Here is a 72,089-nt window from a genome sequence, read left to right on the forward strand (position 1 = left end):
GGGGGGACTTAGAATACACATATGACCCAGAGGGATGCATATGGAGAATCACTGGGGTGTCCAGCCGCAGGTGGAATTTTAAACCCCAGGGTTGGCAAGGTGGCTTGCCAAGGGAAAGACACACGCTCACAAGGAGACTTACAGTGGAATACACATGTGGGGGTCGCCCAGAGGGGGGACCATGCACATGGAGGCACCTAGTCAAGCGCAAAAGCTGCGTTATGGCAGATTGGCATAACTCAGGCGTTGACGTCACCAGTGCTGGAGGAAACTCAGAGCTTATCAGACTCACCTGAGAAGAAAATCGCACGTATCCCGTCCGTGGAGAGGAATGGCGAGCAAGCGAAGACACCTGAGCAGAATCTAGCACCGGCTGGTTGAAGCGAGTACATGAGAAGAAACTGGCTCTACGCGGAGATTATAGAATCTCGCGAATGTGTTGGGTGTCGCCCAGCCTGCAGCTCTACAAATGTCTGTTAGCGAGGCGCCATGCGCTAGAGCCCAAGAGGAAGCGACACTACGTGTGGAGTGGGCTTTCACACCAAGGGGGCACGGACGACCTTGCTGCTGGTATGCCAAAGCAATGGTATCCACTATCCAGTGAGATAACCTTTGCTTTGAGAGAGCCTTTCCCTTCAGCTTCCCACCATGACAGACAAAGAGCTGGTCTGAGGTCCTGAAACACCGCGTTCTGTCTACGTAAGCACGGAGGGCGCGTACTGGACAGAGCAGTGCCAAGGCTGGGTCTGCCTCCTCCAAGGGCAGCGCTTGCAGGTTCACTACCTGGTCTCGAAAGGGTGTGGTAGGAACCTTGGGCACATATCCAAGCCGGGGTCTCAGGATCACGTGAGAGTCAGCCGGCCCGAATTCCAGGCACGCTTCGTCAACCGAAAATGCCTGCAGGTCCCCTACCCTCTTGATGGAGGCCAATGCAACCAGGAGCGCTGTCTTCATTGACAGGAACTTAAGCTCCACTGATTGCAAAGGCTCAAAGGGAGCACTCTGCAGGGCAGTTAGAACCACTGAGAGGTCCCAAGAGGGAACGAGGGGAGGACGAGGAGGATTTAGTCTCCTCGCTCCCCTCAGGAACCTGACGATCAGGTCGTGCTTTCCCAGAGACTTACCTTCAACTGCTTCGTGATGTGCGGCAATGGCGGCAACATACACTTTCAGGGTGGAGGGAGACAGCCTTCGCTCCAACCCTTCTTGCAGGAAGGAAAGCACGACACTGATCGGGCATTTCGTGGGTTCTTGATGTTTAGAAGAACACCAGTTGACGAAGAGGTTCCACTTCAACGCATAGGCATGTCTCGTGGACGATGCTCTAGCGGAAGTGATGGTAGCCACCACCGCAGGTGGTAGGGTACTCAAACCTGCCTCGTCCCGTCCAGGAGCCACACGTGGAGGTTCCAAAGATCGGGACGAGGGTGCCATAAGGTGCCCCGTCCCTGAGAAAGGAGGTCCTTCCTCAGAGGAATTGGCCAGGGAGGTGCTGTCGCGAGGAGTACTAGTTCGGAGAACCAGGTCCGGTTGGGCCAATACGGGGCAACCAAAATGACCTGCTCCTCGTCCTCCCTGATCTTGCGCAAGGTCTGCGCAAGAAGGCTCACTGGGGGAAACGCATACTTGCGTAGGCCCCGCGGCCAGCTGTGCGCCAGTGCATCCGTGCCGAGCGTGCCCTCGGTCAGGGAATAAAACAGGTCGCAATGGGACGAGCCGTGGGAGGCAAACAGGTCTACCTGTGCGTCGCCGAACTGATCCCAAATCAGCTGAACCGTCCGGGGATGGAGTCGCCATTCTCCAGCGAGAGGCCGAACTCGAGACAGCTCGTCGGCCGCCTGGTTCAGGTGTCCCGGGATATAAATGGCTCGAAGCGACCTCAGATGCTTCTGACTCCATATGAGGAGGTGGCGAGCGAGTTGCGACATACGGCGGGAGCGTAGACCACCTTGATGGTTGATGTACGCTACTGTTGCGGTATTGTCTGATCGGACTAGTACGTGCTGACCCCTGAGCAGCGCATGGAAGCGGTGCAGGGCGAGACGTACAGCCAGCAACTCGAGGCAATTGACATGCCAAAGGCGCTGGGGTCCTGTCCAGGAGCCCGCGGCAGCATGACCATTGCACATGGCGCCCCAGCCCGTGTTGGAGGCATCTGTTGATACAACAACATGCCGGGAAACTCGTTCTAAGGGCACTCCGGCCCGTAGAAAACTGAGGTTCGCCCACGGGGTGAAGGTCTGACGGCAGGCTGGAGTCACTGGGACTTGGAGCGTGCCGTGTTGCCATGCCCACCTCGGGACTCGATCGCGAAGCCAAAGCTGAAGCGGTCTCATATGAAGCAATCCCAGCGGCGTTACTGCGGCTGCGGATGCCATATGCCCCAGGAGCCTCTGAAAAAGTTTCAGTGGAACCGCACTCTTGCCCTCGAACTGACGAAGACAAGTCAGCAGTGACTGCGCGCGCTCGCTCGTAAGCTGCGCGCACATGGCGACCGAGTCGATCTCCATACCGAGAAAAGAGATCCTCTGCACGGGGCAGAGTTTGCTCTTCTCCCAGTTGACCCGAAGGCCCAGACGGACTAGGTGCCGGAGCACTAGGTCCCTGTGTTCGCAAACCTGGTCTCGAGAGTGAGCTAGGATCAGCCAGTCGTCGAGATAGTTCAGGATGCGAACCCCGTGTTCCCGGAGGGGAACAAGGGCTGCCTCGATGACCTTCGTAAAGACGCGAGGGGACAGGGCTAGCCCGAAAGGGAGAACCGCGTACTGGTATGCCTGCCCCTCGAAAGCAAACCGTAGAAACGGTCTGTGTCGAGGTAAAATGGAGACATGGAAGTAGGCGTCCTTCAGGTCGATCGCTGCAAACCAATCCTGCGGCCGCACACACTGGAGGATGTGTTTGGCCGTGAGCATCTTGAATGGCAGCCTGTGAAGGGAGCGGTTCAAGACGCGCAGGTCGAGGATTGGCCGTAACCCACCGGACTTCTTGGGTACAATGAAGTAAGGGCTGTAGAAGCCGGACTTCATTTCGGCTGGAGGGACAATCTCGATCGCACCCTTCGCCAGCAGGGTGGCGACCTCCGCTCTCATGACAGGGGCATTGCCACCGACCATAGTGAAGCGGACTCCCCTGAAGCGGGGAGGAGATCTCGCGAACTGAATCGCGTAGCCGAGCCTGATGGTTCTCGCGACCCAGCGGGACAGTCTGGGAAGCTCTAGCCAGGCCTCCAGAAAGTGCACCAGCGGGGTCATACGAACCACAGACGTACCGTCGGTGGGGCAGCGAGGCGGAATGACCGGCACCGGCGAGGGTGGCATAGCGGCCCTGTGCGGGGGCACGGTCATTAACCGCGTCCTGCCAGAGGAGGCCAGGGGAGGGCGCGCGTCCCACGGGGGCGTGCTCTGGCAGGGGTCTAGCGACAGAGGGGGATGAGAGGAGCGTGGCCCGTGGGCGGTGCGTGCTGTCATCCCACACCTCTGGGACAGAGGAGGGCGGCAGTGGCGGGACCCGAGGGTGGCGCGCACTGCGGCCCTCGGACTCTGTCGGCTCAGGATTGGGGAATTCAATTCTGTCTTCAACCACATCAAAGTACTGCTCGTCGTTGGACGAGCAGCGGGGAGTGGAGAACAAAAGATTCTCCCCCGGCCCTCCACCGGGGGAAGGAGTGGCCCTGCTACCAGCTCCTGGGACAGAATTGAAGCCAACCCTGAGCAGCCCGTCTCAGGAGCGCCGCTCGGCCTGGCGTTTAGCGGGCGGCGGGGCTGGAGAGGGCTGTGGCGCCTGCCTGCGGCTCCCTCCACAACACGGCCCGGGTGAAGGTTGCTGCTGGGGCCGTGCGGGAGGGGCGGCCGCGGGAGGGCGCCCTCGGCGGCGAGCAGGCTGAGGATTCTGTGCCGACGGCTGAGCAGCAGAGCGTCGGGGCAGAATGTGCTTGATAGCCTCAGTCTGCTTCTGGGCGGTCGAGAACTGTTGGGCAAAATCCTCGACCGCACCGCCGAAAAGGCCGGCCTGGGATATGGGAGCATCCAGCAGACGAGTCCGCTCGGGCTCACACATATCAGCCAGGTTCAGCCAGAGATGTCTCTCCTGGACCACAGCTGTGGACATCACCAAACCCAGGGAGCGCGCGGTCACCTTCGTCGCTCGGAGAGCGAGGTCGGTGGCGGCGCGCAGCTCATCAACGAGCCCTGGGTCTGTCCTGCCCTCGTGCATGTCACGAAGCATCTGGGCCTGGTAGACCTGCAGAATGGCCATGGCATGCAAAGAGGCAGCTGCCTGTCCCGCCGCACTGTAAGACTTCGCCACGAGAGTGGACGAGAATCCACAGGCTTTGGACGGGTGCTTAGGATCACCACGTGATGAAGCGCCTGCCGGACACAGCTGCATCGCGACAGAACGTTCAACCGTGGGAATCCCAGTGTACCCACAAGCATCAGCTCTATCGAGGGGAGGAAAGGCGGAGAAAGCCGACGAACGATCGCGGGAAGACATGGGAGCCTTCCAGGACCGCGTGACTTCCTCATGCACTTCCGGGAAGAATGGTATTGGGGTTGGGCGGCAACGAATGTCAGCGGCCGCTCCCAAAAACCAATCATCCAGCCGCGAGCGCACTGGATCGGGCGGCGGGGACCACTCGAGCCCAATGGCCGCGGCTGCCCGGGAAAGCATGGCAGTCAGCTCGGGATCAGACTCGGGCAATGCTGGCACGCCCGAGGGCGGCAACACAGCCGAATCCTCACTTCCCGAGGACTCATGCCCACCTTGTGATGCAGTGATCGACATTGCATCCTCCTGTGGAACGCCAAACGAAACGCGCGGGGCCTCCGTAGAGGGACCGGCGGTTTCGATTTGCACGCTCGCGGGTACCAATGCTGAAGAGGGGTGTGTGGACCGTGGACGTATCGGCGGTTTGTCCCACACAGATACCCTCAGGTCACCCTGGCCACCAGCCGAAGTACAGCCTCTCGGGGAGACCGTAGATCGGGGTGTGGATGAGGGGACTCTCGCTCTGATGAGCTCATTGAGTCTCGACCGCAGCATGGAGATGGTCATGTTCCCGCAATGAGAACATGAATCATCCACAAACGCTGCTTCAGCGTGATCAACGCCCAAACACGCTAAGCAGAGATTGTGCCCATCAGGAGAAAATACATCGCGACCACAACCAGAAGTGCACGGGCGAGACATCTTTAAAAAGACGTGCCACATGCAATGCTCTTTTTGTGAGAGGAAAACTCCGCGGATGTTGAAGCGAACAGGGAGAAATCACACTAACTGTCAGATCACTGACAAGATCAGCAGGGAAGATCGCTGAAATCGCCGTCACACCAACACCGGAGAGCTCGCTCGTCTCGAAGGTAAGAGAAGACTAACTCAGAATCTTTGGCTTGCAGGAGTGGAGAAGTTCTCGGCTCCGAAGCGAAAGCATGTCTGCATTGTGCAGCGTACTTCCTTATATACCCCCTGCGGCGGGCGGAGTTACGCTATGCAAATTCCGCAGACCCATGGCATTTCATTGCCATTGGCTCGTTTTATATACTCGAAGGTGATAGGCTTCTAAGCGAAACCCCAATCGTCGTCATCCGACGTAACTCGGAGTGACCACGAAAGGGAACACGGGGATACAAATTAGCATGAACAAACTCAAATTCTGAAAGAGAACATGTTGTTTTTTTTTACTTTTTTTTGTTTTTGTTTTACTTTCTTTAGTGTGTAATGTCAAGTCAAGTCAAGTCAAGTCAAGTATATTTGTATAGCGCTTTTCACAATACAGATTGTATCAAAGCAGCTTCACAGTATTAAATTAAAATAATACAACAAGGTTTGTTTCTAGTGGAATTTATTGATTGATAAAATCAAATTAAATATCCCCAGAATATCCCCAACTGAGCAAGCCAAAGGCAACAGTGGCAAGGAACCGAAAAACTCCATCAAGTGACCTAATGGTGTCCTAAAACTCCATCAGGTGACCCAATGGAGAAAAAAAACCTTGGGAGAACCCAGGCTCAGTCGGGGGCCAGTTCTCCTCTGGCGTTTATTAACTAGAGGCCGGATTGTAATGTTGCTGTTTGAGCATGAAAAAAACTCACTCCAAAGGGAGTTTCTGTTTCTGAACTCCCTGAAACGCCTCGATAGTAGTCTTGATTTCCGGGAACATGCACATCACAGTATTCCTCATTTAAATAATTTCCGTCAAGGACATAATGCAAAATAAAGGGGTGAGGATGAGTTAGTAGTGTGTTGAAACCATAGACTGTAAACAAAAAATGGACGTAGTGTCCGTGACGTCACCCGTGGGTTTCTGAAGAGCATTTTTGAAGCCCAAAGTGGGCGGAGCCGGCCGTCACCATCTTGGCAGCTCCCGGATAACTGAAAATGGGCAAAGAGGCTGGATTAGCTGAGGTGACGTGATGGCTCACAGACAGCTGACAAACGGCTAGTAGTGACAGCAGCGGCAATCCTCCTGTCACTCAAGTGGCCACGCCCTTAATTATGCAGAACTTTAAGGCGTAATATAATTTTAAACGGATGAGTTGTCATGTCACAGTTGGCATGAAGGGCAAAATTGCTATAGAGACCAAAACCACTTTTTGCACCAGGGAACATATTTTTTTCTGTTGCAAAGTTTGGCATTTTTATGGGATCTATGGGATTGACTCTCTTTTGGAGCCTGTCTCTAGCCAGTCGAGGTACTAGTATCTATTGAATAAGTACTAGTAGCTAATTATTAAGTACAAGTATCTAATTAATAGGTACTAGTATCTAATGAATAAGTACTAGTATCTAATGAATAAGTACTAGTATCTAATGAATAAGTACTAGTATCTATTTAATAGGTACTAGTATCTATTTAATAGGTACTAGTATCTAATGACTTAGTACTAGTATCTATTGAATAAGTACTAGTAGCTAATGAATAAGTACTAGTATCTATTTAATAGGTACTAGTATCTAATGACTTAGTACTAGTATTTATTGAATAAATACTAGTATCTAGTAATAGGTACTAGTATCTAAAAAATAAGTACTAGTACCTAATGAATAACTACTAGTATCTAATAAATACGTACTAGTCATAATTGGAACACATACTAGTCAGAACTGAATAGTTGATATCTGAATGACAGATCCCCATAGAAGTCAATGGCAAAAATGTTAAATTTGTTACTAGTAACAAAATAATAGTTACTAGTCACTCTCGAAATAAGTACTAGTATCTAATGAATGAGTACTAGTATCTATTTAATAGGTACTAGTATCTAATTAATAAGTACTAGTATCTAATAATAAATACTAGTAACTAATGAATAAGTACTAGTATCTAATGAATAAGTACTAGTACCAATTTAATAGGCACTAGTATCTAATAAATACTAGTGTCTTTTTAATAGGTATACTAGTATCTAATAAATAAGAACTAGTATAATGAATAAGTACTAGTATCTTTAAAAAGGTACTAGTACCTAAAGAATAAGCACTAGTATCTAAAGAATAGGCACTAGTACCTAAAGAATAAGCACTAGTAGCTAATGAATAAGTACTAGTACTTAATGGAATAGATACTAGTATCTAAAAAATAAGTACTATAGCATGAAAATAGAGACTAGTCGGTTTAAATGATTAAATATTAAAACGGCTTGCCATAGTATGCAACAATGTCAAATATGTGGAAAAGAATGTGTTTTTTGAAAACCTATTCTAGTAGACCCCAAAAACAAAATCAATACTTTGTAAAAGGGCATAATATGGCCTCTTTAAAAAACATAAAAAAAAAAACATTAGTGTGGTGCCATTACAACTCATATCCCAGAGACACACAGAGATGCACACCTGCTTAACACTTCATTTTCACACCTGATCCAGAGTTCAAGAGAAATTGGTGGGCAGTTTGTTGGCATGTGTCACATCAGGACCAGTGAGGTGTTCAGGAGCGTGTGACAGTGGGTGGTCTCCCCACCCTTTAGACTCACAACCGCAGACTCTGACAAGACTGATACCAGTCATATTCCTGCACTGTCTTGTGCCTCCCTTGAAGGAAAACAGCAGCGGTGTCAGGGGAGAGACAGGTGTTCCAGCATGCCAATGTGTCATTCCTGACACATCCCACACTGGATCGCAGCTGATGGGGAAGAGCAAGCTGACAACCCTCCGGCGAGTGTGTGTGTGTGTGTGTGCATTTGTGAAAGAGCGAGAACTAAAGCGTGTATCCAACATCCCTGGTCAGCTAGTGTTACATTTAAAAGAAGACACTATCTCTAGTGGTACATGTAAAGGGCTACTGCTATTTGCTTAAGAGGTGTTACACAGTTTGTAAGTGTATTACACTGTCTGCTTCAGTAGATACCTGACAAAACATGCCTACTGTACAAGCAAACAGCCAGAGAGCAGAGAGTTGTCTAGTTGTCACTTTCAGGGGGATTTGTCTTTACTGTGCAGTGGCATTTTACTAAGTAAATATGAACCAAAGGGTTTGGTGATGAATTATGTATAGTTTGAGTATCTGTTCTCAAACTTGCAACATAATCTACTATGAGTTAGCCCTTAAAGGAACACTCCACTGTTTTTTGAAATAGGGCTTATTTACTTTCTTTCCTACATTTAGATAGGTGGGCAAATGCATTTTTGTCTCAGTGCATGCATTGTTTTAGTTTGACAGGGTCGGCGCTAGCTTAGCTTAGCATAATGAATGGAATCCTTTGTTGCCAGCTAGCATGTCCTGAGTAAAAGTGATATATAAAAAAAAAAAAAAACACCTAATAACTTCTTGTGGCCTGCGTATTCACAACAAGTACAAATAGCGATGCAGATTAACACTAGGCGATTTCCTAGGCAGATATTGACTTATATATTAAGGACTATATTAGGGGGAAGCACAGGTGAAGCACTGCTACTTGGGCGTGATATCTCTGCGCCCAAGTAGCAGTGCTTTGCCTGTGCTTCCCCCTAATATAGTCCCAAGTCAATATCTGCATAGGAAATCACCTGTTAATCTGCATCGCTATTTGTACTTGTTGTTTTTTTTTTTTATATCACTTTTACTCAGGACATGCTAGCTGGCAACAAAAGATTCCATTCATTAAGCTAAGCTAAGCTAGCGCCGACCCTGTCAAACTAAAACAATGCATGCACTGAGACAAAAATGCATTTGCCCACCTATCTAAATGTAGGAAAGAAGGTGAATAAGCCCTATTACAAAAAACGGTGGAGTGTTCCTTTAAAGGGATAGTTCACTTTGAAATTAAATTTTGGTATGTTTTAGCTTACCTCAAGGGCATCCAAGATGTATGTGTCTTTTTTTCCGCAGTAGATTCAATTTTGATATTTTTAGGTCAAACCGTTCTTGTCTGTCAGTCATATAATGCAGGTCTGTGGTCACCACCTCAAAGAGCATGCAGAGTCTAAATTAAAACAATTCCCCATCGTCCAAATTAAACAATTCCCCATCGTAAGTACACATTGATGGCCTGAGACACGAAACGAGCGGTTTGTGTGAGAAAACGAACAGTATTTATATCGTTTTTACCTTTTGTACACAGCGACGTCCAAGTGATCTGAGGGCGCGGGCGCTTCCTAGTGTGTGACGTGTACGCAGACTGGTGCATAGATATGTACACTAGATGTCGCCTTGGCGACGGCAGTTCATTGAACGAATGCCGTGGCCAAGGCGACATCTAGTGTATATATCTATGCACCAGTCTGCGTACACGTCAGATCAGATCACTTGGACGTCGCTGTGTACAAAAGGTAAAAACTATATAAATACTGTTCGTTTTCTCACACAAACCGCTCGTTTCGTGTCTCAGGCCATCAATGTGTACTTACGATGGGGAATTGAACACCTACATCTTGGATGCCCTTGAGGTAAGCTAAAACATACCAAAATTTAATTTCAAAGTGAACTATCCCTTTAAATGCATGGATTTTTTGCCAATCATTATTACATATTCGGGTCTTTAACGACCAGGATCAATATCTAACACGGATCTGTCGCGATAATATAAAACTCTACTGATATCAGAGTAACAATTACAGAAGAATAAAATAAAGCATATTTTGTTAACTTTTGGAGCTTGGAAGGGGTCAGTTTGAGCAGATGTTTTATACCCTCATCACTGTCCTCGTCAGTGATCATTTCCCAGTACATTCAGCATCTGGTTCATAATTGCGATCTCAAACATATTTACAAAACTATCACTTTCAACATCTTCAAAATCAATATTTTGATCGCTGATAGCTTCTTTACTAGATCCACCATAAAATTACAGAGATATTTTGCAGCCCATACATTGTAAATATTTTATGTAATATTCACTACCATTCAGAAGGTTTTTTTTTTTTTTTTTTTTCTCATTAATACTTTTACTCACTTTTATTCAGCAAGGATGCATTAAATGGATCAAAGGTTTTTATAATGTTATAACAAAATATTTATAATGTTACAAAAGATTTCCATTTCAAATAAATGCTGTTCTTTTGAACTTTATGGTTCATTTATTAAAGAATCCATCATTTAAGAATTCCTAAAAAAAAAGTCTATTACAGTTTCCACAAAAATATTAAGCAGCACAACTGTTTTCAACAAAATGTTGGGAACACTTTACTTAAAGCCTTTAGGTATAATGCTGTATAAAAGTATTTTAATGCATTATATATGCCTTGTAATACACCTTATAATTCATTGTGTGGTCTCACGAATAATTTTAACAACAGTTGTAGTACATTATAGAAAGTATAACGCATTAAAATACAACAAACAACCAATTTCAGATGTAACAAGGAAACTGTGAATATTGTAATGCATTTAAAAGTTTGGTTTCAAAAGTGGTATCTTTAATAAGATGTGAATACAGCACCAGAAATCACACAGTACGAAATAAAATGGTTATTTCAAATGAGGTGTTTCAAAAGTGTTAACATGGTAGTGAACATATTTTAAAAATCGCATTGATTAAAGTCCCCATATAATAAAATATATTTAAAATAATTTATTTAAATAATTTAATATATTTAAAAATACATATTTAAACGTTTTTTTCCCCCCTTAAAAAAATGCCTTAAAATAGCTTGAATGTCACTCTACACCCTTGCCTCATTTAGTATAAGTGGCTCTATGAATATGCAAATTAGCCCCACCCCCACTCACTCACACCAGCTCAGAGATCCACTTGTTGACAATCACACGTTGATGTGATTGGTTACAAGGTAATTTGAGACATCAAACACCAGTGATTTCAAACTTCGCTTTTGAGACTGTCTTGGTTCACTGCAGTTTTAAAGAGAAAATACTCAGCAATGGTGTTGACATTCATTTGTACATAGTTTGTCTTAAAGCATATTAAAAACACAAACAACATTAAAAGCTGGATTTTCACCACAGGGGGACCTATTAAATCCATTCATTAAACTGCCTATGAACCCTACATAAAATATTTAGATTCTGTCAGTATGTTAATAATGTTAATTTCAGTTTATGAAAACATGAACACAGGCTACAAGAATCATAGGCTACCTAACATACAAATTCCTAGAATTACTAATGAGATCACATTGCTAAACAGATTTTCACCTTAATTTAGTAAAACACACATGATGAGATATAACAACATAACATAATATTAGTTCCTGTAGACTTCACAAGTGTATTCTTCTCAGTATTTTGACTACACAGGCGGAAAAACAGGCCTCCTCCACAGGCGTTTGTCCAATGTCTCCTGTTAGTGATGAAAGATGTGACAGGACTAGAACAGAACTTTCCTAATATGGGGGAACCCTTTACAAAGGCTTAACATGCTGCTGTTTTCCTCTCTCGCTCTCTCTCTTGGCATTTACGTTGTGAGGTGTGAAGCATTAACAGGCTGTCAGCCCGTAGCTGGAGGTACAGAGGAGTCCAGTGAGGGAGGGGGTTGTATTACATTACATTGATTTATTCTGATAATGTCATTCAATGTAATGTATTCTTAAAGCAGACACATACAAAATGCACTAATTGATCTTTTAATTGAGTGTGCAACAATATGAAAAAGTCTATTTTCAACATTTAGAAAAATGTCTCCAACCAACCAACCAACCAACCAGCAAACTTTTTTTGTTATATTTACAACCTTCAACAACTAACTTTAAACAACCACAACTGTGACCAGGCATTTCAACATGGCTTCCTGCTCAATGTTTAGCTCAAAAGATTGAATCCTTAAGCTTTGCACAATCTAGACTTCAAAGATGGAAGAGAATTTATTTGTTCTCCTCTTATTTCATGTTTTCCTCTCCTTGGGTCAGTTCGATAGTGTCAGACACCTGACCTTTGCAGATGGGTATTAAAAGGTTTATGAGCGCTTGTGCTCTTTTTCTCTGTCAATAACCAGCCGACTGTAGCACCTGGTTGACAGAAGGTGCTGAGACGTGAGGTAAAATGCTCTCTGGAGGACTGGTAGAGTACTGACAGAAGACATAGTGCTAAATCGCTATTAATATGGATGGTTTTATGTTGTTTTCTAGGTATCACTTGTTTTTTTGTTGTTGTTTTTTTTCTGGAGTGGATAGTGAAAAGGTCACTCTAATTCCACATATGTTCTCCAAAAAGAAGATACTTAATTGGCAATCCATCATGAAGATGTTGATGATATAATATGAATATCATATATTTTGATTACCGGGGCAGATTGTTGATTAATAAAGACTTATTTTCATGCAGTTGCTTGCACAATACTATTATAACACTTTTACCATGATTTGTAAATGACGTTTGCTTTTGTTAACACTATTGGATTAGGGTCAGGTTTAGTGTAGGTGCTACATTATTTTCAAATGCATTTATTTTCTAAATATTTCATTTTGATAGTGTCGCAACATTTTCCAATTAGCCTTTTTTGATATTGAATGAAATACTGTAAATGTCTTGTAATCTATACTACATATATGCAATACTGCTTTAGAATTTGGTCAAAATAAGGTATCTCAACCCGATCTCACGGCAATTTGTACGTATTTTACGAGGTGGCTAATTCGTACGAATTCTTACAACCTCACTCGTACGATTTTTGATAAATCGTACATATTTTACGAGTTGCCCAATTCGTATGAATTCGTACAAATGACCTACCACTGACCCCACCCCTAAACCTATACTCATTACTGGGGTTTAGACAAATCACTGGGAAATAGCCACCTCGTACTCACTTGGTCGTGAGATAGCGTTGGTTATGTTATAATCTACTTTCACTGTAAAAAATCATATGATCAGTAAGTTATGACAACATATGTTGTTACATTGCTTTAACTCACTAAAATAAGTTAAGCAATTTACAACTTTTTTTTATAAGTCATATAAGATTCTACTCATTTTTTAAAGTCAGTTTAATGTCATTTAAGTTTAAATGACTTAAACATCCAAGTTGATTGTACTTAAAAATTTAAGACAGACACTTTTTTTTTTTTTTTTTTACAGTGTTCTGGAACAGCCTCAGTTACAAATATGATGCCTGAAAATACCAGACAGCTCACTAGATTTTACATGTAAAAGTGTTAATAATGACAACCAGTTTCTTGTTCCACACTCGTCAAATGTATACTGACAATCAAACATCAGTGAGATGAAAGGAGCCTATTACTTTTTAACAGCAAACCTTGTAATTGCCATTAGCCCTACAATGGACAACTTTTCACTTTCACACATGGTCACACCTGGATAACACTGTCCTGTTAATGATTCATGAGCCCAGTTGACTGTTTGTGTCTTCACATGTTCTGGCACTGACAGGCCTCAGTTTAACAGCACACATCAATTACCCCTGGAGGCTTGATTCTGACAACAACAGCCATTAAGTTATACAAACACCTTGAATGTCAATCCTGACATGGAGAGAGGGTGGTGACGTATGTTGCTGCAGAAAGGCTCTTCTCCGTTCTCTGTGCTCTAATAATGTACTGGCTTGATACATCTTTTTACCATGATCTGTAATACAGACTGCCCTATATGAAAGATGTAAAGTACTTTAAAAGGTTAGTTCAACCAAAATTTTTATTTCTGTCATTAATTGCAGCATTTCTGGGTTCTATGTGATTATTGGCCGACGCTGTTCACGTGAGCACCACAGCGCATGCTAACGATGTCTTTACTACCTTTCTGGGCCTTAAAAGTTGCAATGACGTCGCTGCCTATGGCTGGTTCAGAAACCTCTCGGATTTCATAAAAAATATCTTAATTTGTGTTCCGAAGATGAACGAAGGTCTTACGGGTTTGGAACAACATGAGGGTGAGTAATTAAAGGGTAACTAAACGTGCACCTAAGACCCGCAGTGACAGATTATTTGACAGCTGCTGTCAGACTCTAAAATGGAGAGTGACTGGAGTGACGCAAGTAGCTTTGCAACAGAGCTGTCATTTGAAGTCGAGGACTTTTTTCCCCCACCTTCACCTGAAGTGGAGGAGGGTGAATTGTTTGTGGACACAGGGCCAGAGCCATATCAAATTGAGCCGCTGGCTCAAACTGCGGTCTTAACTCCCGCTTCGCGATCGGCATCCGACGATGCTAGCGAAGCAGCCGTGCAAGGGAGAATGGGGCCAGTGTCTGAGTGGTAAAACATTAGCCTTATGGCTAAATTAGGCTAATGCTCATAGCAAATGCTAACGGAACTATAAAAAATTTAAAAACCATGCATTTAAGTTAATTTTGGTATGATTTCCCTCTACAATTACAAATTATTCTGTCTCAACAGGTGCACCTGTGGGCACTGCACCTCACTGTCCCTGGTAGAGAATGTTTGTTGTAGGGAGATACCCATGGTATAGCTATGAAATATGACAAGACCAGAGTGTTAAGTCCAGTTAATTCATTTAATACGTACTATACACAAAACCAGGGTTCATACAGATAAATAGGTGAACAAAAATAAATAAATTAAACAAAATAAAACAAAGGTACAAAATAAAGTGCAGCAGATGCAATGTAATTTTAGAGATTTGAAAATGTTTATAAATACTATTAGTTAATTAACTCACAAACTTCTGAGGTAATTTTCTCCAGGATTATTATTACTATTACGTTATTATTATTCCTCACAGGGCCGCAAGACGACGTAAAGTACATGCATCTGATGAGTTTTATCGAGTTGATGTCAATAGCGCGTGCTCTCTGTAGGCATATTCATATTTTGCCGCCATGTGAAAAAATCCAGCAAAATGCGCCGGCGCGTTTGTCAACGCCAGAGGATTGACTTTAGCCTAACCTTAAATTGTTATTAAAATATATATCGTTAGCCTCATAGCATAATTGCCTAAGTCATTTTTTAATTAATTATTTCTTAGGCAATTATGCTATGAGGCTAATGACATGATCACTCACATCAAGACGCCGCTGCGGTGGTGGAGTCCATGCAGGAGGAGCAACGTTTGGCACTGCATCGCTTTTCAGCACGAGCTGTGTGCAGAAGCCCATTTCCACCTCTATTGCGTTGGAGAAGCAATCCCGCGTAAAATGCAGGTTGCACACTTGAGCTCTAGGCGGGAACTCACGGTCTTCCAGGCCAAGTGCATACAACCACTGGCACCTAATTTCCAAGTCTGCTGGAAAGCTATGCAGTCCAGCAGTGCTGTTGCAACCAGCAACACTACACCTACGTACCATCCTGACCACTGTACTAAATACAGATAAATCTACGCTAACTTGAAGCTATCCTAACTGATGCAATACTATGCTACTAACTAACTATGCTTCTAACAATACTACACTAACAACTATGCTAATTAACTACATATGCTACACGAAATAATCTAAATAATCTAAATAACTATCTAAATGCTATGCTAAATAGATGCTAAAATACTCTATTCTGATCGTTTTCAATACTCGCAATTCCAACTCCTGACTCGCTACAGTGGTTTTGACAAAACAAGATGGTTTTATACTGCCAAGGGCGTGGTAGCTCATACCAAGGGTGTGGTGAGCTGGAACCTGCTTACGTCACGTAGTACCGCTTATGTCACGCAGTACTGCAAACATCCAATAGGAATGCCAAATGTCAAAAAAGTTACTTGAATCAATGAACAGCACTAATAAAGCCCCATTCTTACAGATCATTGACTAAAAAAAGTTGGTTTAGGGTTTAGTTACCCTTTAATGACATAAATTTCATTTTTGGGTGAACTAACCCTTTAACAGAGTATGGATGTTGTAGAGCATGTAGTTGTTTAGAATTTTTTAGAACATGATAATATTTCACAATAATACTGTTTTTACTTATTTTGATCAAATAAACCCTATAGTGAAAAAAAAGTCTACTTTATTGTATTTGAAATATATTCCCTTTTTCAAAAGTACATTTGCACTTTATTAAAAATTCTATTTTAAGTATATTTTAACTGTGTGCTGGAATTGATCATTGTAACAATGCATTGAAAGTATACTTTACATTATAGTATACAATAGTATTTTGTACAAAGTATAGCAAAGTAATGTACTAAAGCAGCACAAATAAAGTACACTTTAATATCACTAATCAAGCATGTAATTCCCTACAAGGCATATACTTAAATTATACTAAGTATACTTGAAGTTGGTCCAATTTAGAACACAAAAGTACACTAAATCCACTTAAAGTTTTGCTTTACTACAATTTAATTACAACTGTGGAAGAAATTGTATTGGCAGGATTCCTTGTATGTGCCACTTGGACTGAGCAGTTCCAGCCCTACCTCGTAAACTTGGGAGACGATGGGCCTACCGCCAGGGTCCAGGAGAGACACCACTGGAATCACAAAAAGAACTGAAGTGGAGTACGCTGAGACTGGTAAGAGACAAAGTCTAAATTATAAAAGGTACCTGAGGGGGATTGACTCATGATGGTCAAAGGAACACTGTGGTGACTAGTACGGGGATACTAGTCTAAATTAGTACGGGGATACTAGTCTGGTGGGTTTAGTTAATCTACGGTACTGTAGTGGGGGAAACCCCGAGGGTCTGGCTGATCAAAACTGTGAGCAAGTGCTCTCCTTTTTCAATTGAGGTGAAAATTATATTACCACGCGCGTGCGCCTGCAGTATGGCCGCACTGACGAGAGCTCTGTCACTTACCTGGGTTTTGTTTGTTATGTTTGTATCTGTAACTTGTTTTTTTCATGCTACTGTGTCACTCATCCAGTACGACCAGCAGACACTTCGGGATATTAGGTCATCACTTGGCGAGGATTATCTCACAAACTTTTATTCAACTTTCCGGAGTAACGTTATGTGCTTGGACTGCAGCGAGCGCCTTGTTGTTAATCCGTCGCGTCCATCAAGACGGAGGAAAAAGAAACGAGGCCGCCTTGCTGGAGTTCTTGCCCGGACCCCGGAAACAATATTTAAAACCTGCTTTTCTGCTTTTCAGCACTGCTTGCGAATGTTCAGTCCATTGACAACAAAATGGATGAACTTAATGCACATATCAAATTCCAACGGGATATCAGGAACTGCTGTGTGTTGGCATTCGTCGAGACGTGGCTTGTCTTGGAGATTTCCGACACGGCGGTTACCCCGCTGGGATTCAACATATTTCGTCAGGATAGAACAGCTGATTCAGGCAAGCGCAGGGGCGGGGGGGGGGGGGGGTCTGTGTTATGATTAACTCCTTATGGGCAACGGACATAGCGATATTAGCATCTCACTGCTCTCCGGTCCTTGAGCTGCTAACTGTGAAAATTAGACCCTTTTATTTACCACGGGAGTTTACTTCAGTCGTTGTGAGTGTTGTCTACATCCCCCCCCCCAGGTAGATAAGGCTACTAAGGCTACTGCTTTGGATGAACTGTATGAAATTCTCAATGGCCTGGAAAATGTGCACCCGGAGGCAGCCTTTATTGTTGTTGGAGACTTTAACAGAGCCAACATGAAGAAAGTCCTGCCCAAATACTATCAGCACATTGATTTCTTCAAACGTGGAGATCAGATCCTTGACCATTGTTATACTGCATTTAGGAACAGCTACAAACCTCTTCCCCGCCCTGCTTTTGGTAAGGCCGATCACATCTCCATTTTACTCCTCCCCGCATATGGGAAAAAGCTAAAACAGGTGGGACCAGCTGTGAAGACAGTCCATCTATGGAGTGATGAGAGTGTTGCGATTCTCCAGGATTGTTTTGAGACCACTGACTGGCTGATGTTTAGAGAGGCAGCAGATGGGAACATTAACGAAGATACAGATACTGTTTCCAGCTTTATCCAACACTGCATTGAGGACATCGTTCCTAAGAAGTCTGTTCGGTCCTTTCCCAATCAGAAGCCCTGGGTTGATGCTGGGGTCCGGACCAACCTAAGAGCCCGGGCTGCCGCCTTTAACTCCGGGGATCCTGATTTGTACAGGAAGGCCAGATACGACCTTCAGAAGGCCATCAAAACAGCGAAAAGGTCTTACAGAACCAGGGTGGAGTCCAGTTATCATGGCCTTGACCCTAGGCGTATGTGGTGCGGACTTAAAGCCATTACAGACTACAAAGGGAGAGGTTGTAGCGAGACCCAGGCATCTGTTATCCTACCAGACGAGCTAAATGACTTCTATGCTCGTTTCGAGAGGGACAGTGAACCCATTGCAGTGGAACTACCTGAAGGCCGAGCCAGTGGCGTGCCTACATTAACTGAAGCTGAGGTGAGGCTATGCTTCAAAAAGATCTACCCTCGCAAGGCACCTGGTCCAGATGGCATATCAGGTAGGGCCCTCAGGGGCTGTGCTGACCAGTTAGCTGGGGTCTTCAGTGACATCTTCAATCTCTCTCTAAGTTTGTCTGTACTCCCTACCTCCTTCAAGAGGACAACCATCGTCCCTGTGCCCAAGAAAACCAAAGCCACCGACATGAAGGACTATCGCCCAATAGCACTGACCTCTATCACCATGAAGTGTTTTAAGCGGCTGGTCAAACCATTAATCTGCTCCTCGTTGCCCTCCACCCTGGACTCTATGCAGTTTGCATATCAGTCCAACAGGTCTACAGATGATGCTATCGCCCTGACCATGCACACCGCTCTCTCCCACCTGGACAAGGGGAATACGTATGTGAGAATGCTGTTCATTGATTACAGCTCTGCATTCAGTACCATCATCCCCTCCAGACTCGTCTCCAAGCTCGTGGACCTGGGATTAAACATCTCCCTATGTAAGTAGATCCACAAATTCCTGACGGGGAGGCCACAGTTGGTGAGAATCGGTGACCGCACCTCATCCACACTGATCACCAACACAGGCACGCCCCAGGGCTGTGTGCTCAGCGCTCTATTGTTCTCCCTGTTCACACATGACTGCGAAGTAAACCACAGTTCCAACCTCATCGTGAAGTTTGCTGACGATACAACCATTGTGGGCTGCATTTCTGACGGAGATGAGTCAGCTTACAGAGAGGAGGTTGACACTCTGGTGACATGGTGCCAAGACAACAACCTCTCTCTCAATGTCAGCAAAACTAAGGTGATGATTGTGGACTTTAGGAGGAGACAGAGGGAGGAGCATGTACCCCTGCACATCAATGGATCTGTAGTGGAAAAGGTCAGCTGTTTTAAGTTACTCTGGGTCAACATCAGCAATGACCTCACCTGGTCTGCTCACACGGACAAGGTGGTCAAAGCGGCCCGGAAACGCCTATTCTTCTTGAGGAGACTGAAGAAGTTTGGCATGGACCCAGTCATCCTCACTTACTTCTATAGATGTACAATTGAGAACACACTGACTGGCTGTATCACAGTGTGGTATGGGAGCTGCATTGACAGGGACCGAAAAATCCTACGCAGTGTGGTTAGGTCTGCAGAGTTCATCATCGGCAGGAAGCTCCCAGACCTACAGGACATCTACCACACACGATGCCTCAAGAAAGCGCAGGATTCTAAGAGACTGTTACCATCCATCCTTCAGTCTTTTTCCCTGCTGCCTTCAGGTAGACGATACCGAAGCATCCGGGCCCGCACACAAAGACTGGATAATAGCTTTTTCCCAAGGGCCATCAGGCTCCTAAATGGACAATGACCATGTCTCTTCACTTTTTCTTTAGTCATTTATACACTGTCACTTTAGTTAACTGTTTGCACTTAGTATATTATATGTTATGTAATGTCAGGTTACTATGCGGTGTCTTGTCATAAGAATTTCAGTGCCAGTTTAACCTTGTGTTGTTCTGTGCATCTGACAATAAAAGACTTGAACTTGAACTTGAACTTGAAATTGATCTCTTTAGAGTTGGCGCGCCGGGGAAAAAAAACACAAAAAATAACTGACCATCATGGGGAAATCTCAGAGTAAAATGCGCAAAAAATATCATTATGATAAACCGGTGTTTTGTCTGATGAGGAGAGTGTATGGGTTCAAATGTTTGAGAAGTATTGAAAGGTTAATTAAATACCATGATTTCCCTAGAGAAGGAACTTTAAGTGTCACTCACTAGGCTGAAAGTAGTTAAAGACCCTGTTGTAGAGGGACATGAATAACAGAAGGACTGTTGTGAGTGTGTGTGTGTGTGTGTGTGTGTGTGTGTGTGTGTGTGTGTGTGTGTGTGTGTGTGTGTGTGTGGATTATAAGCTAACAATATTGTGCTGGTTAGAGGAGGCAGAGTGCAAAGAAAAAAGTCAAACTTCCAGGAGAAAAAAAGTTTTTACTTTTTCATCCAGTAAATGGATGCATGACATTAGATGTCTAGATAATTTACATTTATATAATAAGGATTGAAGGAGCAAGCAGCTATAAGGCTGTCTGTGTGACCTAGGGGATTGAGATATGAGTAATATGATATTTTGGTTATCATATTAAGTGAGTTAAGTGGGACTGAGACAATAATGATAATACTTGTTGTATCTACAGACTAACCATTTGATAGATGAAAAGAAATATAGTGAAATTGATTTTATGAAAATAACATTTATGATAGAATTTATGGGACTATTTATGAATAACTGCTTTACAAAAAGCAAGTCAATGAAATTATGGGCCAGGGATCATTTTCCAGGACAAGTGTGACTAAAGTAAACAGAAACTTTGTGAAAACCACTTAGAATAAGTTGAGTTTTTCCGTGCAGCTTATGAAAATTAATGTGCTGCCAATCACAATGATGATTCGGCTATTGTGATTGAATCTGCCACTGATGGACTGTCAAAAGAATACAGAGAACTGCTTATCAGTGACTCTGTTTGCATTCCTGATTGGCACACACTGCTTCAATGGTGTGCAGTAAGTTGGAACCGTTTGCAAGATCAATGATCAAACTATAGGCAAGGTGTCTGTTGCTGTAGTTGAGGCTGAAACAAATTCACCAGATGACAGAGTGGTGGTCAGCTGGGCCATTTAGCCCGTAATTATAAATGCCCACTCAGAAAAGTGTGAAAGTGACAGAAATTTCTGGTGTTAATGTGGGCTTGAAAGTAGATCAGTTTTAATATGACGATAATAACGTTTTCGTCTGTGAAAGATTAAGAGATAAAAATAAGGTCAAAAGATTGAAGTTTTAAGGAAATCCTTTTGAAGGAAAGATCTATAATAATAATTTTTATAAGTGAATGAATAAATACAGGATGATGTAAAATGACAGATGATGAATCCAACAATTGTGAGTTGGAAAAATATTTAAAAAATATGTTTATTTGAAAACGCATGTCATTTCTGGCAAAGATGTCTTAAGTTTTGCTAGAGTTAAAAATATGATAGAATGAAAATGACAAGTTTATGAAAAGACAGAGCTCCAGTCCTGAATGCCTCAGAATCTATCTTTTCTCATTCAAAGTCAGCTGAATGCTGTTATCTGAGCCTGTGTCATAAGTGATAATAAGCTATTTATAGTAAAGCACAGTGTTACAGTTGAAAATCATAGACACAGAGATGTTAAAAGAAATCATGCTACAGGCAGTTTATATTTTAAACATTCAGTGAGCAATTTGTATTTAAATGTTTTAGAAATAATAATGCAGACCTTAAATGATAGAAGTGACATTTTTGACTAATTTATTCTAGAACCAGTACGTTTTTTGTCTAATCTTAGTCTCCACCATGAAACAGGTTCGATGGCTCCGGCTACAGACGTAGATGTACACTGAATAGACGGATGTGATCTAAATTCACTGAGATTTTGCTGATTTGAAGAGGTTTAACAGATTTAAGTGATCAACTTGTCTCCCTGGTTTAACACTAACACTAAGAAAACTGATTTTGTGATGGGAAAGAGCGATTACCAGTGTGCACGAGGTGATTTCTCAACGGCGGGAAAAATCCTCTTTGGCCAAACAGAGGGCAACCTAAGGCAGGGGGTCACCGCCGCCACTGGGCATCTACCCTGAAGGGAGGTGTTTTATGTGAGATGGGTTTAAACATCATTTATGATGTTTATTTGAATTACTCTCTGGATTAATACGTTTAAGAGTATTTATGTAAATTGAATTGGGAAGTTGAAGATTGAGTCCATCATGGGTTAAAAACCCTTGTCTAGGAAATATATAGTCTAAATTGAATTAGTCAACTATGTGTGATCAGAATGATAAATGTAAAATAATAGACTTGACTGCATAAAAAGTGACAAATTGGCTAAGTCACCATACAAATGATCAGAGAGCCCAGTTTGTGAAAGGCTAGTGGGAGAACAAAGGAGGAGGATGGGAACATCACTATTGTTTGACTATCCTTGACTATGTCTGTACACCATGACCTGACCGGATAGACACAAGACTCAAAAACTGTGAGAATGTTTTGTTTGTAGTTGGTTGTGCCTTCAGAGACCAAAAACAAAGGCCTGAATTGGGCAAGATAGGCAGTGACCACTGAATTTGAAGTTTTAGTCTTAGGGCCGTTGGCATTAATTATTCTGTTTAAGGAGCTGAGTTTGTGGCTTTAACTGAAGCCTGGAAATTAATTAAAGGAAAATGTGTGATGATTTACACAGATTATCGTAATTCGTTTGTAGTTGCTTATGATTTTGGGGCTGTGGTCAGATGGTCGACCTATCTTTCATGCTGAGTTATCAAATTTGCTGGATGCTATTTTGTTCCCTGATTGAATTTCTATTTGTAAATGAACAGCGCATACTAACAAAACATATTTTATTTCTATAGGAAATGGCATGGCAGACTCAGCTAAAAAACTGCTGCCACCTAACCGAAAGAGATTATGTGTAACATGTTATATGAAAGTAACCTTGGTTTTTCTGACTCCTTACAGAGCATGCAGTCTTTTAATTAAGACACAGAGAAGTCTGTTTGAAGGAAATTTGGCTGCTGTATTAAAGACGTGTTTGGTTTAGTGTTGATGGCAAACCTTGTGTATCTGTGGCCAGCTAGTAGTTGCTGTGTGAGTAAACCTCACTCCTCTTATCTCAATATGCGTTCTGGCTACAGACACTAGAGACTGCAGTCTTTAGCCTCCTTGTTAGAGCACCTGGCTCTCACGCCAGAGACGCGGGTTCGAGGCCTGCACAGAGCGGGGCGAGTAGGACCAGGTTGGAGGTGACATAGATATCATATATAAACGCTAGATGTCTTATGGCGCAGTCACTTCCGGTATCACCGTTCGGCCATCTTGTCTCAGTGCTCTATGCATTAAGGTGAATGATCAACATGCACACAAATCCTCATATCTCGCTGAAATATTGACGGATTTACAAACGGTTTGGTTTCTTACAAACGTTATTAACGTGGCTATAATTCCGAATGCTTGAACATGTATGTTATAATTTTTCATATGTATGCAGTGTATGAATGTAGTCTCATAACTACATCTCTGACGTTTATAACAAACCAAACCGTTTGAAAATCGGTAGAAAATTGAGAAAGTTATGGTTATTTTAAAGTATTTGCACCATTAAACAGTGAGCGAGCGCACTGTGGCAAGATGGCCGCCACGTGCGGACGTCGACCTCCATTGGCCAGCAGCGCGCACGAGACATCTAGCCTTTATATATGATATCTATGGGAGGTGATACATTGGTGCCGTGACCCGGATGGGAATGAGGTTTGGGGGGGTGAGTGTAACGGAGGCCAGCTAGTAGTCGCTGTGCGAGTAAACCTCACTCCTCTGATCTCAATAGGCACTCTGGCGACAGACGTTAGAGGCTGCAGTCTGTAGCCTCCTTGTTAGAGCACCTGACTCTCACGCCGGAGACCTAAGTTCGAGGCCCACACTGAGCGGGGCGAGTAGGACCCGGGTGGAGGGGTTATATTTCTTCAACCACTATGATAAATTATGCACGGGTTGGACCATGCATCAAAAGGGGGGATGATAACTTAAAAAAAGTTAATCCTTAACTTTGGATATTGTTTGGAAAACCCATTTATGGGAATGGAAGGGGTTAAACAACGAGTGCCATCAACCGAGTTGTGTGAACATGACATGTTGTAAAGAAATGTCTTCTCTCCTATCTAACATTTATGGTTAGGTGAAAGCAGCTCAAGGAAAAGCAGCTGATACACCACTGCACGACATCAAACCGGGAGATTTATGACATTATTAGGGGATTATGAAAATATGACAGTTCTTGTTCAAATTATAAAATATTTGGTGTAGTAACAAGGCTAATGAGTATTTTACAAAGTTTAGGTTTATGTTCATTTATGTTTTATTTTATGTTCTATTATTTTATTTTTCATGTGGGCTATATTGTGTTGGAAATAGCAAACAGCACTGAGAATCATTTGACAATGGTTAATGTTGAAATGAAACAATTCAGAGATGCTGTTATACAGAATAGATTACTGTTAGACATGTTAACTGCTGAGAAAGGTGGAGTGTGTAAAATGTTGGGATGCATCATGTTATTTTTACATTCAAGACTATATAGTGACAACATAACCAATATTATTGAGAACATGATAATGGCTGTAAAAGAACCACTCAGAAGTGATAACTAATTGGTTTGAATGGTTCACCAACCACTGGGTAGGGTGGGAATATTGGATATGACATACAGTGCTGATAATGATAGGGAGTTTTGGTGTTGATGTGCCTGCCATGTGTAATACTATGTTTTTCCAGCTTTAGTGGAGATAGTTGTAAAAAGTAGTTTCATATCAAATGCTTCAAATGTCTAATTATGAGGATCAATTTGATGATGTATGTCGAAAACCATAGAAATATGCTGATGATACGGCCAGCAGAAGTTACAGTGAAAAGTATTAATTTAGTTAAGATTTGTTTTTCCTATTCTGAACATCTATACTATTTTCTTGTTTATACTGAAGTGACTGCGGGTCTGATTTGATCTCAGAAGTGCAATAACAGTGTTTATTCATTTATCCCGGCTTCAGATTAAATCTTTACTTGCTTGCTAAATACTTAAAGGACTATCCCGACAAAAAAAATAATAAACTGTCTAAGCTTTCTTCTTTTTAAATCTTATTTAACAAGTTTAAGAGAGTGATCGTTTATATGAAAATCAAAGATGAAGAGTATAAATGTGATGTAATGACTAACATTTGCTCTATTATTATATTAGTTATCAATGAATGAAAAAAAAATGTGGAAAATAAAAATTCTCTTTAATGTGTGTGTCCATCATATGACAGTAAAAGAGCACACACACAAACCTTATTCTAATATGGAATTGTATTGGAATGGTAAAGTGTTGGTAGGTGACAGGAGGGCCTCCAATCAAGGATAAAATATAATGAACAAGTCTAAGAATGTTCCACATATGGTTGAAAATACCATCATTGGCCTAGAAAGATAACATTCTGGGAGTAAAGACTATAAAGGAGAAAGGATGGCCTCCCTTCACTGCCACACTCTGCAGCCACTCTGTGTGACTGCTGACCTTTTCTTGCAAGAAAATAAACCTCAAAGACAAAAGGAAATGTTTGTCTCTTATTCAGTGATATAATTTTGTTTTCCACCACACTAAAATATAATTAGTACAAAATTAATTGTTTCAAAATAGCACACTTCAAATTAACTAATCATTAAAATACTTGAAGTATACTGATAATTAGTCTGGCTGCAAGTATAGTTAGCTTTTTCTTTTTCTTTTTTCTTTTTTTTTTAACCAGGGAATGTAGCCTTGGTGAGCTTAAGAGATTTCTTTCAAAAATATAATCTTACTGACCCCAATTTTTTTTACTCAAATCTTCAATCAAAATCTCAAACCTTATTTAGATAACTAATATTATAAAATTACTGTTATTAAATGTATTATTAAAGTGAAATTTTTGTTTGATGTGAATATTGTTTAATCCAATCATACCCTGTCCTTATAAGTGTAATGAATTTCCACTGAAGGTAAGTTGAAGTGAACCCAAATGCAACTTTACATGTAGCAGACGCTTTTATCCAAAGCGACTTACAAATTAGGACTAAATTAAGCGAGTCATCGTGAAGAGGCAAAAAGTGCTCAAAATACAAAGTGCAGGCATTGCCCAGAGTAGCATAAACCAGACAAGAGAGGATATTAAGGGAAAAAGGTTTTTTTTTTTTTTATGAGGTTAAGTGCTCACATAAGAGATGAGTTTTAAAGGGGTGGTTGATTATGATTTCACTTTTCTAACTTTAGTTAGTCTGTAATGTTGCTGTTTGAGCATAAACAACATCTGCAAAGTTACAATACTCAAAGTTCAAAGCAAAGGAAGATATTTGCTTTTAAAGAAAAGGACTACAACAAATGGCTGGTTGGGACTACACGACATTCCTCCCGGGTTAGTGACATCACTAACCCTAGAATTTACATAAACCCCGCCCCCGGAAACACTCAGTCCATGTTGAGAAGAGGAAAAGTTGTTGTATAACAGTACATTTGTGAGTCAGCTCAAACTTTAGCATCCATCTTTTCACATGCAATAGAAAGTCACTCTGTGTGCATCTCACAACAGTTCCTATATGAGCGATTTATAGATTTATCATGACAGAATATCTTAATTGAAGATAGTTAACTCCACATCAGCAACATAAATTTATCAACTAACCATTCAGAGACGTCCTGTTGCATTCTACATGTTGTCACTTCTTCTTGAGTCTCTCCATCTTTGTCTGACTCCGTTTTAACATTAAAGGCAGAACAGTTTCTGTCATTTTAGTGTGTCTGCGTGAGGTAATAGCAGCTGCTAACACACACGAGCTCTTGAAAGCCCGCCCTCTGCAGCAGCTCATTTGCATTTAAAGGGCCAGGCACAAAACGGTGCGTTTTTGCAAACCCTCAAAAAGTGACAACTTTAACTTGCTATATAAAAATATCTGTGGGGTATTTTGCGCTAAAACTTCACACACACACTCTGGGGGCATCATAGATATATTTTACATCTTGTGAAAAGGGCATTTTACCACCCCTTTAAGTTGTCTTTTGAATGTTGTCAGGGATTCTGCATTCCGGATGAGGGTGGGGAGATCATTCCATCAGCATGGAACCGTGAATGAGAATGTTCTGAAGAGAACAGGAGTGACGTGGGCCCTTTTGGGCTCGTTGAAGACAAGACGAGCTGCAGCATTTTGAATCATTTGTAGAGGTTTAGTTGCACATGATGGAAGTCCAGCCAGAAGAGCATTGCATTAGTCAAGCCTAAATATGACCAGGGCCTGGACGAGAAGTTGTGTTGAATGCTCAGTTAGGAAAGGCCTGATCTTCCTGATGTTGTGCAGTGCAAACTGGCATGATCAAGATGTCTTTGTAATTTGGTCTCTGAAGGTCAGCTGGTCATCAAATATTACTCCAAGATTTCTGACCGACCTTGACGGGGTGATTGATGATGAATCTAGCTGGATAGTGAAGTCATGTTGTAGAGACGGATTGGCAGGGAGGACGAGAAGCTCAGTCTTTGCCAGGTTGAGCTGCAGGTGATGTTCCTTCATCCATACCGATATGTCCGCCAAACAGCTTGAGATCCATGCAGCTACTGTGGGATCATCTGGTTGAAATGAGAGGAAGAGCGGTGTCTAATCAGCATAGCAATGGTAAGAGGAACCATGTGCCTGTATGATTTGTCCCAGTGATGGTGTAAATGGAGAGGAGAGGTCCAAGAACTGAACCCTGAGGAACCTCTGTGGTCAGTTGATGTGCTTTGGATATCTCGCCTCTCCATGCGAGCTTGAAGGATCTACCTGTGAGATAGGACTCAAACCAGTGGAGAGGAGTACCTGTGATGCCCAGTGATAAGAGGGTGGACCGAAGGATCTGATGATTCACTGCGTCGAAGGCAGCAGACAGATCCAGGAGAATGAGAACTGATGATTTGGAAGCAGTTTTTGCTGTCCGTAGGGCTTCTGTGACCGACAGCAATGCAGTCTCGGTTGAATGCCCTTTCTTGAAGCCAGATTGGTTGACATCCAGCTGGTTGTCCAGAGACAGAAAGGATGATGCTTGGTTGAAAGCAACTCGTTCAGTTGTTTTTGCAATGAATGGTAGGAGAGAGACAGGTCTGTAATTCTCTACAAGTCTTGTGCTTAATGTTTTTTGAACGCCTGCTTGAATGCAGAAGGGAAAATGCCATTAGTGAGGGATGAGTTGATGTGTGTGAGTGCTGGTAGAAGTGTGGGAGAGATGGCTTGTAGAAGGTGTGAGGGGATGGGGTCTAGAAGGCAGGTGGTAGGATGACTGGAGAGGAGAAGTTTAGATACTTCCTCAATTAGTGGAGAGAAGGAGGAGAGAAGAATATTGGCTGTGGGAGAGGTTGGTCTGGGTTCCTGCGTGTGTGGAGCTGAGAACCGACTGCTGATAGTTGTTTTGTTGGTAAAGAAGTTAACAAAATCATCAGCAGTTAACGAGGAGGGTGGTGGTGGACAGAGGAGAGAGTTGAATGTCTTGAAAAGTGATCGTGTGTTGGAGGTGCTGTTGATGTTGTGGAAATATGAAGATTTTGCAGCATGACCATCCACGGAAAAGGAAGAGAGCAGAGATTGATACATACTCAGGTCAGATGTGTCTTTTGATTTGCGCCATTTCCTCTCCGCTGCCCTGAGTTTGGTCCGGTGTTCATTGAGAACCTCAGATAACCAGGGGTTAGAGGGAGTAACGCGTGCTGGCCTGGAGGAGAGGGGGCAGATATTGTCTTAAGAAGATGTTATAATGGAGCATAAGGCATCCGTTGCAGTATTCACATCCAGAGATAAGAATTGTGAGGGTGAGGGAAGAGAAGATGACACGGCAGAGGATAGATGGGAGGGAGAAAGGTTTAGTCTGAAAGTAACTGGTACGGGGGTTGGTGGTGCACAGGTAGAGAGTTGTAGATTGACAGTAATGAGGAAGTGATCTGAAACGTGGAGAGGTTTCACCAAAATGTTGTCTGTGATGCAGTTGCGTGTGTAAACCAGGTCCAGTTGGTTGCCTGATTTGTGAGTACCTGTGGCGATGATACGTTTGAGATCGAATGAGGCTAGGAGAGAGATGAAGTCTGTTGCATACGGCTTCTCTAATCACCAAAGACTGGGGGCGATACATGACTACAATACCGATCTTAATGGGAGTTGTAAGTGTAATGGCATGATATTCAAACGAGTTATTGCATAGAGAAGAGAGAGTTGAGTATTTCCAATTGTTAGAAATGAGAAGACCTGTACCCCCACCCCTCCCAGACTGGCAAGGGATGTGAGAGAAAGAGAAGTTGTTAGAGAGAGCAACAGGGGTTGCTGAGTCTTCTGGATGAATCCAGGTCTCAGTCAAGCCCAAGATACTAAGAGTAGAATGAGATGCAAAGGCTGGAATAAAGTCAGCTTTGACAGCTGACTGACAATTCCATAGAACCACAGAAAGAGAGAGAGGTGTGTGAGAATGGGACGCAGATAAGCAGTATTGCGCTACCTTCTGTGCGTGATGAAAGAGCGTTGTCGAGAGACAACGGGAATGTATTGAAAGCACATGTTGAGTAAGGGAAATAGGATAAAAGTGGGAAAGGAAAGGGGAGAAGATAATTAAGTGCCTTACAGGTGGCCCTGCTCGGTGGAGTCATACAGATAGAGTCGATGGTCTTTATCCGAGTCGGTCTTCACAGGAGGCTGAACACGAGAGCTGAATGCTTCCGCGACAGCGCGCACACTACATAGATATATTTTCAAACGCTTGAGTGAGGACAGCTGCATCGGCCCTCGCAATTAGCACAGCAAACGCGAATGTCCCGAAAATGGGAGAAATCGAAACTAGTTGTTTGACAGCGCTACACTTAAGTGCAATAAAATTCAAACTGCAACACTTATCAGACGTGGCTGTTATTTTAAATAGGAATGCATCTAATTAAAATACAGATTTTTGCAAATCTAAAATTAAAAAATAAGCAGAGACTTTAATTCCAAAACATGATCAAACGTAAAACAGAGGCATGACGAGGCATGGAACTTAAAACTCAAAATGCGAACAAGAACAACGACAGGGCTACCAACAGTATTACATGGGCAAACATGAGGGTTTAAATAAACAGACTAATTACAAGACATGGAACACCTGTGAACAATTATCAGACGATTAACCAATGACAAGACACATGGCAGGATCACATGACAAACAGGGAATCACATGACAAGACACAGAAACATGAAAATGACAAGAAGAAGAAACAAAACCCCAAACGTGACAATAAGATTGGTTGATAATATTGTTGTTACATGACTAATAAGGGCGTTGATCAAGGAACATGTTCTATTTGGATAAACTGTGAAGCTTTATGGTCAAGTGGAAAAGGAATTTGCAGGACACACGATTTATGGAGAAGGGAAAGTCTAAAATGGCAGATAGAGCCAGAGGGAAGTTTATAACAATCTGTATTACCTCCAAATAGTATGAGTACATAATTCCTTTGCTAGAGACCGAAACAGATACATACAAATACAAAATCACTGAAGTATCGCAATGGGGTGCTTTATCTTTTCCACCATGTAAAAAAAAAAAAAAAAAAAAAAAAAAACCAGGGACAGGGACAGGCAGAGGAATAGATTTAAAATATATTCATGATATGATCTGTGCCGTTCGCTCCTGTCTCTGGTTATTTCTCTCTTAGGGCAAGAGGAAAACTGGAGGAGTGTGTGTGGGTGCAGAGGGGGTCTTGTTTATTGTTGGGCTTTCACCGCGGCACTTTATCCGCTGGACACCCCATCTGTAACACATGGATGCACCCCGGCACACACTGACATACAGGCAGAATATAAAAGTGACTGGCCTGATACATCTGCCTGCCACCAAGGCCCTGGGGCCTTTTGTTGTGTGTGTGTGTGTGTGTGTGCCTGTGACGTGCAAAAAAAAAAAAAATTGTGTGTGTGGTGGGGGGTCAGGGGTCATGAGTGGGGTTTTAATATATGAGGTTGAGGAAGTATTTTCACTAGCACTCACCTTAGAGACATTAGCTATGGTTTGTTAAGCCAATGATGCATGTGAGCCACATTAGCCATAAAGCTAAGTAAACAAATTGAGCTTTATAGTGCATAGCATTCAGTAATGCCCAATCTGTTTAGGGATGGAAACAGTTATGTTTGCCAGTCATAACAAAAAGTGTCATAATCATAAACTCTTCTGAAAGTAACGAGACCCTAACCACACATTATGGCTCAAATTTATCAGAGATCTATGGATCATTTCACTTTCTGTGCTGATTGCAGTCCAGTAACACAGTGGAAACATGGATGTACTGTCGCAAAGTTTATCTGTATAAACCTCATTTTAGAGCAATCATGAATGTCTTGGTTAAGACTTCAACTTAAAGCTATACAGTAGTTGCCAGAAATACACATATCATCCGTAGACATGGTGCCTGTATATTTTACATACGTCTTACAGTACTGTTGCCATATTTAAATACATGACAGGTAACACTTTATTTCGATGGTCCACTATAGACATTCTACTGACTTTAAGTAACTACTATAAAAGTCTAGTAATGATCTAATGAGAGTTAGTTGACATGTAGTTGCAAAGTTACTTATAATTAGTAGAGTGTCTAAAGTGGACCATCGAAATAAAGTGTATTATAATATCAATGCACTTAAATAACTGAAATTTGCTTTGTTTCTTGTAATAAACTGATAACCACCATAATAATACAGGTGGGAGGCCACACAATATAAGGTCACATGATCAATTGAAGTTCATTAAATTGCCATTTCAAAGAATAATGGCTAGTGTACAATCATGTTACACACACAAATAAAAAACACCATCAGAGTAACACATATGCAATAAACATAAGTAACATAATACGTCACACACTGTAAAGATTAGCCTATATGATCAGTAAGATATGAAAACATATGTTTTGCATTGCTTTAACTTAAGTTAAAAGTTATACGTTACAGTAGATTCAACAAAAAAATTTAAAGTCAGTTTAATGGAATTTAAGTTGAAATGACTTAAACATCCAAGTTGATTGTACTTAAAATTTAAGGCAGCAACTTATTTACAGTACATATAACTATTAAAACATAATAACTTACAAAATGTAATTTATAATTATTTAATTAATTGTGATGCACAACTTTGTTGTTTTTAGCTTAAATTTACTTATCAATAATTGTTTTGTATTGTCTTAGATTATATATATATATCATTTTGATTTTATCATTATGAATTTATCATTTACAGTATTTTGCAGTAAAATTACATGTATTGTTATTTTTAAATCTAATCTAATTTCACAATATACAGTAACATACTAGGATAACCAAACAACAATATACAACAATACAACAATAATACCTATTACTGTAGCATTTTATCTTTCACTTGTTTAAATTTACAAACTAACATAAGCGATATACAACACAGTGACATTCTGTATAGTAGAAAACAAGCATATGAATTTAAAGTTACAGTGTTGGAATTCTTACAGTTTTTCCTTAAAATTGCAAACCAAATCAAAAGCAACAGACAGATAACCAAGGCTTTACGGGAGCCTCCGCAAAGAGCATTAAAAAAGACTCTTTAAAAAAGACACATTGATTCTCATCACAGCTTAAACTTGAACATGACTAATTTGTCATTTAGCTTTTTTGGTTGCCAGTCTAGATCTTTAACACAGAAAAGTCCACCCTAAGAGAATAAACCTGAAGCACTGGCACCAGCCTTACTCTCTTTAATGCATGAGTGGAGGAATGAATGCTCAAGGCTCTAAAATGAGAACGACAGAGGAAGATGAGGATATAAGGCCAGAGTCTGCGTGATACTTAAAATAAATGTGAGCTACTAGGCCTGGGGTCAGCAGACTTGCAGACATTAAACCTTCAAAGACAGACTGCAACCTTCTTATAGATTTAGAGCATGATAACGAAGCAGCGTCTTTCTTCGGGGAAAGTGGCTCTACCGACACACATTTACAATCCGCAAATTGTGATGCATCATCTGACCTATTTAGTAATTTCAACACCCTGCGCTTGGCACAGACCGATAGTTAACAACATCATGATTATATGAGTGTACAAACTGAATGGCACTAAATCTTATTGACATCTGTGAAAAAAATCTATTGCGCTGTACTTGTACTGAGTCCAGAGAGAGTGCCTGCAGTGTAAACACTTGAGAATATTTCATTCATCATGATATGATGTAAAATCATTATTTACTGGTCATAGAAAATAGTTATTGACAGAGCAAAGCAAAAAACCATAGCTTACATGGAAAATTTACAACGCTTTCAGCTTTAGATTTATTAGAAGACCAAGATATATCACAAAGACAAACATTTATTTCATCCACTGCTTTCAAGGATGTGAAACAGTGTTTTTCAATCTCATAAAGGTGTGTGGTGTGTGTACAGTACCGTGGCGCTAATAAAAGTCTTTGCAAAAACAAATGGCAAATGGATAAATTTAAGTTATCTTTAAGCATCTTTAAGCTCATAAATAAAAACAAATTATTAAAAATGAGAGTCAAAGGTCATAATTTTGGGATTTTAAATTATATCCAGAATGATTAAATGGCAATCATCCGGGGACTAATGAACCTTTTTTTTCCCAAGAGCATGTACTCGAAACCTTGTCAAAGTGTTCAGAAATGCTCAGACAGATATTTTTAATCACCATCCACATCACTCATTTTGCAACGGGATATAAATTCCCCCCAGTAATTCTCATTTTGCTGCAAGCCTCTGTCACAGACAGCAATTTATTTAAGATTGTATGTGGAGGTTGTTTTGATTATTTCCGTCTCACAGTGTTGACAACTCACTGACATTGTGCTCTGACACCGAAAAGATTAATGGGTTTCCGAAACAAGAGTTTAAACTTCAGGCCACTTGATTAAGAAGCTTGAGCCATTTGAGGACTCATCATAAATACTTCTCATTACTTTTACAGAAATGGCTTAAAACTAGTAGGCCTTCTGTCGTTGAAATTCTGGGATTTGTTTGAGGAGCTTAGTCTCATAAATTTTTTTTTTTATTTCATTTAAGCATCTTTTTTTTATAGGACACAGAAACGTGGGTGATTCGCTTTATGAAAAATAGATTTGGATATCATGAAGCTCATGAAGGGCTTCATTATTAATTAAAGTGTTTGGAGCGTTCATAAAAGTGGAATTAAAGACTTTCACATACACACGCTACCTTTGAAATGATCGCCTGTTAATTTTTAATTGACATGTGACATCTGAGATAAACTGGTTTTCAAAGACAGCGAGAGAGTTGATCATTTTAATTAATTCATTTGGTTTTTCAACTTAACTGATCCTCAGACAGCGTAAACAGTTTTTAAACATTTGAACGTTTAAACTCTGAGAGCCCACTCAAGTTAAGAGTGAAATTACAGCTTTTTCTCTGAATATATTAATAATAATAAATAAATCCACTCGCTGCTTGTTTGAGAGCACATCATGGCTTTAGGCATCAGACCAACATGGGATTTATGCTAGTTGTCAAAAATGGCACCTGAACCAGAATGAATATGACACATAGAGGTACAAGGTTGAGGGAAATCGTTAAAACAAACAGCGCAGCCAAAAATGACAATTCTGTCATTATTTATTCTCACTTTGTTTTCATGGAAGACAAAATGAACATTTTTGAAGCTTCATGTGGCTCTTTTTGACACAATCGCAAGTGTTAAGCTCCAAAAAAAGCACCATAAAAGTAGTCCATGCATCCCATTCTCTATATTTCTGAAGCCACATGATAGTTTAAGGAACAGGCTGAAATTGTTATTATTATTCCCTGATAATCTTCCCTCTAGTGAGCTGTTCTGAAAAACCGCTGTGACTGTATGATTGCGTCAGCAGGTACCTGTGTGTTTAAAAGCTCTAAAGAATGAATCCAATCCGATTTTAGATTCTGAACGTTTTGCTTATGAACCCTAAATTTGGAAATCCGATTCACATATTCTTTACATTTGAGTCTAATTTTTGCTTTTGCCTTGAGTTACACTTTATTTCGATGGTCCGCTTTAGACAATCTATCTATAAGTAACTTTGCAACTGCATGTCAACTAACTTTCATTAGAGTATTAGTTGTTAGACAGTTAGGTTAGGTGTTAGGTTTAGTAAAATAAGTTGACAAAGTTACTTACAGTTAGAATGTCTGTTGGAACAGGGGTTGTCAACCTTTTGCAAGCTGGGCCCCCCCAAAGCTGGTTCGTTGCAGTCGGGGCCCCCCCTCCTCCCGGCCCTAGACCCCCCACCCCCCAGACACCACCCCTATTACACCACCTTGCATAGATAGATAGATAGATAGATAGATAGATAGATAGATAGATAGATAGATAGATAGATAGATAGATAGATAGAAAATATGGAACAATCAATAGTGCATAAAAATACATAATGTATAATGAACTGACATTAAAGGTCCTTGCAGACAAATTCTCTTCAGAAATTTTCGCACGTTTAAAAAAATAAATACGACCTCACGTTTTATTATTACATTTGCAGCCACTGAAACTTCCGTCCATCATACATTTTTTTTTATTCGGATGGTTTAATTTTCTGCATTTTTTGCATCCGTAGCAAATATTTTGAGGGGTGTTTTCAGGGGCGATTCTAGGATTTAAATTTTAGGGGGGCTCAGCCCCCAATGAGGGTATGATTTTAAAAAAGTAACACTTTAGTTTAGGGTCTAATGCTCACTATTAAGTTTCATTAACATGCAGCTGGCAGGGTTAATCACTGAGGTCCTGAATGTGATGTAGGGCAGGCTATAGTCAGGGGGTTCAGGGGATCCGAGGAAATTTTGATTTCTCTGATCTATTACGTGCATTTTAAGGTGTTTTGAAGGCCAAAAAAAAAAAAAAAAAAATAGGATAACAACAGCTTTAAACCCATGTCAATGGGCAGTCTGTCAGTGTAAACATAGGTCAACTGATAGGTTGATTTATGAATATTTTTCTTAGACGTGTTCATTTACTGAAAGCTACTAGGAAATCTAGGTAATAAACTTTATTAAATTCATTCACAATATGTAGGCTACACATTCATCATTGATCTTATGCCTAATACAGGGCCTTATCATCAAAGACGTCCTAAATTTTAGGTTGTTATGGGGTTCACATTTTTTTTTTCTGATATGTGCATTTTAAGACGTTTGAAGGCCTAAAAAAGGCTAAGAAAAAGCTTTAAAACCATGTCAGTGGGCAGTAGATTATTTTTCAATACCTGCTCTCTCCTCATCTCCATCACCCTTTCTTTTTCTCTCAGTCTCCTCATCTTGCTCTGTCTCTTGACCGTAAACCGAAGCGTCGAGTCGTGAAGATCGCACAGAATCTGATTAACAAACCTAAAGCGAACTCAAATTTGTGTAGCCTACACTTTATCACACATTTATAGGGGGGCTAGGCGGGTGTTTTTGACAATTCAAAGCCACCATATGAAACGAATATGAAAAAACGAATTCGACAGTTTCGGACTCTTAAACTTTTGAGGCTCGTGCAGCTTCTAGAGGAGAAATCAATCAAACGAGCGCCGAGTCTATGAGCGTAACACACAAACTAAATTAACATACTGCGGTTAAATTTCTAAATGGGGTGTTTTTATATTTATAACATTTGATACAGTTCAGCAACATCACACGATCGATCACTTAATTAACCATCACGAATGAAAATGTGACACTGATTTCATATGACAGTTCAATAAACAAGTAAGTTCATATTAAGTCACTTACATTTTAGACGAAATATTGACTATTTTGGTCTATTTTAGCAGTGAAAATAGTTCCGATGAATCCAAACAAAGACCACAGCATAGTGCGTCTCACAGCAACACTCTATGTTTTGAATGATTCAGTTTTTTGAACGAATCGGTTGAGTCAAAGATTCAATTGACCCAGTCACAAACATCTGTCTCATTTTTGATGAATCGGCTGTTTGAATGAATCGTTTGCATGAACGACTCAATGACTCGCTTAATAAAACCTGCGTGCTCACTAATGACAAATCAATCAAATTCGTTTTGATTTTTTTTTAAATCAGTTCAAACACATTTACATTTTTATTCAGGAGTTATGTATATACAAAACGATAACTTTTGATGACAGTAGTTTATTGATAAAAAAAATATTTATTATTTATTTTATTTATTTTTTCCACCCATCCTGTAGCCTCCTCGCGCCCCCCCCGGAGAGTGTCCGCGCCCCCCCAGTGATTACCATATCTAGCAACTGCATGTCAACTAACTTTCATTAGAGTATTAGTTGTTAGACAGTTAGGTTAGGTGTTAGGTTTAGTAAAATAAGTTGACAAAGTTACTTACAGTTAGAATGTCTGTTGGAAGACCATCAAAATAAAGAGTTAACAGATATTAAGCAGACAGTCTACCAACACTCTAAAGAGAGTTCGTTGACATGAAGCTGCAAAGTTACTTTTACTGTAGCCTAGTCAGTAGAATGTCTAAAGTGGACTATCGAAATAAAGTGTTACCGAAAGCTGACATATGCATCAGAAGAGCCTATTTAGCAAATATTTAGTAAATTTTCAGTCCCATGACCAGTTGGTAAGATAATTACATTTTATTAAAAATAAGTTGTAAATAAATATACGAATGTCCAAAACTTTGTTGTAAAACTTTGTAAACGTGCACATCACAGCATTGCACATGTGCGCGAGGTCTTTATACTTTTGATTGAGAAAATAGGATTCAAGTTTTTTTTTTTTTTTATGGGATTATTTTAGATGTAGCCTACAATACCCATTCGATCCGATCGAAATTCATTTGGCTTGAGCTCAATTTAGGTGTTTACATGAAGGTTTTTCAGTCCCATTAAGACATCAATTCAATTACAGATAATTTGGTTTGTTGCATGTAAATGTAGCAAGTGAGCTGAACTCCAGAAACGGGTAAGTAAACAAATTATTATTTTGAGCCAGTTCATAAAAAGAGACTGAATGGTTTGTTCACTAATCTGATTGATCCAGTTCTTAAAGGGATAGTTCACTTTGAAATTAATTTTTTATATGTTTTAGCTTACCTCAAGGGCATCCAAGATGTAGGTGTCTTTGTTTCCGCAGTAGTTTCAATTTTGATATTTTTAGGTCAAACCGTTCTTGTCTGTCAGTCATAATGCAGGTCGATGGTCACTGGCTCAAAACACAAGCACTGAGTCCAAATTAAAACAATTCCCCACGTCCAAATGAAACAATTCCCCATCATAAGTACACATTGATGGCCTAAGACACGAAACGAGCGGTTTGTGTGAGAAAACGAACAGTATTTATATCGTTGTTATCCAGTCCCTCCAGAAAAACGCGATTATGCGATCGCATGATTCCATGCATAATCAGCCAAAGTCCGCATATTTATGCGGGGGGTGCATTTTTTTAAATACGCCGCACTTTTGCCGCATAAATTGCAGATTTCCGCGTGCAAAATATGCGGGCTTGCATGATTTCATAATCCCCGCATTTTCGTTGCAAAAAGTCACATATATATCTTAGCAGAAAGTTGACAAATGTTGGGTTTACTTCACACAAGCGCAGCCATTTCCCCTGTTGCCATGGGAACGTTATGAAGTGACGTAATTACGCGACATCATTGAAAAGCTGCAAACCCCGCGATAGGCCTATTTCACAAAAATCCGGTCGTATCTTACACCGCAGGCCGTGCTTTGCATGTTTTCATGGAACAACTGGGGATAAGTTAAATCACGTCAGACACAGAAGGCAAAAAGACGTGTCTGTGGTGTGAAGGAGTAAGTTAAGCAGATGTTTAAAATGGAGTGTTGATGCTGGTTCGGGAGTGATGCCCTGACAAAACATGTTTATATTGCACTTGATTGTTATCTGATTTGCACGTCATGCACTTTTATTTATTATTATCAAATGTTGGCAAATTAAAATTGTTTGTAGAAGTTGTTTTCTGTAACTTTCTTAAAAATGAGTGAACATGGAGCAGTTTTTCCGTGAGCGGGACTGGAAAACCCGGAGTGGATCATGAGCGGAGTGATAAAAGAACGCTTAGAGTGGAGAGAGGAACATGCTTTTGCTCCACTCCAGGCTTTGATCGCATCCCCCTAAGCAGGGTGAATAGCCTACACCTCGTCTTTCCCATTCAAACTAAAATGAAGACATTTATTACACTATTAATGTAATTGGTGTTGGGCAATCACTTTTTTTTCTCTTTTTCATCAAACTGCAGTTTTTGCAAGTTCCCGCAATTTTCGCAAGTTCCCGCAATTTTTGCAAGTTCCCGCAATTTCATCGCATAAAATTGCATAAATATCCCGCATATTCCATCGCATTTTTTAAGAAATCTTGCCGCATAATCAAGGATTTTTGCCCGCAACAATCACTAAAAAACTCCGCGTTTTTCTGGAGGGACTGGTTATCTCTTGAAAACAGCACACGTCCAAATGATCTGACGGCGCGGGCGGGTATAGATATATACATAGATGTCGCCTTGGTTACGGTTTCGTTCCAATGAACTGCAGTAGCGAAGGCGACATCTAGTGTATACATCTATACCCGCCAGCGGGCGGGTATAGATATATACACTAGATGTCGCTTGGCTACGGTTTCGTTCCAATGAACTGCAGTAGCCAAGGCGACATCTATGTTTATATCTATATGCACAAGTCAAATGGACGCTTTTTAAGATCCTTTGTGGTGTTTATTTGGCATTTTTGGAGCTTTACAGTCGTGGTACTGATGAATGCTCTTGGAAAAAGTCCTGCATGTTGATTCTTCAGGAATTCAGATTTTTATTCTATTGAAGAAAGAGAATCCTTTTGTAACAACACAGGGGTGAGTAAATAATGACAAAAGTATCATTTTGATCTCCTTTAAGAATGTTTTATTAGCGCTTGAATGAGTTTCATACCATCAGCATTCCCCTCAGTAACCACAGTCTGTTTTCTTCACAGCAGTGTGTGAGCATTTCCATGCTGAAATATGACTGTTTTCCTGTGCGCTCTCAATGACTGTGTGAATCATCCAGTCAGATTCATACCACCTGGAGTGGCGTCACATGCCATTTCCTTCTGCCTAATGGTTCATTTCTTAATACCCCAAACTATAGCAATGAGATCCTAATGTGCTTCACCCTGATGGATGAGAGCTTCTCTCTTTTCGGAGGATGGACTGTCTGTATGAAACTCACTGGCGTGGCTCCTGTGGAAGGGAATGTAACACTTGCTTTTGTGAGATTCTACTAATATATACAATGCATTTTATTGAAAAGTGTTGCTTGAAATACTACATATTAGTTTTTGTTGACAGGAGAGTCATGACACTGTGGGTTGTGTGCCACATATCCCACGAGTCCAGGTGTTGGAGACACGTGATGGTGGAAACAATGCAGGGACGTCACACAGTCAGGAGATGGAGGGGAACTGCTGACTCCTGAATGTTTATTCTTGGGGTTAACGTGATGCATCGACAGCACCTTTCACTAATTCGACACACATCACTGTAACACAGCACAGCTGCATGTCATCAGAAAAGTACTGAAAGTGTAACTCGCAAGTATAACAAAAGGCTCATGCAAAGAGTTTGCGAAGGAAAGGTTCTAGAATGGTTCTTGATTCTAGAATCAGAGAATTGGTTTGGTTAATATTTTTGATCCATCCACTTTATATTTTCTAAATGACAGAAATTAAAAAGACAAAGTGAAAAGATTTTTGAAAGATGGCTCACCAAGGCTGCATTTATTTGATCAAAAATACAGTAAAATAATAATATTGTGAAATATTACAGTATAAAATAACTTTTAATAATATATTTTACAGTTTTTTTTTTGTTTGTTTTTTATATCAAACCCCTGTACTGTTATGACTGTGGATGTTGTTCCTGAATTCTCTATATGTCCTGCTGTGACCAAGGAGGCCTTTAATGAACTGTCTGTCTTTGAATTCCCTGTCTGCCCCAATATGACCACAGAGGTCGTCAAGCAACTTCCTGTCTGCACTGACAGGCCAACCCTAACCTCTCAGTGCCTTTTCTTACAGTTTTACCTGATCTGTGGTGGTCTTTAGTTTCACCGACTCCGCTGAAGTGGTCTTCAGTTCCCTCCACTCCGCCATGGGTCTCTTCAGTCTTGTCTGTTAAAACTGTGATTTATTTCAGGATTCTTTGATGAATAGAAAGTAAAAAAAATAAGCATTTATTGAAGAATCCTTGTAAAAATTTTAGTCTTTACTGTGACTTTTCATCAATTTAATGTATCCTTGTTGAGTAAATGTATTAAAAAAAAATAGTGCCCTTTATACTGTCTACTTATTATTATTATTATTATTATTTTATGGATTGAGAGAGTGTGCAGGAATCTCACAATTCTCTCCACTGCTATGTGGATGTGGCCGCTTACGGTCTTGTTAAGAGCTTTTATGCCAGAACCAGAGGTGCCAAGACGATTTCAGCTGCACACACAGTCATGGCCTTTGAAGACATATCTTTTAGCCTTTAGGTTGTGGCAGGCTTCTTTATAATGCATTTTGCTATAAATATACAGCCATAGACCTACAACACAATAATTCACCATCTCCAGTAATCCTGTTAAGGGATTCTCCTCATGCATAAACACACACTTAATCACAACAGCTATTGCTCTTCACAGTGTAATATGAGAGTTTGAGCTGATCTTTCAATACCCCGGTCAAGCAGCTTCTCATTTATTTGAAAATATATATTTAAGCCAATATTAAACCTATCAAAACAGAGGTTGACCGCTGGAACACAAACTCACTCGGTTATATTATGATATAAAAGTCATTCATTGCTCTAATTTCCAAGAGATAGAGGTTAAGACTCAGCTATCACTGATGACAGATGCCTCAAATTTGAAATGCTTTCTGTTTTGTTTCCATGGAGAAATAACTTCTAACTAATTTCTATGCTGATTTTACTTACACTGTCTGACTCTTTGATTAAAGAGCCAGATGTCTATTTTATAGATTTCCTTATTCTGTGATATTTGCATTTTGTGTGTATGTGTTCAGAAGTTTTTGTTTTATAACATTACTTCAACATGTCTACGTTCCAGTGAAATCACAAAATAAATTGCAGTCAAATACACCGCCATATAACTGATAAGCTGTACATCTACAGGACGTTGTCGGGTCAAGCGAGACTTAAACTTGTGAGCTCTTACACTTAATGTAAGAAATACTCACCTGAGCCACAACAGCTCATGTGCTGATAAGAGGCTCAGCCTCCCTAAGACTGAAATCCCAAAATCGCCTCAGACAGTACCTAATTTAAAGTTTATGTTATCGAATAATCAAATAATACATGTCATAAGTTCATCGGAGCACTTGAATTGTTTGAAAAGAATGACTGCACCCAAACTGCATTTTTTTATACTATTGTACTGGACATTTACTTCTTATCTAAAGTTATAGTACAGCGTTGTATTATTATGGTCACATGATGTCACATTCAACAATGGTGCAACTATCCCCGTCACTTGGTCTGAAATGACTGTTTTAAAAATGTTTTATGTTTTAAATAAAGACATTGTACATATTATGTTTTTCTCTATCTTCAGTCTGTGATGTATTTTATAATATATCACAAACAATGCACCAGCAGATAAGGAATGTCTTGAACAAACTATAAATTCAATAACATAGTCAATGTATAATTCAAAAGCAGGGAACTATGTGAGAGGTTCTCTTCCTGAGGCTTTGTTAATAAGTTGCCATTTACTATACCACATAATAACAAGTTTAGTTGTGACTTACATACACATCACTAATTACAAAGATTATACCCCTGAAGCAACCTGCAGGGCATGATAGCAAGCTCGAGTACAAGTTCCTGACTCTCCATAACTTGGGATTTAATCTAATACCTAATATATTAAACCTAAAAAACAATATTTGTATTTTAATATTCTGTGTTGGCGTGGGTTTTTTCTCTCTTGTCTTTGTGGGTGGGTTTTGCATGTTTCGTTCTATGTTTCAGTTATTACCTTGGTTTTCATTTTCTGATTACCAGTTACACCTGGTTTCCTTGATTAGTTTGTTTGGTCTATATATGCTCGGTACACATTGTACGATTTTGGGCTGGTCCAGACGAAAGATGACCAATTGTGGTGATTTCTGTGGTCATGGCTCCTAAACGGTGGTCCTACATTGAACAGTTAGAGAAGTTCAAAGGTATAGCCTGCGATCATTTTCTGACAGTTTCAGAAATTTAGCATGATCATCTCACAGTGTGTTTGATGCTACGACCAACGTCCACTGACTAGCCAATAAAAAATCAACATGAAATGGTGTATTGATCTACGCTACATCCCAGCAAACACATTTACGTTGTGGCAACGTCTCTGGCACGTTGCATTTCTGCTATGGCAACGTCGCTGTCAACGTGCTCGCAACATTGTATCAACGTAGAATTTAAGACGCGACAGGGCTGTAGCAACGTTGTTGCGCGACATTCAGCAACTGAGAGATGACGTTCTGACAATATTTTTATATAGCTGCTAACCGGGGAAACATCCACAAATCCAGAGGAGCAAAGAAACGAATGAGATCAAATGACAAACTAAACAGTGCAAGCGAGACTACATTAATCACATTAGAAATTAAAGTTGTAGGTTGTGTTTGATAGCTGAGGTAGGCTAAATTAAACGCAATACTCACGTATCCTTGCTCGATGATGAATGAGAACACAATGAGCCCAACAGGTGGTTGGAATTTAAAAGGCTGATTTTCGCGCTTCAGGGCAGTGACGAGTACATTATGTAGTCCAGTGGTCGTCCAGACACCCTAGGCACAACCTTAAGCAATGGCTATGAACGGTGGTTTAATGTCAACATTGTGACAACGCTGTAACAACCTTCACTACACAACTTAGTGATGGCAACCTTTTGGCCATGTTGTTAAAACGTTGTTAGAAGGTTGGGTACGTTGCGCCAACGTTCTGTGTTTGCTGGGATGGCGCTAAAACTTAATACTACTTACCTCAAGCATCATTTGCAAATGCTCAGCAATGACCACGTCCATATTCTCCTCTTTGTTCAGCGCAGATAAAAAACACAATTGCCAGTTCAATTCATCTTGCTCTATTTGTTTACCACTAGCGCATGCCATTTTATTCTTCTATACCATCTTGCGTCGGAGCCTACTGTTCAATAGGTGTCATCATCCCACATGCAGTCTACATACACGTCGTACCCAAGTTAATTAGATCCATATCGTACAGTGTGATTTGTAATGATCTTATGGGATTACCGAAATCACCTCCGTGTTTCTTTCAGTTCTTTGTCAGTCCATGTCATCATATACACGGTTGTTTTGTTCTCGTTCTTTGTTAAATAAAAACTGTATCCTGCTGCACTTCGATCCACTACTCATCCTTGTGACAGCATATATATTTATAATCTCCTATGTCCACTGCGGAATTTATTTGATCAACAAAATATTAAAAACAGTAATATTGTGAAACATTATAATTTAAAATGTAATTTATTCATAAGAGAAAAAGTCATTACTTGTCACATGATCCTTCAGAAATCATGCTGATTTGGTGCTTAAGAAACATTTATTATTATTATCACCAATCTTGAAAGCAGTTTTTTCCTCAAATTGTTTTTTTTAAGTGATCTCTTCGTTTTGAACAACTGATAATTTTGACACTTTATTGACTATACATTTCTTTCAAATATGTGTATTGTGCGGCAAAAAAAGAAAAGAAAAAACAACATGTAAACATAAAAAACTGAGTTGTTAATTAATAGATTAATTAGTATAGATTAATATGGAGAAGAACACTGTGTAATCAGCTCAGATGAGCATGGCGGATGACAGTAATGTGATGGTGTAAGCGGCGGGTGATATATGTCGTGACTGAGATTCATTGTGAGGAGTCACCTCTACAGCAGCTGCCCGTGTGTTTACTGTACTGTTGAGGAAACACAGAGCCGTGGCATCGCTTCAGCCCAGTCTTGATTTGAGGGTAATCATGCAGACTGACGTCCAATCTGAAAGAAATCAGAGAGGGCGAGAAAATAAATTAAAGTGTGCTTTTGCTTGGGTTTTGAAAACCAATAGCTGGGCCTGTTTGATGTGTTTTTCGTGTAAAGAGGTTTGATGAGGGAGGGGAAGGGGCCGCGTGGCCGGCGGAGGTGTGTTGGGGGAAGGTGGTGGTCATAATAGATTTTCATTCACTATAAAGAAAGAGGAATGGATTGTATTACAGTGGAAACAATTGAGTCTATAATGGTTTTTGAACTCGCTCTCCTCGATTTTTCTTCTTTTCCTTCATCTTTAGCTGTCGGGCCTCGTCACACAAGACTGATGAAGAATAGTGAGTGTTTGTTGTGTAAGGGCCGTTCACACAGGACGTGTGTCTGCATTCCTGTTGTGTTTTAGTTACATTGAGACACTATTATAATTCTTGCTAATATTTTGAACTAGATTTTATTTTTATATTTTCTGGTTTCATTTTTATAGTTAAAGTTTTAGCAATTTTGTTGTGTGTTTTTGTCTTTTTTTTATTTTATTTTATTTTTTTAAATAGGCTATGTCTTTTTAATTTTTAATATTTTATTTTATTTCAGTTAATGTTTATTTTATTTCAAGTAATGACATTTTTAGGTTTTGATTAATGATAATAACCTTGATCTCTACATATGCACTTATTCTAATAGTTGGTCTATGTGCTAGACGATAGTTTCATGTCATAAGCTCTGCATTTCATTCAAAGTAAAAAGTTAAAATCTAATTTCTTGATTTTCTTGAATTGATTTTTTGAGATATTGCTTAAATCTTTCAAAACAGACCTAACATGAGCTATGACTTTGTTGGTATTGTCTTCTGTAAAAGCCAGAAGTCAGTGGTTTAAATATTATTTACAATGATATAATATAATATAATACAGCCTAATATAATATAATATAATCAATATAATATTTTTATATATATATATATATATATATATATATATATATATATATATATATATATAAAACAATATTGTGCAATAAACTTAAAATACCCACTAAGTCAGATGTTTTATGCTGTATTGACATTTTTTTTTTTACTTTTTTATACCTTTATTATACCTTTATTTATCATTTTATTTATTATACCTTTTCAAAAGGTACACCTTTGTACCTAAAGAGTGCATTTAAGTCCCTCAAAGGTACATATTGTACCAAACATTGGTACCAAACGTGTACATATCAGTACCTAAATGGTACATATTAGAACCCTTTTGAAGGGTACTGTCCCAGTGACAGCTTTTGTACCTTTTTTTCTAAGAGTACCTGTGTAAACGGCCCATGAGATCCTGCACTCCTCAGTCCTGCATCTGGACCTGTCAGCTTTAGCAGCCCCCATAAGATTGTGTGATTTCATCCTGCAGTGATCTTTGCATCCAAAGCAATGATGAGCTATATCGACCAGATCATAAAGCATGATGCCAAGGCCATGCCTGGAACCCACAAATGTCTTCTGTGGCTCAAACCGCCATATTTCTACTTAACGCCATCCGCTATTCCCAGATAGCCTATACCCATGACAATGAGACTCTGATGCTGCGTGTGGAAAACTGATGGGATCCAGTCTATTAAATATGCAGACGTTCAGAGATTTGGACCAAAGGACTCTTCATTTTACTGTCATCCTCTTTCAAAGGTCATTCTGGTTGAGATCTAAAGAACCCACGTTTTTAAAGTACCATTATCTTGATGGAGATGAGCCTTTGGGTAAACTACTGATGCAGGGAGATTTTATTCCACACTATCAAGCAGGATCTGATAATTCAAATTTTGCAGGGGTAAAGAAAATGTCATCTCTCAACGCTGAATGGCAATCAGTTACTCACCAAGCGGAGTGAGTTGGTGACGGTTATGGGCTACGGACATCTGAGAAACCGCAACATTTCTCTCACAATTTTGAACCCTGCATTCTTTTCTCATAAATCTCTATTCACAATTTGTGAAAGATTTCCCCTAATCCTGTGAAGACTGATTTTTCCAGATGTTTCTACCATATGTTGGGTCTTCAGTCCTCACCCCGAGTGCCTGATGCATCATGGGGGTATATTCATCCTATCGGTAGGATATAAAGATATAACTCAGACTCACCCGGCAAGACTTCGCCTGAAGATATGTTTACGGTGGCACTAAAACAACATGAAGCATCTGATCGAGACAAAGGCATTCACAAAACCATTTAGATTGAGATGCTGCATGTCTCTGATTAAATCAACCTAGAATTTGTCTTGTGTTTACAATCTAATCTAACTGTGCAGGGCTCAGCTGTGCCTGTAATATAAATAAATATATAAAAATGACTTCTGTGCCTATTCAGAGGCTGAATTTTTGTTCGATTTAGCAGCTATTCTGTGAAGTGTTTGTCTATTTCTGTTGGTAATAGTCAACTTTTGACTTGGTCTTCTCTTTGGGAGATGTTGTCATTATTTAGCCTTTTATTTTGACTGTTTCCCTATAAATGAAAGTACTTTTTAAATGTTTTGCATTTATGTCCACTTCTAGTATATCTCTTGTTTCAGGTGTGTATTGTTATTGTGATTTATGCATGCTTGAATGTAAGTTTTGATACTATGCTGCTACTATGTTGTAAATACTGGTTGTTGTATTCACTGTTGTTGTAATACTGATTAATCTGAATAATTTAATAAATCCTTTATTACAATTTACAGTGTTTATGTCATGCATGTCACATGTAAATACAATTAACTACAATAAAAAATAAAAAAAAGCAGTTTTACATTGTTACATTTTCGCCATGTCTTATCAGGATTTTTGTTGCATTTGTAGTGCCGTGTTTGTAGTTCATTGTCGGTTTGTGCTGTTGAGTTCATTTCCTGTTTCCCCTGCGTTCCTCGGTTTTCTTTGTTTATCGTATTTGCATGTTTCTTTGTTTTGTTCTGAAGTTAGGTTAATAAACGTACACCTTGCACATAAATCCTGCTCTGGTTTTCTGTGCTCACCGTGCATTACATCAATATTATGAACACTGTAATGAAAACCATGACTAATGTTCTCATAAACTGCACACTTAAAGAGACAGTAAAACAGCATAACCTGTGCACTTGATTTAAATGTCAGCTTGGAATCTTGAATCTTTGCGGATGAGTTATAATAAAGTTCACCAGCATTATAATAAGGCATCATTATATTGATTGAATATTGAGATGAAAGAGAATGTGTATGTTTGTGTATAAAGGAGCTCAGCAGGGTTTTTCTTTGATTGAAATGAACATACAAGATCATGCCATCTTTGACAGTAATGCTTGTTTGCTTGAAAAAGCATTGGTTATGATACATGATCTGAAGAAGAAGAGGATGCTTGTGTCCTGCTTTCACTGGATGAATCTGAGGGATATGAAGGATGAATCTTGAAACACTCCTTGTTTGAAATATGATTAAACTCAGCCTTTGAAGAACATACAACTTCAAAGGGTCAACACAAACAGTGGGATTTCAAAGCATTTCTCAATCATTAATTTCATCTCCATATCACAAATGAATTTTGATTAGTTTGGTCGTGGCTTATTTTCTCTCATCTAATTGTATACCAAAATGATCTGCTCTGTATGCTGGAGTCTATTCCCGAAGACGGAAATTGCATCAGATGTTACTCTGTTAAAGAGTTAAAAAATTAGTCTTTTTCCTCTCCGATTTTTTCCTTTAACAGTGACGTATATTTATAGTGACACTTTAGCCATTAGATAGAGAGGCATAGCATCATTTGGAAGATAGCAATCGCTGCAAGGCAATGACTCATGAGAAAATGAGACCAAGTGAGAAAAAGAGGCTGCCAGGTTTGTCAGCTTCTGCCAGGTTTAGGCATCAATTCCTCATCAAGGTTTATTTGAACTAGAATAATTATGCTAAAACCCCCTGCACAGAATGCCCCATAGGATCTTTAGGAAAGATAGCTGAGACACGCTATGGTGAGAAACCAGAAGTGTATACTGAATATGTGCACTATAGGAGGAAGGATGTGATGATTTTTGTCTGAACAGGTGAATGTCTCATTGCAGCAAATTAAACACTATTTACAGTGTTTATCAAGGGTAAATCAGTATTATTGGATCAGAGCATGGTAACATTTTTTTTTTCTCCAGGGAACACAAAAGGAGAAATGTCAGTATTGTGTTATTGTATTTGTGTCGAAATTATATTTCTACTAATGTTTAATGTTTCTGTTAACTTACTTGACTACATTTTGACCAGAAACAGAAACTGGCCATTTTGTTACATTTGAAACTGCACATCTCCAAAAATACTGAACATGTGAATTAATCTTTTGATCAGTTTGGTTCTTTTGAATATGTGAAAGCAGTTGTATTGAATGTGCACTTGTAGTGTACTACAGATCTTGAAAGTATCATTTTCAAAACTGTACTTGCAGATAATAATATTAATGAAACAAAAAGCCACTTAAGTGTACTTAAAGAGAGTACACTTCCATAATGATGTTTCGTAACATACTTTAGTACCAACCTGTCAAACTAAAAATAGCTTAAAAATTTTAATCATTATGTTTTAATAATCTTTTGTCATGCTGTTAAGAAGCACACTTGTTTTTAGGTGTTGACTAACATACTAAAGCACATGTAAAGTACTTGAATAGAATTATAACTGTAGTGTTATTTGATATTACATTTATAGTTAATATATTTTACATGAAGTTAAAACGTTATCATCATAACAAATGTATATTTTTTATATATATATATATATATTTGAAGACTTCAGATGCAAAAGCCTCTAAGTGCCATCTGAAATTTCCTTCTAGAATTATAATTTTTATCAAGCTTGTATGTTTATGTTCACTTATTTCACTTTAATGGCAATGAAAATTACCTATTAATTGTCACTAAAGTGAAATGACTGAACTTAAATATACGAGCTTGAAAAAAATGCTCATTTTAGACGAAAATTTCAGATGGCACTTAGAGGCTTTTGCATCTGAAGTCTTGAATATATCTATATACACAGTAAGTGTCCTGTGAATATGGATATATAAAGCCAGTCAGTTTATTTAAGTCACTTTAGACAAAAAACATTGTGATTCAAATATGGCACATTGTTGAACTGCAGCAGATTTGACTTGAAATATAACTCACAAGTTGTTTTATGATGTAGTTCTGGTGTTTTTTTTTTTCTGGAGCTTGACACACATTGTCACTATGTTGCATGGCGGATATGAACAGCAAGAACATTACTTACATTTTCTCCTGTTGTAAATTATGTGACTGTGTGTCAAATACAGATTTTTCATTTTTGGGTGAGCTTTCCCTTTAACTTTGTTGTCTGCTAAATAGTTAACTCTCAAAAAAATAAATACTTCAGTCCAGCACTTGCACCAGCAATCTTATATTTTTGCAAATTTATTTCCCATTGCTGCATTTTTGTCCTTTCATCATCACCCCCTTTCATTCTTGCTCTCCACCGCTCTCTCTCTTCACCTCTTACTTCAAAAAACTCTCAACCAAAATACCAGCATGCCCCTTTCGCCCCCTGCAGGAGTGACCTTGAGAAAAAATGCATGTGCCATTGAAGAAAGGAAAGCAGTTCTAAAAAAATAATATAAGCCTCTCAGTTGCGAATCTGAAATAAATAAATAATCGGCCAGAATCTAATTTCTGTTTTTTTCTTTTTCTCCCCCTCCTATGGTTCTCTGATTTAAGTCTAAGTGATGATGAAATGTCAGATCCACTCAGTGTGAAGTGATGGCACTTTTATTAAACACGTGTCTGGTCACGGGCCCATGGATGTACACATTCATGTTCTCTTCCAGCATAATGACATAAGACAATGCATTCGACTTCCGCTCACTCATTAGATATTAGACTCGGGGTCCCTGATAAAGTGCTTGTCGGTGTTGCGATTCAAAAGCATCCTCATGTTTTCCTGTTTCCCCAGCCATTACCCTGGGTCAATCAATACAAAGTGACTGCTGCTCTCAGTGGTAGGCGCCTAGGGTTTGGCATGGAGAGCTATTAAAACTCTGGCCCGCTCATCTCTCTGAACCAGCCCCATGAGTTCTTCCTGTACGGTGAAGATGGACAGCATACAGTGTTGTGTTCTGTCATGGTTTAATAGCTCTGGGATGCGCAGAGCTGCATTGAGCTCTGTGTGTGTGGGGCAATATCACTATTCTGAAAGGTGAGGATGCTTGGCTAACCTGCTTTCATCATTAAAGGAATAGTTCACACTCAAATGAAAATTGTGTCATCATTTACTCACCCTCATGTGGTTTCAAACCTGTATGATGTAATTTATTCCATGGAACACAGAAGCAGAATTGTTTTAATCTTCTCTTTTCCAGTAGTTTAAAGTCCACTTTCATAAAAGCAGTCCACACCACTATCTTCACTATATTCTATATCTTTGAATCCATGCGATAGCATCTAAAATGTGTTAAAATTCAAAATCAGAATTAGAAATATTAAGTAATATTCAGTAGATATTTTGTCTGGTGTTTCTGCTGTAATTTTGACAGTTCTGCTTGCAAATATTTGTAACTGAAAATGGAAAGTGTTGATATATTAAATTAATTAAGCATGATTCATTTTGTGATTCTATAAGATTCAAGATTCTGATTCTATAAACAAAAATAATAGTTATTTTGCCCTTAAACACATACCTTGGGTCTTAAGTGACGCGGGATTCATTTTCTAATGTTAGACATCAACCTTCTTAGTATTCCTCAGTATTCATTATAAACAATATAACAAGAAAAAAATTAAATAAAAGAATGCCTGTTTTCCCATTCACTTTTTTTTTGTAAAAAATTGTACAGGGTCACTAACGACCCGAGGTGTGTAACAGTGTAATTGAATCTTTGATGATTTAATAAGTGCAGTTCACCTTTATTCCGAAAAGTGGCAATGGCTGAAACACAATGATGAAGTAACGTTTCACTCATAGTTACCACAGGCAGAAAACGAAAGAATAAGTATCATTGGGTAAGTTGTGTCAAAAGGGTGGCCCATGTCTTAGACTTTGAAAACCCCTGGTTTAAAACATCTGCTCAAACTGAACCCTTCCAAGCTCCAAAAGGTAACATATATATGCTATAATTTATTATGTTGTATGTTTCGCAGTGAAATATCCGGTGAATTGGGCTAAAGGGTTAATGTGCTATCACATTAGAAAATTACATACCACCTTCACTAAACCCGACCCTAAACCTGAGATAAAAACATATTTGATGAAGCAACCATCTAATTTTAGCTTGCTTCTAGAAGTCTTTGACCTCTTTTAAGACTCGTGTTTCACCCGAGTGCTTGGCATCGCAAGTGCAATGCTATAAGGTGAGCTACTGAGCAAATTTACTACATCAGAAAAACCATACATATGGAGTAGAGTATGTAAAGCAAATGTAAAAATGTATACGTTTACAAATCATGCACTACGGTAAGTGTTTTGAGGTCATTACATACAGTAGTATTGTGCAAGAAACAGTATACAATAAGTCTTTATTAGTCAATAATCTGCCTCTATAATCATAAATTGTATGAAAAGAAATAAAAGTTGTTGGTGATTTACTGTCAGTTCATCTGGACACTGCCGTGAAATAGCTATAATTTATAGGTATACGTTTTTGGAGTTTTGCAAAAATGTAGGTAGAGGCACGTTTTTTTTCCAATGAGCCTATGTTGAAATTCTGTCATCATCTAGGCCGACTCACAGTCATTTTGTTTCAAATCAGTATTACTATCTGGTTTGAAACAACATTAAGGAGATGCTTGACAAAATGTTCAGGCTGGCCCTTTCCATAAAACAAGAGTTGAATGGGGCAGATGCTGTCAAGCCACAAAAAAAACCCCAAAAAGCAAATTAAGTGGTCCATACTTGCGCAATATATTCCAAGTCTTCAATAACCATGAAATACCTTTATTTGTTTTAAAGACTGAAATTTATATTTCCTCATTTGCTTGTCTGCATAATCATACCTGGTGTGTCATGATCGGTTAGACCATTATAAACGATGTCAGTCATTACCAATAGCGTGAGTAACTGATGATGGAATTGTATTTTTTTTGTGTGCATTATCCCTTTAATACAGTATATAACAGAGTCAGAATATTATATTAACTCTATCTTACTATAAATCTTTTAAGCTTTGAAGAAGGTGTGTATCGATACACTAGCAGGTTTGAACAAAATCCCTGTGCGTCCTGTTCATTCAGTCTACGCATGATACAACCTGCAGTCTACACCGGAGGATCACAACATATTTCATTCCTGAGCTCAGATCACAGCATAAATGTGGCTCAGACACACTAAGGACTAACCCCTTGCACTATACCTCACTGGCTGTTCTCTTTTGTTTTGATTGAATATGTTTTTTGCCAAGAGCTTAAAGTAAACCATTTTCCCCATCTTTAAAGTCTTGTCACAACAGCAAAACACATCCCAAATGGTCCTGCATAAGTTGTTGCCCAAAGGGCTTTTGGATTCAGCCATTTTGAAATGAAATTGTACAGCCTTCTGGGACAAGTTGTTGGAATTGAACGAGGGCCATGTAAAATTCATGTGCTTTCTCTGCGTTGACTAAACAGTGCTGTCATTGTAAATATCTCAGTATCAGAGGGACGGGGGAACAGGAATTATTTGTGAGAGGAAAAAAAAGAAAGCTAAAGAGACTGGGGCAAAGACAGCCAGAGAAAAAGGAAAAGAAGAGAGACAAGTTCTAAGCAAAACAGGTGGGTTTGATGGAAAGGAGATCAGGGAAGGAGAAAAAGATCTTCATCACAGCAGTCAGGGCTGGATATCCCGTGGAGGCTTGAACGTTGCCAAAACAAAACACAGAGCATGTTCACGGTAGTATTCCTTCCTGGCTCAGCATTCTTCATTGGGAGCGCAGCCAACATGATGCATTATTTGTGCCTTTCTGACATTTTTCCACTTTCCAAGTGATTGTATTTACCAAATGGGACCAGCTCTCTTGCACATAAATACAAAAAAAAAAAAAAAAAAAAAAAAAAACATTTTTGTGGGTGTGTGTCAAGTGCCTAGCAGTGGTAGCCTTCAGTAGACCATAAAGACATTTGTAATGTTACAAAAGATTTCTATTTCAAATAAATGCTCTTTTATTTTTCTATTCATCACAGAATCCTGAAAAGGTTTCCACAAAACTGTTTTCAAACACTGAAAATAATAAGAAATCAGCATATTAGTATATGATTTATGAAGGATCATGTGACACTGAAGATTAGAATAATGGCTGCTGGGGGGGGGGGGGGAATCCCAATAATACCGTTTGAACAAATTTTTTTATCAAATAAATGCAGGCTTGTGGAGTATCTTCATGTAATTCAACTGGCTCAACTTACCCCACACATTGGTTCCTCTTGCCTCAGGCCAGAGGCAGACATGCATTTTCCACTTATCTTTTTAAAAGAGATTGGTTGCCAAAGAATGATTTAAAGGTGAACACAGCCGTTTTTTTTTTTTAACCTCATGAAAAAACCTTTACACAAAAAGAAACGAATAGTACTTTTTATTTTACATGGAGCAGGTTGATATTGGCCCACAAAAACTTTTGGTGCCTAGACAAAATCTATTTGGTTTATCAAAATAAACGTGGCTCAACTGATCCCAGTCTCCTCCATCCCCACACACGTGCTCAAACACGCACGTTTCCTCCTTTATACTCAAACAATATTTCAGATTCTGTCTTCGTTGTTCTTTCTCAATGGACTTTTGGCTCGCAGCGTGGCGGCAGCATTTAGTTCACCCAAAAATAAAAATTATCCCATAATTTACGTACCCTCTAGCCATGGTGTATATGACTTTCTTCTGTTAGCCAAACACAATCGGAGTTTATATTATAAATATAAAAAAATATCCTGGCTCTTCCAAGCCTTATAATGGGAGTGAATGGTACCCTAGATTTTGAAGTCCAAAAAAGCGCATCCATCCATCATAAAAGTAATCCATACGGCTCCAGGGGGTTAATAAAGGCCTTCTGAAGTGAAGCAATGCGTTTTTGTAAGAAAAATATCCTTATTTATAACTGTTTAAACTATAACGACTGTAACTCGGTAACAGCCGTACGCAGGTTGAGAATGATGACACATGATGTATTGACAAACGGAAAACACCAGTCATGAATTAGAAGTCTAAAACAAGAATTTTTAAAGAGAAACGTTGGAGGATTTCAACATAGGAGAAGAGGAGCATCCCTGAGTTTGAACCGCGAGAGGCGTCTACTCTCACCTAAGCTTACGCTACTCCTACATCCTATAATAATTAATTTGTTACATTTATATAGCGCTTTTTCTGAGACCTCAAAGCGCTTTACATATGGAAGGGGGGAATCTCCTCAACCACCACCAATGTGCAGCATCCACTTGGATGATGCGACGGCAGCCATATTGCGCCAGAACGCCCACCACACACCAGCTTACTGGTGGAGAGGAGACAGTGATGAAGCCAATCAGTATATGAGGATGATTAGGAGGCCATGATGGACAGAGGCCAAGGGGCAGATTTGGCCAGGATGCCGGGGTTACACCCCTACTCTTTTTCGAAGGACATCCTGGGATTTTTAATGACCACAGAGAGTCAGGACCTCGGTTTTACGTCTCATCCGAAGGACGGAAAAGTTGGAGGACCTATCAGGAGGACCTGAAGGACCTATCATGCATTGGGTCAGGAGGAAGCCAGTATAGAGTTTATAGAGTTATAAACTATATATATATATAATATAACATATATTATATATATAAATGTTTCTTACAAAGAAGCGATGCTTCACTTCAGAAGGACTTTATTAACCCCCCGGAGCTGTATATGGATTACTTTTATGATGAGTGGATGTGATTTTTTTGGGCTTCAAATTCTCAGGTGCTACTCACTCCCATTTTAAAGCTTGGAAGAGCCAGGGTATTTTTTTTTAATATAACTTCGATTGTGTCTGGCTGAAAGAAAAAAGTCATTTACACCTAGGTTGGCTTGAGGGTGTGTAAATTATGGGATAATTTTCATTTTTGGGTGAACTAATCCTTTAATATTCAATCCTCCAAGTGCTGCCTCAAAACGTTCAACTTCTTATAGCAATCAAAACTTAACTGTGAGAAATGTTGATGTGTTTCATTAAAAGGACTTATTCATTTATTTATTTATTTATAATAAATCAGCCCTTCCTCCCCCTAACAAGATAAGCGCAGCTCACTTTTGTTCAATGGCACTCCAGAAAGCTTCAAGCACAACTTTTGTGTCCAATAACAAATTTACACAGGCATGAAAACCTCCAGATCCCTGGCACCGCTGTGCTAATGCTTTAGCGCCTAACACACGCTGTGAATGCATCTCACAGGTGCCTGCTGCTGGAGATCATTTGTGTCACCTGCAACCTTTTGTAAGCATTACCTAAACACGTACGGGGCTCACACACCCTCATCAAACACAACAGCTCCTCCCGTGAGATGAATATGATAATTTATAGTAAAAACAGACGTTATGCGACTTAGTGATTTATTGCCGGTGTTGTCACCCGTAATTAAACCCCCTGCTGATTAATTGTGTTTTCTGAGACTATGGCACAGTGTGAAGACTTGCTAGATACAACACTAACAGAGCTAATGTGCATGAGTTTTATTCAGCAAGGATACATTAAAATGATAAAGATGGTCAGTAAATACATTTATGATGTTTTTTATTTATGACGATTTCGATTTCAAAATAAATGTTTAAGATTTCATCAAAGAATCCACAAAAATATTACGCAGCACAAATGTTTTTAACATTGATAATGTTTCTTCAGCACCAAATCAGCATATTATAATAATGTCTGAAGAATCATGTTACACTGAAGGCTGTAGTAATGATGCTGAACATTTTTATTTAAAATTGTATTAATTAAAAAATATATATATATTCAAATACAAAACAATTAGTTTAAACTTTAAATATTTCACAGTATTATATATATCACTGCACAACATTGGAAGTGGTCTTCAGGCATGTTAGGACCATGCAACCCAAGGCGCAAACCCCACATTGGAAAGGTAAGAGAGCGATTCTCCATAAGGGCCATAGGCCAGCTCCACTTGATATAGACTGCCACATAAAGCACTAAATCCCCTAAAGTAACTTTGGGTTCTTCATGAGAGCCTATCATGAGATTAGAGATTTCTGGGTTGGTTAAATCCCTACAGACTGCACCTTTATGAAGAATTTCTGGAGGGAAGAGTTTCCTTCAAACTTGGACAAAAAAGTGGAATGAAATAAATTACCTAAAGGTGCCTTTGGTGCAACGGGGAGAGATTTATGTAGTACATTACATCCCACATATGCCACTTCTCATTAGGAGAAAACAGCAGCTGGAACTTGGCGGTAAACAGCCTCATCATCATCCAAGGTTTAATCTTACATCTGCATATAAACACCTCTATGAAAACTCACTGCATCTAAGAATCATCATGACTGCATGACAGCTAGATTACTGTGAATAATAAACATATCATACTCTTCTCAAAACAATGGAATAAAAAAACAGTATAAGAATTCTTCGGATTGATTCAAACCAGTAGCTTGAGAGACTTTGAAATTATTCACAAAATGAACTGACTCTTAAACGGATTCACCCCAAAATTAAAATAGTTGTCATAATTTACTCTCCCTCAAGTTGATCCAAACCTATATGAATTTATTCTGCTGAACACACACACACAGATATTTTGAAGAACATGGGTAACCAGACAGTCATTGGACCCCAATGACTTCCATAGAAAATTACCATGGAAGTCAATGGGGTCCCGACAACTGTTTAGTTACCGACATTCCTCAAAATATCTTGTGTTTAGCAGAAGAAACTCATACAGGTTTGGAACAACTTGAGGGTGAGTAAATGAGGACAGAATTTAAACTTTTTGGGTGAACAATTCCTTTAAGAGTCATCTGTTCTTGAATCAGAATCACTTTCCATTTTAAAAGCCACTTTGACATTTCACAAAACATCTTTTTTCTTCTGTTTCACAGATGAAAGTTATGACAGAATTGTCATTTTTAGATGAACTTTCCCTTTAAGAGTCCTCTGTTCATGCATCCAAATTTCAATTTTAAAAAGTATTTTGTACATTTCGTGAAATATCTTATTTTGTGTTTCGGAGAAGAAATAACATCATGGTTTGGAATGGCATGAGGGTGAGTAAATGAAATTGCCAAGCTCTTTACGCATATTTGACTGTGTTGGGTGTGCTTGGCAGAGTGCAAAGAGCAGATGCAGACGCTCTAGTTAGTTGGTACTAAACCTCGCTATCTGCCTCATTAAAGTGAATAAATGACTTCTTCTCCATAGGAAGAGCTTGCAGGAGAAACTTCATTGAACCATATGGCATAAGTCTATCTCTCAGCGAGTCCCCAATACAGCCATCTGAAAGTGTAGGAGAGCGGGTGGGGCGTTTAAAAGGAAGCCAATCAGATTTCTTACACATGAGGGCCTCGTTAACCACAGAAAGGAGCCTATATCTGCACTCTCAATACGCTAATAAACACTAGCACACACACACTGTATGTAAGCCATTGTCATCTACTCAATACAATCCTGCCTGTGATTTATGTTTCTGCTTGCTCTTATATTAAATACATTATAGGCTGTGTGTTTTCACTCCATAGGGAGCTCACAGCCAGGAGGATGGATGGTGGAGTGTCCTTTCACAGGTTTAAGGGGCATTTAGCTGTAATGAGGTTCATTTTCAGCACACCAACCAGTGAACAGTAACAGTAACAATTCAGGAGCAAGAACAGAGAACAAAAAGCTGCGGTTTGCAAAAAAAAGCTATTTTAATATCGTCCATACAAGACTGCAGACAGTAGTTAAACGTGATTTACTAGACACAGATTTGCTTTGTGGTCAGACCATTAAAATGTTGACCTCTTGCATACCTCTAAGTTTCAGAACCTCTCTTTGTGATTCTGAAGTTTTAGTCTTAAATATTCCTTTAATCAGAATCAGAAGTTCTGAAACCTAGTCACTTGAGTCATTTACTCACATTCAAGTCATTCTAAACCTCTTCAATCTGTGGAACAGCAGATAAATTAATGAATATCCAGGTGAATTCAATACTGTGTCTTGACTTACTTTAACACTTCATTCACCATATCAGATATGACAATTCTAATTTTTTGATGTTTTAAAATGTAATTTATTCCTGTGAATGCAAATCTGAATTTTCAGCATCATTTCTCCAGTCTTCAGTGTCACATGATCCTTCAGAAATCATTTTAATATGCTGATTTGCTGCTCAAGAGACATTTCTTATCTATCTATAAATTATGTCTGTATGACTGCTATTCGCATTTCTCTCGAACCGTTAGTCCGATGGATTTCAAACTTGACAGGTGTCTCGCTACGGGCACGAGTAAGTGCAGTGCCAAGTTTGACGTTGTTTGGATAAGAAATGCAAAATATATCGTTAAATATATCGGTAAAAGAAGCACGTAGAAGGTTGTGGTTTAAAAATAAACATTCTGACATAAACACTCCGTCAGCTAAACATTAAATTTAAACACTGTTTACTTCTGAATATTATATTTTATTCATGGCCATCATTTGTAGTAGCATATTCACAGACTGTTTGCTATAGCGTTTTCTCAGAGTTCACTGTGTAGCCTGCTCCGTCAATCATGTAGTTCAATTTTCCACATTTATTGTATGTCATTATGTCAGTATCAGTATTGCTTTCTACCATGCACAAATAAAAATGTCACTGAACTTTTGCTTTGTAATTGTAACAATGAGCACTCAAACACACCAAACCAACAATTACTAAAAACACACAAAAACTGGTTTTGCACAGGCACTGCACTAGTTATCCTCAGTGTTGAAAATAGTTGTGATGCTTAATATTTTTGTGGAAAACTTTTTTTTTAGATCAATTTAATGTGACCTTGCTGAATAAATGTATTCATTTATTTTAAAAAAAAATTGTACTGACCCCAGACTTCTGAATGGAAGTGTATCTTAAATACTAATTCTCACGTGACATATTTGTGTAAAAGTACAATCCGAAACTGATCCTTGTGTAAAGTGCTTGAGCAACGGTTGCTATGGTTTCATCCGCAGGTGAACACAACTGCTGTTTTACTGAACACCTGATAAGGTAACCATGGCAACATTAGTCCATTTACCACCAAGTGAAAATATGTTGTGAAACATTTGGAAACACTAAGTAAATTTTTTTTTTTTTTGATTATTTAAAAAATACCACAACATCCCAGCATCATTATTTAGTTATCTGAAACTAGAAACGATTTCTAACTTCCTAGAGGCTTGAAAATAACGAGCAGAGCTCAGTAAAAAAAAAAAAAAAAAAAAAAAAAAGTATCATGGCGCTTTCCCTCTGACTCATCAATTAAATATTAATATTTATGGCAATATCCGGCCTTTTCCAGAGTCAGTAACATCCTGCCTCCGGGGAGTCCACCTCTTGCTGATGCCTGAATATTTCTGCCTCCGTTCAGTTTTCACTTGGTCACTTAGAAAACACAATTGATTCTCCCTCTTTCAAAGTGCTGATCTTTCTCACATTCACATCAATCTATCACACAGGAGGACAGCTGCTGTTTTTTTGGTGAGATATTAAAGGAGGGCTCTCTCAGCCATTTTGTAACAATTACTTGAAATGTAAACGTCACACGGGACCACTATTCCTCGGTCGGCCAAGAATAAATGAACCTAATGTATATTGCTGAGCTTTATGAGCGATAAAATGTGGCATTAGAGAGTTATGAATATGACCGCAGTCTGAGTTCCCCCTCCCTGTGCTTTAAATGACAGCGTCTTTGGCTCTTTGTGAGCATATATATCCATCTCCATCAGGCCGGCGACGGCTGCCAGTTCGCACCTCACGCGTCATGCATCTCGCTTACAGTAAACAGGCAGGCGCCATTAAGTTGACAAGATGAGGGGAAGATTACGCCATTAAAATGCTTTGGGATTCAGCCATTTATAAAGCCAGGCAGGGACAGCATTGTCATCGCAGTTTTGGATTAAACTCCTGGTGCGTTGATGTATTTTGCCCGAGGGATGAGGTCTGGCCTCCTAGTGACTTTCGCTCCTTTCCCCCTGACGATACACTGTCAAGGTATTTGCACAGAGACAGAGCTTGTGTGAATACATAATGATTTCAGACTCCAGTCTCACAACAGCTTGTCATGGCTTTTCAATCATCGAAATGTATTCGGAGCAACGGTGAGCGAGTCATATCGAGAAAATAGGAGGCAAAAAAAAAATAATGAGAGAATTGTATAATGAGAGAATTGTACTTTTGTTCTTTATGGCATCTAATGACAGCATTAATATTCTTTTTGTGAACACATCTTATCCATTTTCTGTAAACAGACATCCTTGATAGATCCTTGATTGGATCTAGCTCTTTTGAATTAGCAAGAGGCTGTAAATGGCTCGTACTGATGTCATTGAAAGTGGCATTGATGTAATGTTGTCAGCTTCATTATGAATACAAGTCATTCTTCACTGCTCAAACATTCTGAGATGATTTGATAAAGAGACTCGTTCATCACAATACTTTGGGATTGATTGTAACATGACTTCAATTAAGAAATATATATATAAAAAAATTAAAAACCTCATTTGGAAATCCTTAAAAGTTAATTTTCTCTTTATTTATTTTTAATTACTGCATCACAATGGAAATCTTATGCTGTTGCATTTAATACTGCATTCAAATGATCCCTAAAAATGACTTTCATTTGAATAACCCAGGGATTTATGATTTGGCTGGTTAACACGAGTAGCATTTGGAAGTCCTTGAAATGATGATCATTTTTCTATTTATTCATTTTTAATTACTGCATCACAATGGAAACCTTCAGCTATTGCATTGAATATTGCATTCATATGACCCTTAAATAGGACTTTCATTGGAGTAACCCTTCGCTTTCTATATTCTACAGCAGTGGTTCCCAACCCTGGTCCTGAAGTACCCCCCAACACTACACATTGGCTGCGTCCCAAATCAGAGGCTGCATCCTTCGAAGGCCACACAGTCAAAGTCCACGAAGGTCAGAATGAACATTGTTAAATGGGGCGGTCCAGTCGGAGGATTGTTCTTGTCACCTAGCGACTATGACAGCTGCCGTTTATGATTGAGAGTAACGTTTGCACTGGACTTTAAAAAAAAAGTGATATTAAACTGTCTGAAAACAAAGCAGGATTCACAAACTGTCTAAATATGTTCACCACGGTCCATTTCTGTATATAATAAAGAGTATTCACCTTATTTTTAACGGAAATACGGACGCAGCCAGTTGACGGTATTTTGTGCGAGACTTCCGGTCAGGCACTTCCGGTCACTGGCGAGCGTTGTTCGTAACAACAAACTCATCGTTATGGCTTCGAGGAAGACCGGGATTGTTTGTGCAGTTAGAGGTTGTCATAATAACTGGCACAAAAGAAAGATTTACTTGGAGCAGGAGTGTTTTAATCATCGAATTATTGACATTTTAATAATCAGGCGCCCTATACGACCGGCGACACACTGGCTGCGTGGCGTTTCTGTTGCGTGGTGTTTTCTATGTCTTTGCACACCAGAAACGTCTCTGACGAGGCGTTGCTGCTGCTAGGTGACATGATAAGCCTCATTGGTGATATATTCGACATATGGGGAGAGAGTTGTGGAAGGCACTTAATGTTAAACATAAATATATAGCAGCAAAGACAACGTCGGCAGTATTGACGGCAAAATAGGCTACAGAATATTTAGTTCTGTATTGACAGGTGCAATATTTGAAAATCGATCATATTTTTTTTTTTTTTACATTTAGGCTATCTGCATTTATGTCAAAACCTAAATTCAAACATCAAAATGTCATTTATTAATATGTATTCATATCAAAATGACATACAAACATATTTTCCTATTCTATTTTGCCTGGAAGCGCTTCCAAAACGCTTGCGTGTCGCGTGAAAAATAGGCGTCGATTCTATTTCTAGCATGCACGCGTTTTCCCTGAGACGCGCACGTCACGCAGGCAGTGTGCAAGCTCTAAATTAACCTGTTAACATGGGAGCCGAAATAACGGACACGCCACGCAGCCCATTTGAAGAAACGACCGTATGTTTGTTCTTTTCATTTCGTGAACACAAGACCTACAGAAGACCACCCGATACCAGAAAAGTGGCTGGGCTACGAAGTCTGAATAAAAACTCCAAGGAGAAACAAAATCATTATAGTAACCCCTGTATACAATCTAGTCATCATGGCATGATCATCATGGCATTTATTTTGTATTATTTATAATTATTTATAGCCATCTACTTATTGCTATCATGTGCTTTGGTTGCATTCTGATGACATTATTAATACATTTGACATGACAAAATAGCCTACCTCCATAGATATATTAACTTAGTCCAGCGTTGGCTCGACCGTGTTTAGGGCGGTGCTGAAGACGCCGGCGAAGTTTTGGCAATCTGCCAGCTAGATGCATGAGTGTTTTCAACCAGGTCCAGTACCCGACCTGGGTGAGGCGGGGCTTTAGTTCTTTGTTGTATTCATCTGCTAAGGCATGTGTAACATTTTTCTGTCAACTCTGCATAATCCTTCGCAATCGATATCGTTAGTTAGCCCAGAGAAGCGAGGAAACGGAAGTGCCGCACAAAAACCGGAAACTGGACCCATATTTACTTCCGCGTTCGAAAATAAGGTGAATAAACTATATATAATCACATATTGCTTGGTGATATATACAGTATGGTGCACACTGTATGATTTTGGCCACGATTTGGCTGTTTGAGACAAATTTTGCAAATACTAAAATATTCCTATGATCCTAGCAAAACTCTGAAGTCTTTAATCGTTAGTTGACATGTTCACCGACAGCCGATTAATGACGTTCAAATTTACCCCCCAACGAAATTCTGTCAGTGTCAGAAGATTTGACGCACAGTCCTGCAGTGTGACTTCTATGACAACCATCAAATTGTAATTTTTCAAGACAAGCCATGACCAAAATGAACGTTAGAGATTTCTTTGTAGTCCATTTCAGTCCCGCGTGTAATGCAGCTCACTGTGACTAAACAAGTTTTCTTGTGTGCGTCCGTTTTTAACGCGTCTTGACTGTCGTACAGTCTGACATTATGACAACTGAGATCTTACAGTGTGGCATGGCATACAGTGAGGATCATGTTCGTACAATCTGACAAGCAACAATCGTAAAGGACTATTATAAATCGTACAGTGTGCACTCGGCTTAAGATATAAGTCAACATTTGGACTGCTTTAAAGGTGTGTTTTTTTACCCAAAGTTAAAACCCAATACTTACGTTTAAAAGTGTAATTCGGTAATTTCTCTCAAAAAGAAAATCCTGGCGCGCATTGAATTCTGGGGTAGGCAAGGCCGCAAAGGTTAACGAAGGATGCATTTGGAGGCTGCATTTGAAGGAGCCTTCGAATTGGGACAGCCTTCGTCTCGCCGCGGTGGCGCAATCGGCCTTCGATTGTTGCGTTCAAAGGATGCGGCCTCTGAATTGGGATGCAGCTATTGTTGATGTCTCTCTTATCTAACACACATCTGAGGTCTTGGAGTCTTTATAACAAGCTGATGAGTTGAATTATGTGTGTTTGATTAGGGAGACATCTAAAATGGGCAGTGCTGGGGGTATTCCAGGTCCAGGGTTGGGAACCAATGTTCTAAATCCTGTTCAGATCCAACACCATTGAACCATTGAAAGCACTACAGACCCAATTCAGAAAATCTTCATATTAATAGTTTACTTAGTTGATTCTGCATAAATTGGGATAGAAAATGTATTTTAACTAGTGCTGTCAAATCGATTAATCGCAATTAATCGCATCTAACATAAAAGTTAAAAGTTTTTGTTTACATAATATATTAGTATTAGTATTTCCTTTATTTGTCCTCAAGAGGAAATTGGTTTCCACCATATGTGTGTGTATATATATATATATTTATACTGTGTGTGTTTGTGTGTGTGTGTGTGTGTGTGTGTGTGTGAGTACAGTATACATACACACAGACACGTGTATAATATATATAAATATAATAATATATATGCACACACATATATTACTTAAAAACTTTTATGTTAGGTGCGATTAATTTCAATTAATACATTTGACAGCACTAATTTTAACACTAATTTAACAATTTAACGGTGTGTAAGTATTGTAAATAAAGCTAGATAAACACCAATATGCACTCTAAGTCAACATCATGTAGTGGCTAGAATATAGCATGGAGAGAGAAAGATATAGAAGAGTGGTAGAAAATGAAGAAAATATTGCTTTGAAAGCAGCAAGAGACAGAGAGATGACAGCAGGGACATAGCAGAGGGAAGGCACTGCAGCGCTGGATGCTTGCAAGGAAAAAAAAAACAGCAAAGGGAGAGAAAGAGCCAAGTGTGGTGGGAGATTAGGCTGTGGGTATTGTTTCAGCCTGGGAGCTGCAGAGCTCCTATAAATCATTCACATCTCCTCCCACCGGCCACCATCCTGAAATATTGATGGCCCCATTCAGATCACAGTAGCACTGACCCTCACAGCGGCGCCCAGGAAGACCTGATGTACATGCAACGTACATTCCCAAGCCACAAACATGGCCTTGCACGTCTCCCCGGGCAAATCTTTTCTCTTTTATCTCATGCCTCACCTCCCCTCTCCTGCTCACACCTACCCTGTATTTTTCCCCCTCTAAAAGGCACTGGAGAGACTGGCATTCTTTAAGTGCTCCGTGATGGTTTGTGTGGTTTAGCCTGTCAGCCTTTTTTCATCTCCTTCTCTGTTGCTTTCTGTCTGCAGAGCTTTTGTGTCCTCCCTGCCCTTTTTCTGGCTTTGTTTACTCACACTGCACACTCAGAGATGCTGCCTGTTGTCTATAAATGGAGGTAGATTTGTTTGCTTTTGGAGTTGTGACAAGCCAGCAAACAGACTGCAGGGATTTTACCCACAATGCCCACAATGATGGACAAGACATGGGAGTCCTCCAAAGTGCAGTTTTCACACTTGTCTTGTAATGTCTTTATCTGTTTTTGTTAAATTCTCCATGTGTATGTTTGGAATAGAATACTACAGAGTATCTACTATTATATATTGAATACTATTTTTTTTTAAATCAGACTACACAGGTTGTGCTATATGTGTTTGATTCACTAACAAGAGCCAACTCGTTTACTAACCAGTCAAATTTGCACTGTTCATACTATATATTGAATTGTATAGGCTACTGTACTATATACTGCAGCAATAGTGTGCAATGCTGAACATAGCTGTTCTCTCTGAATGTTCCATACAGTGCCATACTGTTGGCTTTCTGAAAACAGTTTGTATGTTCAAGATGCAGTTCGGCTACTCTCAGAAGCTGCTCTTTCCCTGCATTCCAAGTGTGTTCCTTGGATCAATAATTCCCCATCAATATTTCATATCAGACAAGGAAGGGGCCTTTTCTATCTACACTTTGTGTGGTACCGTTTCAAACAGGCTCAACTTATCCACACAAGTCATTCTTTAGACAGGAGATGAATTATTCACGGATAGGACAATGATACACGTTTGCCCCCCTGACTTTCATGTTCTCCTTCCTCAGAAGAGACTAGTACATTATCATTACTGTCACCTCATGATTTCTATTAGTAGTGCATACTTGTTAGGCTGACCAAACACAGACACTGTTTAGAAAGCAACTTTTTTTAAAGCTTATCTAAAAGGTCCCTCTGGAATCTGTCAATGCATCCATTATAGGATCATATTATAAAAAATGTGGCCAAAGAAGTATTGACGAATAAGCATAAATCAGAAAATAAATGCTTTTCGAGCACTGCATAATAACATTAATCATGCTTGCCTGGCTGTTTTCTTGCCATTTAGATGTGGTTTTCATTAGCAAAAGGGAAAACACTCTGATTTTAAGATCATAATTATTACAGTCTTTTCAATAAAGTTCAGGGTCATTAAGGTAATTATAGAAACATCATCTCTCTTGCCTCATTCTCAAGAGATACAGGTTGAATTTTGTGGAGTTAGTTATTACTGCCACGTTCACTTTATAATTTGTTGCTCACATCATTGTCAGATCATTCCTCTTAATTACATGAAACTGATGAAAGGACAATAAGACTTTGTTGCACCAATGCTGCCTCCATGCTGTGTATGTTTGCACAAGATTGCACACAGCTTTTGTTCCATTCTGAAAATCAGTGGAAATGTGGATGGACTTCTGTTCAGTTATTCAAGAAATCTTCTTTTTTATTTTTTTTTCTCACGCATTTTTGAGTCTGGTTTCTGCACTTTTTTTATTTTTCTTTTGCCATGTATGTGTGCAACTCAGAAGAAACATTGGTGCCAAATGATTATATCTATAGTTGTATTGGTGCTAAAAATCTCTTAGATTGAGAGCATGTAAGAATAAAAAAAAAAGTGGTTGAAACTCTGCATGGTGAATCAGGAGTGACGACAGTGCAAGACGAGAGATGACCAGGCCTGGACATCATGTTGTTGTTTTACTTTGTTTTTATGCGGAAGTCGTCTGTAAGGGCTGCCGCTTTACGTTTGTTTTGTCGATTTTTATTATTAAAGTTACGTTGATCCTTTGCTTGTTCCCTTCTTCTTCTTCCATTCCCTTCTTCTTACCTTTGTTTTGTCTGATGACCAACCAGTTCCCTGTTGTTGTCCTGTTAAGCGGAGATGGCAGTAAAATATGCACCTCCACGACACCACACTTAAAATATCCTGCCATTGCTTACTAGATTCTCTCATTTTACACTTCTCCTTGTCAAAGGTTAGATGACAGCACATTAATAAAACATGTGTTGAGCACAGATTACTTAAGCTTATCTGCTAATGTGCTTTGAGTTTGTTTGTCTCACAGGGCACTGGTAACTGAGAAATTCCAAGAAAGCGCTGTCTGAGAGGAAGGGATTGTCTTTTTTTATCATTCGTTTCCCTCATTATGTTGGCTGATGTTATTGTTTTCTGTGCAAGTGCTGTTGGCCAAAAAGATACGGTTAGCTTTTAGCCTCTGCATGAATGCTGCCTGCTGCTCATCTGTAACTGGAATAATAGGAGACATCTTGTGTGGGTGAAAGACAAGGGCAGAGGCTTTTCTTCTGCTCACTGACACCCTGTAATCACATTTAGAGAGAGAAATGAAATTTGCCTCTGCAGCGGGAGACACCATAACTGTTCAATTACACACAGCAGCTTTTCACTCTCCTCTCTTGAACAAGTCATTGTTGGGGTTTTTTCACATATGTTGCTTGAAATATTAAGGTGTGATCCGATTCAACACTGTAAAGCTCATATATATGAGAATATACACTATGCATCTAAAATATAAATGCGGCAGTCAGCAATTGATGCACACAGTTCCATTAATTATAATGTGAATCAAATTTTTTTCTTACACCCCAGAACATAAACACCTGTTTTCTCACATTTCTATTGTGAAACTTACACAAGGAATCAATATAATATAATATAATATAATATAATATAATATAATATAATATAATATAATATAATATAATATAATATAATATAATATAATATAATATAATATAATATAATATAGCTCATGGCCTTTCCACTCTCGTAGAGTGAAGTCATTAAATAACTCATGGGGTCTTATTAAAGCATTAAGAGTGACCATGAATTGGTTCACTGAAATGAGTATCATTATAAAGGTCCCAAGTCTGTGATATTGTTCAGTAACTCATCTAAATTCTCCCTGGCGTGACATCAGCACTCATGGCATGATTCTCATCAAATGAAAATTACAGTATACCAGGAGCAATTAAAGATGGAGACCAGCTCTCTTTATTTGTGTAGCAGTTGCATTAAAATGCCCTTTGAGACAACCTTGTCATCTATATTTCATATTGATCTGGAGTTATCAATTGAATTTTCTTTTGGTTATTTAAGGTTGTGTTTTGATAATTGTGAGTTTACATCTCCGAATTATGAATTCATATTTTGCATTTCTGTTTTTTTCTCCCCCAGAAATCTGAGTTTACATCTTGCAATTCTTTTTCTATCATGAAATAAAAAAAATTATCTCACAATTCAGAAATTTTTCCTTGAAATTGCAAGTTTATACCGCACAATTAAAACTTTTTTTTTTCTCAGGATTGCACGTTTATACCTCGCAATTCTTACTTTTTTCTTGAATTTGTGAGATCATGCTGACCATGTCTGGATAAAAAAAAAACTTTCACTAATTTCTTCTGTTTTTATATAAATCCTCATGGTTTTGCTTTCCTATTTCTATCCTAAATGGCACCTAAACACAAAATATGTGTCTGGTCACTTTACATGTTAAAGTATCTTGTCTAAGTGCGTGGTACTTGGTTATTATGCTATGAACTTTATGCTACAGGTCAAAATTCTAGCTATGCAATGCTTTTCTATTTTCTTCCCATTTGATAATTTCTTTAATTTTTCCCTCCTATGGTCAGTCTTATTGCACTTTTTATAGTATGAATCACCTTGCCCTGACTTTTCAAAGCTTTCCTTTTCAAAGCATCCTTATCTTTTTGTCATGAAATGTGTTTTAGAATGAGGTGAACACTACAGAAGAGTAAAAAACTTTTCAAAAAGCGCTTTGTTTGAGACTTTTTGTGTCGCCTTGCTGTGCACTTTAGAGGAGTATCAGGGTTCAAGGAAGGCTTGGATAGGCAGTGGCATTGCGCTCCCTGCTTTCATTTAGCAGGCAATTTGCCAGTGAGGCGGCAAGAAAATGAAACTCTAGCTGTCTTTTCATCTCCAGTTGAAAAGGCACTCGGTTTCCTCCACGTGTAGATGGTGCTAATTAGCTCACCCTTGAGTTTACTCAGAAGGCCACTAAACTCCTGGCCCTCCATCCTTCCACCCCCAACTGCTGGCCAAAGCTAAAAATAAAGGGGCTTGTTCTCCTTGATGAAAGTTAGAGAGGACTGCAATTACAGAAAGGGTGAAGAATCAAGCCTCCCCGCTGTGCCTTCCCTCTCTCAGCGAGAACCATTGGAAATGACTCTTACACTTTACATTCAAAAACACAGCAATAACATTCAGATTACTGTGTTTATCAGACACATAATAATGGCCAAATGATTAAACTCAACCATTGTTTGCCAGTGCTGCTCATAAATGTTGCTACCATCATTGCACCAAATAAAATATAGCACATGTAAAGGGCTCAAAAAATATGATAAATAAAATAGTTATATCTAGATATAGATGGTCATTTTAAATAAACAAGCTTAATGTTCTGTGAAACCATACTGTTTCTTTCTTCTGAGACCAAAAAAAGAGCATTTATTGAAACAAACCTGCAAAGAACATCATGTAGGAATTTGACAGGAAAGCAGATGGAGAGAAGGAACAGGTTCATGCAAAAACCTGTGCCTGTGGTGACAGTTTTTTTATTATTATTATTTCAAAATATTACATTGCTTCTTGCTAAACTTTCAATGTGAAATTTCACTTCGGTTTTATCCAAAACACATGAAAGTGAATCTGGCATTGTTTTATACGTTGGTTTTTGTACGTATCACAGCACTTTGGAAATTATATGTCCGGTGAGTGGCGCCAAATGGTTAATTCAGGTTTGAATATAACATGACCTAGCCAATAATGTTAACAAAAGCAATCGCAAGATAAAAACACATTTGCTGAAGCAATCATGCCATTTTAGCTTGTTTCTACAAGTCTTTGAACACTTTTGGCATGCGATGCTGTACCAGCTGAGCGAACGAGCAAGTTTACTACATCAGAAAAGCCATATAGAGCTGGTTATGTGATGCAAACATCAAAATATATTAGTTTACAAATCATGCACTAGTCATAACATAGTATTGTGCAGGGAACTTTGTGAAAACAAGTATTTTTTGATCAATAATCTGCCCCTTAATCATAATTTGTGTGAAAGGAATAAAAGTGGTTGGTGCATTAGTTGTTGATGGTTTAATACTCTGGTACGTTTTTGGAGTTTTGCAAAATGCTTTTCCAATGAGCCTATGTTTTGGTTCATGACATGACCCAAGCCAGGTTCAACCCCGGGTCTCGTGGGCATGAGCAACAGACTACCATCTGTGCCACTGCTCCAATACAAACCAGTTTTTCCAAGTCTTCCTCCAAATGAAGATAATGACATTATTATGTCAGATAAAACCATTGAATAGAAGTCACAAAAATTGGCTTTTGTATCCAATATATATATATTTTTTTCTTATATATATATATATATCCATCTAATTGAACATGAGCCTATCATTGGCTTACAGCCCACTGCATTCCAATTAGTAATTGAGAAATGAAGTAGACGCAGTTCACGCAGGAAGAGTTTTAGTATTCCGTTTGCAATATTGGTTAACTGTTAGTCTATGCAAACAGATATCTTGCCGCTGTGTCATTGTTTTGTAATGTGTCAATTTAATTGCAATGAATTTTCTATTGTATCATTGTTTGTAAATGAATCACACTAAATTGACAGGCTGATACCCTGATTTATATTAGGAAATGCTGATGCTGAGAATGATTGAGCAATCTGATAGCTTGTAGTTCAGTCCTAGTGCACATCCAAAGGCATTGCAAAAAAGTACACAGTGTAAAATCCGAGCCAGCGCACACATGCCCTGAATAATAAAGGATTCCTCCACATGAAGCACCTCAAAATCCAGTGCTGTCTCGTTTAAGTGTTCTGGCACCTCCGCCACGGCCCTCGTCTCGGATCTCGTCTTCATTCTGCTGAAGAGGTGTTGTGTCAGCTTTGATTGCCCACATCTCTTCACCTATTGAATCCCTAAACTCCTCTTCCTTCATTAGTTTCCAGAGCTTCCTCTGCCTTCCAAAAGAGAAGCCCATATTAATACCCTGTGAACTGCCAAAACCAATCACA

The sequence above is a fragment of the Rutilus rutilus genome (assembly GCF_951802725.1).
Source record: "Rutilus rutilus genome assembly, chromosome: 11".
NCBI classification, from domain to species: Eukaryota; Metazoa; Chordata; class Actinopteri; order Cypriniformes; family Leuciscidae; genus Rutilus; species Rutilus rutilus.